The 72089-nt window shown below is 37.9% G+C and overlaps 1 protein-coding gene across 1 annotated transcript; it reads right to left on the bottom strand.

Annotated features, from left to right (window-relative positions):
* Nucleotides 1-20528: 20528 nt before the first annotated feature.
* Nucleotides 20529-65353, bottom strand: GALNT3 (polypeptide N-acetylgalactosaminyltransferase 3). The gene is made up of 11 exons (XM_040644327.1): nt 65223-65353; nt 43083-43703; nt 39014-39186; nt 34592-34741; nt 32490-32724; nt 31888-32005; nt 30192-30392; nt 27399-27530; nt 27089-27190; nt 22492-22644; nt 20529-21609 (listed from the first exon to the last, which is right to left on the bottom strand). The coding sequence occupies exons 2-11, from the start codon at nt 43592-43594 to the stop codon at nt 21487-21489; spliced, it is 1899 nt and encodes a 632-aa protein (XP_040500261.1). The 5' UTR covers nt 43595-43703; nt 65223-65353; the 3' UTR covers nt 20529-21486.
* Nucleotides 65354-72089: the final 6736 nt, after the last annotated feature.

Here is a 72089-nt window from a genome sequence, read left to right as displayed (position 1 = left end):
TGCCAACACTTGTTATTTTCCTTTTTTATTTTAATTATAGCCTTTCTAGTGGGTATGCAGTGGTATCTCATTATGGTTTAGATTTACATTTCCCTAATAGGTAATGATGCTGAGCCTCTTGTGGTTTATTGACCATTTGTATATCTTTAAAGAAATGTCTATTCAAATTTTTGCCTATTTTTAGTTGGGTTGTCTTTTTTATCATAGAGAACACAGTCTCTTAGATTAATGTAAGAATTCAGAATTTGGAGTACACCTCCAAGGTATTAGACAGCACCTTTCTCCTTTTCACAGACTCATTTGTGCATTTCAGGTCACCAGTCCCATTACAGCAGCCCCTCTGTCACAGCAATCGAACTTAGGACCAAGAAATAAGTGGAGAAACCACCTTCCCACCTCCAAAGAAGTTTGGAGGGTTGAATGGCTGCTTCCTTCTTGCCACTCAGATCTCTGAGAGTCTCTGACCACCCAATCCATGGCACTCACTTTCTAGTTACATTACTTTGTTTCATATATTTTGTAAAATATGAAAAGAACTACTAGAGGGATTCTTAGGTTGTTCAGTATCGGAGCCCCTGGATAGCCTCTTTATTCTTTTTTCTGTTTTTAAGAAAATCTGGCAAGCCATAGGGTACTCAAATTCAATAGTAATTATCAGAAGTAATTCCACACTCTAGAAACTAATTTAACTCAATGAATGTGGTAAACTAGTTTAAGGTTAATCAGAAAAAAAAAAAAAAAGTTTGATGTCTTCGTTCTTCCTGCCCTGGTAAATAAAGCATAGTGAATATTTTATGCTCAGTTCTTGCATAATTTCAAGCTTGTCATATGTGTTTATTTTGTTGCTACCACAGAAAGAAAAGATGGTCTGAATGTACATTGCTCCCCAGAAAATGGCATTTTAGCAACACTTATCAGTAGTCACATGCATCTAAATTCAAATCCTAGCTCTGCCACTCACCATCAGTAGAACTTTAGCAAAATGATGAACTTACTTGAGTCCCTCTCCCATTTCTGGGAAAATGCGGATAATCATACAATCTGATAGAAGAGTTTTGAGGATTGAAAACAATAGTGTATCTAGTATTGCTTTTGTTACAATAGGTGATCGGTAAATATTAGCTGCTTTCCTCTCTTCAAACGTTTGCTTCATTTACAACTTTGTCATGGCGGGTGGGAGGGAGAGAACTTAGGTAAAAGATTACCAAAAGAAAAGACATTAGGGACAACAGAATAAGGCTCATCACGTGTTTGGATACCAGCTAATGAAAGTCCACTCCAGACCTTCAGGTAGGAAGCTGCTGAGCTGTGTCTTAACAAGCTTCTTAAGGATCCTCATGATTGGCTAAGATAGAAAATTGGGGGGGGGGGGCACCTGAGTGGCATAGTTGGTTAAGCATCCAACTCTTGGTTTCAGCCCAGGTCATGATCTGAGGGTCCCCAGCCCCGACTTGGGCTCCACGCTCGGTGAGGAGTCTGCTTGAGATTCTGTCCTTCTCCCTCTGCCCCCACCCCATGCGTGTGCCCTCTCTCTCTCTCTCAAATAATAACTAAATCTTTAAAAAATTAGAAAATCGATGCTATACCTTTTATTTCTTTCCCAGAAAAACTAATAAAGCTCAAAGTTGAACATTAAGGATAGCAGGAATGAAGTTGGTTTAACTACTGGGATAGAAATAATGCTAAATAATTGAATAGGAACCTTTGTCAGGACTGGAAGAACAGGCTGCTTAGACCTATCGTATCAAGCACGGGGAAGGCAAAGACTTGCTGGGAACACACTCAGTCAAATGCTGTTGCCAAGGATACATGAGACTCAAAACTCCCAATTCCCAGCCAAGATCAGTTTTCCTCTTCTGTAGCTGTACTTAATTGAGTATGTGCAAAAATCAAAGTTGTTTTAATTCAAAAGTAAAAATGCATAACACATTTCTTAGTTTACAGTCTTTGTTCCCAAAGTTAGCTCTAAATCAGTTGCTTAGAACCACATAAATATCTTTTAAGAGCTATAGTAATTGGTGCAAATGGTTAATATACTTTTAGATTTTTACGGCATATTAAACATCTATTTGAAATAACATAGCAGAAGAACAGTTCAAATAGACCTATCTTAAGGTCTGGAAATAGATGGCCGTGGAGAGAATGCAGCAAACACAAAGTGGTGAGAAAAGGGGAAACAAAGGGAAAGTGTGTTTCCTCTTCTTGTCTGAATGTGGGGTTTACCATAACGACAATGTTTTTTCCTCTTTCGTTGACGTTTTTGCACCCCCCTCCACTGGTCTGCAGTGCCCTCAGAGTTATACCACAGGAAGGCCAACCCTAACCCCGTCAAGGTTCTCCTCTACTTAAACACACGCCCAGTTCCTCCAGTATGTGCAAAAGTCCCTGCTCAGTTCAGCAGGAATCCACTCTTGATCTCATACATAATCCTTCTACCATTTCCACAGAGCCTACAGTGTTTGCTGGAGGCTGTCATCCAAGATATATATAATACATATAACTTATGGAATATTAGGCAACACAAAACAGTAAGGAACAATAACAATAACAACAATGAAGTTAGGCTATCGGCAGGAACGCAAGGGCCTCTAGTTTTAACCCAGTTTTCAAAAAAACTTGAGGGATACCACTGCCTTGTGGTATTTACGCTGTTGGAAGTCTGAAATTGTCTATGGAGTCTTAAAAGACTCAAATTTCTTTCCTTCACGGATAGTCCCAATTCTCTTAAATAGACAACACTTAAAATAATTAAAGTTACCAAAATCTCAGTAACACTCAGCTTTTCTTTATATATATAAATATATATATATATTATTTATTTATTTGAGAGAGAACATGAGTGAGAAGGGGAAAGGCAGAGGGAGAGAATCTCAAGCAGACTCCCCTTGAGCACGGAGCCCATGCGGGGCTCCATCCCAAGACCCCAAGATCACAGCCCAGAGATCACAGACCTGAGCAGAAACCAAGAGTCAGATGCTTATCCCCTAACCAGCTGCGCCACCCAGGCACCCCAGCCAGCTTTCCATACACCGGGTAGAGAGACATGGAGATAATCTTTTGCTTAAATTCTTTGTGTCACAATGTTTTCATCACGCTAAGAAGAAAAGTAGAGTCAAAACAGAGATTTACTGTTATTTTTTCATTGTGTTCTCTTTTTAGGACGTTGTAATAGTTTTCTTTGAACTTTAAATTGTTGCATAATTTCATACGTATAGAAAAGTTTCAAGAGTGTTACAAAAAATTTCCATATTCCTTTTATTCAGATCCCCCAAATGTTAAATTTTACTGTCTTTGCTATATCTCTCAGACATTCCATACCCCGCGCCCCCCAAAAGTTTGACTGTAAGTTGCAGAAATGATGTCCCTTCACCACTAAATCCTTCAATGTTTTACAGTGATTTGGACCCGCTCTGCTTGCTGGGCCAGTCTCCCAACCCTCGGAGGCACACGGCTGGGGGGTTAGAATGCCTCTCTTCTAAGCCTTTCAGATCAACGTTCTCTCCCAAGACTTTCAGACACCATTAGACCCAAGGTTCTACTGACTGGAACATCTCCTCAGGAAATTTCGAGCAGCTTCTGGAGTCTCTTGAGAAAAAGAGGGCAGTAACTATTGTCTTTCCTGCCAGGACCCTGCTTTCTAAAGCTTTTCGACATCCCAAGCTGCACCAGTATTTTAAAAAAACACTGTTCCCCTCCCACCTTAGCTGCTGACCTAATTCCGCTGAACACACCCTATTAAATATTTACCGAACATCGGTTCGTGGAAGCACTATATCAAATGGGTACACAAGGGCAATGCCCACTGGGCAGCTTTCCAGTAAATCAAACAGCACAGTTCTGAATTAGGAGAGCGGCTGATGCTCTGAGAAGAGTACGTGTAACACGCACTTGACTATTGGAAAAAATGGCTCCACACAATGGCAGGAAATAGAAAAAGATACTTCGTAAAGCAGAACCGGAAACATCCGAAGCTGCGTGTCTTCCTGTGTTGACACGGACATCGTCTTCCTTCACTTGTTGGTCGTCCTTCGCACTCGCCATCGCTCGTCCTCCCGAGCACCAAGCGCAGATCTACGGGTTGTGGATGCTGACGCTTTATGATTTAGGGGTTGCTTGTTACGAAAATAAATTTAAAATTTTGAGCCTAGAGTCCCAAGGTAAATATATCTATAAAGAGAATTTAAACTCAACAAATAAGTAAATTCTGAGGGGCTGACAAATAGCATAAACATCGCAAAGTCAATAAAAACAACATACTAGATTTGTTCATTGACAAGCCTTTGTAATTCTCTTCCTGCATTTTTTGGCTGCATGCTCTCCTCCTATGACTTTGCAATGCCATTTTCTACATGGAGAATATAAAAATAATTCCCTCTTGGTGTGCCTGGGTGGCTGACTCTTGGTTTGGGCTCAGGTCACGATCTCAGGGTTGGGAGGTGGAGCCCTGCATTGGGCTCCGCACTCGGTGGGGAGACTGCTTAAGATTCTTTACCCTTCCCTCTGGCCCTCCCCCGCTTTGCTCCTTCCCCCCCACCCATAATGTCTCTCTCTCTTTCTCTCAAATAAATAAATAAATAAATAAACAAAATGTTTAAAAAAATAATAATTCCCTCTTACCTTTACCATGATTGGATAAAACACCTATAAAAAATAAATGAGTTGAGGGGCGCCTGAGTGGCTCAGTTGGTTACGCGTCTGCCTTCGGCTCAGGTCGTGATCCCAGGGTCCTGGAATCCAGTCCTGCATCAGGCTGGAGTCTGCTTCTGCCTCTGCCTGCTGCTCCCCCTGCTTGTGCGCGCTCTCTGACAAATTAAATAAACTAAAGCTTTAATAAATAAATAAATAAATAAATAAATAAATAAATAAATAAACAAACTCCTTTCTTGCGGCCGATTTTAAACAATGGTTTAAACTTCTCTTTATAATTGCGTCCTTCATCGTGTGGATGGCGCAGGCAAAATGGTTCTGTAATAAGTAACAGGGTGGGAGTGAGGAACTTATCAGAGGCTTTCCAGATGTGGAACCTTTTGCTAGAGCGAGGGAGGAAGAACACGAGGAGCCTGGGCCCTGGGGGGGGAAGGACAATGAAAGGAGACAAGGGCATAGACGAGGAAGCAGAAAACAGAGTGGGGGAGACGGTGCTGACGTCATTTTCCCCACCTTGACTCATGAGGCCTTCCCTACCTTCTTCTCTCCTCCGGCCCAGGTGAATTGGAATGCCAGGGCCAGGCAGGTGTCCATTGTTGAGAGACACAGATCTAAAAATAAGCGACAGGCAGACACGAATGGGTGACAAACATGGTGAGCGCTGTGGTGTCCCCTTTTCAGCGAACTATGAAAAGATGTCAGCAGAGATGGAGGGCAGTTTGGCTTCGCTGCCAGGCTTGAAAAATACAGACCAGAAATATAAATGCCATCGAAATGTTGACTCTTCTCAAACCAGAAATTTTGGTTTCATAGTTAAAGCCATGCCCGTTTAGAAGAAACACACATTCATTTGGGTTTTGTGGTTTGGGGAAAGGACAGCGGGCGAGGAGGTGGCGGCCACGCGGGGCATTGCGGGACCGGGCACCGCAGGCCGGGGGCGACAGCACGCCGGCGGCTCCGGCTCCGTAAGAGTCCAAATAGCACCAGGACCACAAATAATTCAAAGCCCGAAACATTTTCCTCCCTCCAGTTCAAGCTCTCCTGCTTCTATCAGATGGCTCCAGCCATCCTGCCCCCTCCGCCAAACCCTGTCCTCACTGACACGGCGACAACTCCCTTTGAACTCTATAAACACACAATTCCCGTGGCTCGCTTGTAACCTCAGTAAATGCGTTTGCTCTCTGCTTGCACCACGATGCAAATCCTTTTATGTCGCATTTGTTCAGTGCTCGTTGCTTTGGCTTTTCAGCCGTCGTGTTTCTAAAATATTCTAAGTGCCGCACCTAATTCATAAAGCATTTTACTTAGGAAAACCTCTTCTACAGACACACGAGTATTTATAATTCATGCTCGGTGAGACGAGGCCCTTTTAGAGAAAATCAGAGACAAGGCCCTTTTAGAGAAAATAAGGATAAAATAATGGTCAGCAAAGCAAACCATCCCTGTGAGTGCCGTGTATGCCTCCTTCCACACCCCCCTTACCTCCTCACCATCTTCAAGCCCCTGCTTTTTTCACCATTTTTTTCTTTTAATTATGAAATGCTTCGTATACACCTAAGACCATATAAAATACCAATCTTCATTTTCAAGAATAATAATAAGATGAACACCTGTGCACCCTCCTTGAGAAACGGGATGTGCCTTAGCCGCTCCTCATGCGTCCCTTCCCAACCACGCCCCTGTCCTTCCACATTCCAAGGTAACCACCCTCCGAACTTTTGTGTTAATCACTGACTTGTACATTAATCCGGACTTTTGCTATTTTTTCTCTCTAACAATACATCATTTAGTTTTAAAACACTCAGCAGCAATCACAAGCCCATCTGCGTAAGAAAAAAAAAATCAATATTGTCGCTGATAGAAGACCTCTCCTGGAAGTAAATAAGCTGACAAAGGGCCCTCGATCCTAGCGTGGCTTCGGCTTCCCTGGGAGTTTACAAAAGTCATTAATAGGGAAGCAGACAGAAATAGACCAGGAAAGTGGGACTGCCAAAGTTAGGGCATCTGGGGGGTGAGTCTGGAATTGGAGGTCTGTGGGTGATAGGCCCCGACAGAGGGCAGCTCTGTTTTCTCTGCTGCTGCGTTCACTGTGACCCACTCCCTGCTCTTGAGAGGAGGTGAAAAATCCCCCTCTTTTACCTCATCCAAGGAATGAACTCCAGATTACCGGTGGGAAGCTGAAGGGCAGTCGACCCGGCCATGTCTGAGTTGTCCTTCCAAGTGCAACTCACAGTCATGTCTCCCACTACAGCTTCCCTGACGTCCCCACTGTGGATTCTCCTTGCCTTCTCCTGGCTTTGGCGTGTCCCCTCTCAGGCAGATACTTCAGTGACTGTGTCATTTGCACAGGTAACGAGACCTTTCCACAGTGATGCATGTGAAACAAAGATGGTAAAAAATATTTTTCACCTTCAGTTATCCTTAAAACCAAACACATGTGTAATTGAGTACTAAATAAATTAAAATATGATTTTCTCATCTCCTTCTACGTTTTATAGCACAGCTGGAAGTTGTTTTACTTCATAATTAAGAGGTGAACAGTAGATGAACAAAATATTAAGAATGCTACTACCTTTTAAATAATCTTTTCTAACTATAGTTTTCTATGATGATAAGCACTTTTAGTGTATTAACTAAGCTATAAAAATTAGGAAAAAGAGGGGCGCCTGGGTGGCACAGCGGTTAAGTGTCTGCCTTCGGCTCAGGGCGTGATCCCGGCGTTATGGGATCGAGCCCCACATCAGGCTCCTCTGCTATGAGCCTGCTTCTTCCTCTCCCACTCCCCCTGCTTGTGCTCCCTCTCTAGCTGGCTGTCTCTATTCTGTCGAATAAATAAATAAAATCTTTAAAAAAAAATTAGGAAAAAGAATTTATCCAGATTATCAGGTATTGCCTATCACCCAGAATTAACCATGTCACATTGCTATCTATCCTTCCAGGTTTAATATATCTTTTTTTCACAAAAAACTTATATCATCCTGAATATCCTATTTCTTCAACCTGATTTTTTAAATTCAGTATACCATGGGTTTCTTTCCATCTCAATAAATACACTTCTAAAGCAGTAATGTTTAATGTCTGTATATGAATCTATACATGTGTAATAAAATCGTAATAAAAGACAAGGGAAAATAAATACAAAATTCAGAAAAGGGGGTGTTTTATTGAAAGGGGATTGGATTTGAGAAGATTCTAGCCATGATTTTAAAGATATGAATATTTTTCATTATTTTTATACCATATATATTATTTATAAACCTTATACACAAGTAGACTATTTTATAATATAGATACACCAAAATTAATTGAAGCAAACTCCTTCCAGCAAGTATTTATATTTTTCCAATCTTTTACTAAACAAAACTGATGAATATTCTTGCACTAAAACATATTACAAATACCTTTATAGTTATCCTAGGACAAATTTCTAGAAATAAAATTGCTGAGTCAAATGGTTTGCATAATTTTAAGGTCATTAATACATATTGCTGAACTGCCATCCAGAAAGGTTTTGCTAATTTGAATCCTCACCAGCAATGCGGGAGCGTCTTTCTCCCTGTCCTCACCGACGCTGACCATAATTACGAAAAAAACAAAATCTCTACCAGTTTGGTTAGTGAAAACTTGTCTTCTATATTTTCTCTGATTTGAATTTCTTTAATTACTGGTATAATCAAACATTTGATAAGTTTTGAGTCATTTCTACTTTTTCCTTTCTTAATTTCCTGTGAATATTTTTTGCTAATTTTTCCGGTGTAACATTATTATTCTTACTGATTCCTAAGAGTTATTTATATAAAGATGTCAACCTTTTGTGCATCTTATATTGTGGTAGGAAGAATAATAGCCTCCCCAAAATGTTCAGCTCCTACTAGCCTAGCACCTCTGAATATGTTATGCTACATGCCAAACAAGGAATTAAGGCTGTGGGTGGAACGAAGTCTGCTAATCGACTGCCCTTAAAACGGGGAGATCACCCTGGATTATCCGGTGGCCTCATAGTGTAATCACAAGAGGCTGTAAATGGGAAAAAGGAGACAAAGGCGGGGCCAGAGCAAGAGAGAGATTTGAAGATGCTGCATTGCTGCTTTTGATGATGACGGAATGGAGCCAGAACCAAAGAATGTGGGTGGCCTCTAGAGGCTGGAAAAGGCAAGGAAATAGATTCTTTCCCAGAGCCTCCAGAAGGAACAGAGCCCTGCCAACAGCTTGACTTTGGCCCAGTGGACCCATTTCAGATTTCTGATCTCCTGAAGGTAATGAATCTGTGTTGTTTAAACCACCAGGGGTGGTAATTTGTTACAGCAGCGATAGGAAACGGGTACCCACGTTGCAAATGTTTTCCCAATTTTTTATACACAGAATCTTTACAAAGCTATCAAACTGTGCTTTTAAAAATGTATTCACTATATTTCTTCTATTCTCAACTACAGTGAAACAGAAAATTTGATCAAAAACACAAGTGGTCTAATTTGGCTTCAAATATGTATTTTTTTCTGTTTTGAGAAGTGTTTATAAAAAACAAAATTGTTTCCTCTTGTTTTCCTCCTCTCTTTTCCTTTCCCTTCTCATGGAGGTGGCCGGGGCTGAGGAGGTTAGAAGGGCAAGGAGGAAAGGGCATTGCTAGGGGCTGAGGAGATGATGGTGGGAACGGCGGCCGAGAAGCGTGATGGCGTCGTCAGGAGGCTGCTCACCAGCAGGGAGATTGAGCTAATAAGTACGTACATGGAAGGTAACGGGAGCCAGGTTTCTCATGGTTGTAGAAGGGATTTATAAAAATGGAAATGGGGAAGGCTAAGGTATTGGACAGCAACTGAGAGACAGAGAGATATACGGTAATAAAGATGTGTGTACAGATATATAATTAAATAACATAGATATATAAACATACCTCTGTCTGCCAAAAGGGTAAGAAGTAATAATACCCTACCAGTAATGAGCACACTGAGCACCCAGATACTGATTTCTACGTGCCTCCACAAAAAGGAACCAAGTTCCATAGAGAAATGGTCAACTCCAAGGCTGGGACAGAGAAAGCACAAAATGAGTCAGAAAGCACAGAAGTGCTCAAAGAATGATGGGAACATGTTAAAAAAACATCACAGCTTGAAGGGGCTTCAGTGGCCAAATTTGGGACAATCAGAGCATCAGAATAATGATAGTAATCAGATTATAACTTATTGAATGAAGCAAAAATGCATCAGACCAGAATGAAGGAATAAGCAAGGGAAGCTTTGACCTTTAGTGTAATGGCAACAAACGCATGGAGAAGGAATGATGACACATGTCACAGTGGAGTCATCAGTGGGTGCTAAAGCCAGTGGGTAGTAGCTTCATGAAGAATTATATGTTTGCATAGTCTTGGAGTATCTCTCAACAAAGCCCACCCAGAAAGGGGAAAATGATGACCTTATGGTTTAGGCATCTGGCAGTTACTAACATCAATGGGTTATCAAGGTTAACATCTCCAGTGGTAGGACGGATCAACACTGAAGAACTCTTGATGAATACTGTAAGAATAACATCATCTCTGTGCTTTTCCTGATAAGAATGAATGGCCTGAGTCCGGCCGTTTGGGAATATCACAAGGCCTTAGGTTGATTGACATTCTTTATACTCTAAAACTGGGAACTACATGAAAGTCAGGGAAAGACTGTGGAGCTGCTTCAATCTAAAGGAAACTAAAGAAATATGAGAACTAAATACAATGGATGATCCTGGATTGGGTCCTTAATATGTCTTTCAGAAAATAAAGGAGGAGAAAACAACTTCCCAGTTTCATGAGACTAGCATGAAACAACTTCCAGATAATGAAACCTGACAAAGCCATTATAAGAAAATTCCAAACCAATATCTTTCCTGAACACAGATACAAAATCCCTAACAAAATATTGGCTAATTAAGTCTTTCAAAATAGAACTAATAAACAAGTCCAGCAAGTGTGCAGGATATAAGGGAAATGCAAATGCAAATACAGGATACAAGATCAAATGCAAAGAATCTAGAATAGTCAAACAATCTTGAAAAAGAATAATAAAGTTGAACAACTTATTCCACAGGATTTCAAAACCTGCTGTAGAACTACGATAATCAAGACTGTGTTGTATTGCCAAAAAAGACATGTAGACAAATACAATAGAGTCTAGAAAGAGACACATACACAGCGTCCATTCATTTTCGACAAGGACACCAGTGCAATTCTTTTAGGAAAGAAAGATCACAAATGGCATTGGAACAACTAGATGTCTTTATGGAAAATTAAATAAACCTTGACCTCCATGTCACTCCAAAAATAATATCAAGATAAGAATTATTTCGAGATTCACCCAAAACAAAATCTAGAAGAGTGAAGTGTTTAGGAGAAATATAGAAATATAGCTTCACATCCTTTGAACAGGCAAAGATTTCTCAGTACGTAAAAAGCATTTAAACATAAAATAAAATGTGATAAATTACACTTCATCAAAAATAAGGAGTTCTATACCTTAAAACGCATCATTAAGAAAATAAACAAACTTCAGACTGTAAGAAAATAGTTGTACATGTCTAACAAAGGGCTTGTATTCATAATATGTAAAGATCTTTTACAAATCAGTAATAATTTACCCAATAAAATGCACAGAAAGTTAAAACCCTTTACAAAAAAGATGTATGACTGTCCAATATGGACATGAAAAGATGGTCATTACTCATCAGGAAATAGGAATAAAAACCACCGTAAGATACCATTCAACACACACACTAGAATGCCTAAAATCTGAGACTGAAAACCCCAAATGTTGGTGAGGATGCAGGGCCATTGGGAACTCTCACGTGCTGCTGGGGGAAATATAAAATACTACAACGATTAAAAAAAAAACACACATCGGGCAGTATCTTTCAAACACTCATCAATTCTATAAATCCATTCCTAGGTGTCTATTTAAGAGAAGTAAAACCATACCTTTCCAGAAAGCCTTATACTTGAGTGTTTATAGCACTCCCATTCAAAGGAGCCCAAAATTTGGAACTCAAATCTCCATCAGTAAACGATGACTAAACAAATTGTGGTGTATCCATACATGGAATATTACTCAGCAATGAACAGACACACAAAACTTCATGGATGGATCTCAAAAATACTATGATGAACAAGAAACAGATACAAAAGGATATACAAGGTGTGATCCTATTTATATAAAGTGGAAAAAAATCAATGAATTCATGCAGATAGAAATCAGAAAGTGGTCGTTTCCTGGGTTGAAAGTTTGAGTGGAAGGAGACACAAGGGCACTTTCTGGTGTGATGGAAAGATTCCATATCTAGTTTTGAGTGGTGATTACAAGGATATCTGTAAGTCAAAACTCATCAAACCAAACCCTTAAGATTTGTGCAATTTATTGTATATAAATTACATCTTGATAAACAATTTTCTAGCGTAAACTAAAACTTGTTGCTGTAAGAAAACATGAATGTGGTATCTAACTCTGTGTAGTACAGAAATTAAAAACATTTTGACCTGAGAGGCAAAAACCAGTGAGAACGTTCACAAGATGATGGTTTAAGTGGAAGCACGTTCATATATACTATATGCAGAGCCATTTAAAGGCGTTTGCTTTACACTTTAAAGGAAAAGATAGTAAGGAAAGAATGCAAATCATGTTATAGTTTACAAATCCTAGGATTTGTACTAAAGTCATTTGCGTTTTTTTGTTTTTTTTTTAGCTTCCTGGCATCTGAGCTCCTTTCCTACATCTGTGAAATGTCTGCCCTCTCTGCAGAAGCCCCAAAGCCAGACACAGGCTCGGTCCATCTGTATCCAGCTGGAGTTGATGTGGGAGCTGCTGAGAAAAAGCCGGCTGCGGGGATTCATTCTGGCAGCAGCAGCGGCAGCAGCTTCGAGGACACAGTCACAGCTCCGGCAGCAGGGGGGCATCCATTAGCCGGTGTCAGTGGTGGGCAATGCCACCGCCAGGGGAAATAAGGTGCGAACCATTCATCTGGTGTTCGGTGACAGCGGGAGCAGTGTCCTCACCAGATGAGTTCTACCGCTTAATGTTCACTTTAAAGCTATGTGCTCTGCTTCCTCCTGCCCTTTTTTCTAGCCTTTTCTCCAGTGTTCCAAATGATTCTATAAGCCACTCAATACCCTTTCAAAAAATTCCTTTTTCACCAAAATCATCCAGTTAATTTTTATTGCCGGCAATAGGACCCTCTTGGAAAAATAAAATAATAGAAACACTCTAATATAGAATAACAGCAGGAATGGTGCTCCTTCCAGTTCCCAGAGATTTTACAAATAAGTAGAAGTTACTTGGTCTTTTAAAACAATTTTTTAAATTACTTCCAATAATTCAACATCTTGAGTTCAATTCATACTTCCAAAGTATTTTTCACAATTAATGTTATGTTTTAAAAGAGGAGACGCTTTCAAAATATCCCCTGGCAAAAAATTAGACTTCTCCCATAATAATTTACACAGTGGATGACTGAGATTCTAAAGGAAAACCTTAAAGCTAAAAAAAAATTTGTGAAGTAGAAACAAATGCTCACATAGCTGACATTCAAGGGAGTTTTCTGTCTGTCTGTAGCACTCAAGAGATGTGTTTAGGAAGACGCTGTTTTCTTCTGTGTCTCACTAAGAGCTTCAAGACATGCTCAGCATCCTACCTTTCCTTATCAATTCTGAATTTATCAGCCATGAATATACTAAGTCTACTTTATATCTACTCAAAATTTCCAGCTACATAAACTCTTTAGATAAAGAGTTTTGTGGATTTACTTTTTGCTATATGAATTAGTATTTTTTTTAAGATTTTATTTATTTATTCGACAGAGATAGAGACAGCCAGCGAGAGAGGGAACACAAGCAGGGGGAGTGGGAGAGGAAGAAGCAGGCTCATAGCGGAGGAGCCTGATGTGGGGCTCGATCCCATAACGCCGGGACCACGCCCTGAGCCGAAGGCAGACGCTTAACCGCTGTGCCACCCAAGCGCCCCTGAATTAGTATTTTTATGTTCTGGTTCCATTATTCTTATACTACAAGATTTTATAAATAAATCTATGACTCTGTAAAACACCTTTGGAAGAAATAATACATAAACTCAGAGAATTTTTTCCATTAATTTTTTTTTAAGTTGGATCTATCTTCATCAGTCCAAGCAAAATCCTTTTTTTATGTTGTTCTCTTTTTTCCCCATTTTTGCTGTTCATCTTTCATTCCTATGCTCATAGCCTTTCCCATTGCTACACATTCTGCATTTAATATGAGTATTCTTGAAAAATACAGAGTTGTTTCATGTATAAGTATACCGAATTACCTAAATTTTAATATGACACGAATCTCATTGCTCCTTACCTTGCCCTCATGAAGATTCCATTTTAGTGGAGACAAAAGACAAGTTCACACATAAAATAAGACAAACTTCAGGTATTGGTAAATTTAATCAAGGAAAAACACAGGGTACTGCAGTAGTGACTGAGTTACTTATAAAGGGTGGGCTCTTCTAAGAATGTCATTGAGCTGAAACCTGAAACATAAACATACTGTGATGAAGAGCATCCAAACAAAGAAGACATAGGCTCTGAAGCAGGAACAACCTTGACATATAAGACGAATAGAAGAGACAACTGCTGTGTCTGGAGCACAATGAGCCAGAGAAAAGCGGTCATAGACGAGGCAGGAGAAATAGGCAAGAAGTGCATCATCTAGGGTGTTGTAGGCTGAAGCCAGGAGCACGATTTTTAGTCTAAGAAAACTAGAAACCCTTGGAAGATTACAATGGCAAGAGGGCAATGTGTTTTTTATTTAATGAGCAAACTTTAGTTGCTGTGGGAAAAAAAAATCAGCTAATGGAATGAGAAAAAAGCAGGGAAATTAGTTAAGAGACCATGTTGGTCCATGTGAGATATGATGGTTTGAAGCAATAGGACTGGAGATGGAAGCTTGTGGTGCCATAGAAGCCCAGAGAGGAGACAGTTTCCAAAATTCCAGAAATGAGGCTGTAGTCAATCACTTCAGATGCTGCAGAGCTTAGCTATTTGGGGACGGAAAAAGAAATATTGGATTTGGCAACTTGGAAGTTGTTAGTGACAGAAGATAAATTGGAGGTCACTGAAGAATGAATGGAGGGTTTTGTTTTTGTTTTTATTCCGAATGCCAGATTAGACCCTCATTTTCTTCTGTTCCCTTCCAAAATTCCATGAAAATGACAATTAAGATGAAACAAAAATTCACAAATCCATAGGAAGAAAGAGCAGGGGAGGTTCAAAGACAAAATTTTGGAGTTTGAAAAACAAATCAGTTAGTAGTGAATGCCAACAGAATGAAGAAAGGTTCATCCCAAGCTAGTAGTGGAGCAAGCAAGGCAGTAATCCATCCATTTTGTACTGCAAGACCACTTAAAGGGTCAAGACCTGGTGGTACCAGGTGCCTGTGGAAGTGAGGGAGAAAATGGAGTTGGGAGAGGAGAACTAGCTACAGCTTCACCAGTCTGATCCCTAGATGCTCTCTGATACCCAAGAAGAAACCTAGAGAGTCACTCACTGGAGAGTGAACAACAAGAGGGCCTCTAGACAGGGAACATCAAGCGCAGTTGAGGACAGGAGTCTCATATCGAAAGCCTTCTTCTCCCAGTGGCAGTTAGGTTTCCATCCTCCAGAAAAGTGATTGGAAGATTCTTCTCTGTGAATCTGACTAGTCATTTTGTTTCCCAGTAAAATGGGCCCATCAAGTCACCCTACAAGACAGACCACAGTCAACAAGTCCTCCCCACACTACAGACATTTCCAATAAGCATTCAAAACTCCTCTGTTGAAGATAAACAGGCAAGAATCACCAGACATTTGAGGAAAATATGCATTATGAAATGCAGAGAGTAAAACAAATAGGAAAAATACTGCAGGTCAAAGGAAACAGTCCATGCAAATAGATGAAAACTTTAAAATTAAAAAAAAATCTATCATTAATATTCCTACAAAGATAAAGGAAAAAATTGCATTCATATAGTATAACGAAATCTTATGCAAGAAGCATTCAGAGAATAAGAATGTGCTCATGGGAATTACAAATTATAGAAATTTAAAAACTTAATAGAAGGCTTAGAATAATAGATCAAGAATACCTCCTAGAGTGGGGCGCCTGGGTGGCTCAATCATTAAGTGTCTGCCTTCGGCTCAGGGCGTGATCCCAGAGTCCTGGGATCAAGCCCCACATCGGGCTCCATGCTCCGCGCTGGGAGCCTGCTTCTTCCTCTCCCACTCCCCCTGCTTGTGTTCCCTCTCTCGCCGGCTATCTCCCTCTATGTCAAATAAATAAATAAATAAATAAATAAAATCTTAAAAAAAAAAAGACTACCTCCTAGAAAATAGAATAGGCAAAGACATGGGGTAAAGTGAGCAAAATTCCCTTCCAAATATATTAGAAGATCAATATATTAGAGGTCTGATATAATAAGATTTCCAGAAAGAAACTAATAATATAAAAGATAAAATTAAGAAATATTTAGAAAATTTCTCAGAATTGAAAGGCATGAGTATTTAAGGAGCACAGAAAAATGTAAAGCAATGTTAACTCTCAATATGAAGTTTCAGAACATTAGAGCAAATAGAAGACTTGTAAGTTTTCGGAGAGAAAAAATAAGATCACTAACAAAGGATCAAAAATCAAAAATTCATTGATTTTTCAATGTGGGAATTTAGAAGAAAATGGATCAATATCTTCAAAATATCAATTAAAGAAATGATTCCCAGCCAAGAAATCTATACTCAGGCAACCTATTAAATGTGAGGGTAGAATAAGGGTATTTTCAGATATAAAGTTCTCAAAAAAAAAGTATGCATCCTGAACCCTTCCCCCAGAAAGTTACCACATGGTATACTCCAAAATGAGGAAGCAAACTGCAGAGGAGGAAGGCATAGAATTCAGAGACTGGAGACTAACATGACAGAGAGAGAGAGAGAGAGATGTATTTCCAGAATGATGATGGTGAAGGTGTCATCCCAGGATGAAAACTGTTAGGATACAGGGGTAGAGGATGCAAATATTTTGTAAATACTTGGATTTATCCAGGATCGGGAATTTTTCAAGTAATGATGATGGAGAACAGAACATGTGAATTGAGAGTGGTAGAGAATTATTATTATGATGATGAAAAACTGAAACCATTCTGCCTCAGCAGCTAGGTGTGGACTAGAGTGGTTGATAGTGAATAACAAGATCAATAGTTTGGAGGTCTCAAAGAGGTAGGGAAAAGTTTTTTAAAAGGAAGAACTCGTATGAATGAGCTAGGACAGGAGGTGGTTGTCAGAGAGTTTATGAATGATCAATCTGTCAGTGAAGAAATGGTTACTAGTGATGCCAAGAGAGGGTGTGGCTGAGGGAAGGAAATATGGTAATCAAGTGATTGGAGCACAGATGCTGGAGTCATTTGCATGGACATTGAAGTCACCCATGAGCATGATAGAAGTAGGGGGAAGGAAAGTTAAACAAGAACTGAAGTATTTAATGAGTGGAGGGAATGAATCAAGAGAAATGACCTATAGATGTGTAGCTGACAACAGCTAGAAAAGGTGGAGGATAATATATCCACATGGCATGGTCTTCATGGGGCATTTTTGTAGAAAGGACACACCTACTTCAAATCCTCAGTTTGAAGCCCAAGAAGAATGTTAGAAAACGAAAAACAACAATGCTTAGATAGGAATAAGAAGTATCCATAGATGTCCAGCTTAAGTTAAGGCAAGACAGACAAAAGAACTTTCAGAGATCAGGCTGTTGACACAAGGGAGTTTTTTGATCAAAGAACAGGAGTAGAAGCTGGCAGAGTAGAAGGCGATGGACAAGGTGGGAGAATTGATGGAGCTAGGGAATGGCCAAGATGTGGGAATTGCCAGAGAACAATGGCAACAGAGGATAACAGAGGGCACTGTTTTATGGTGATGCCTGAAGTAATCACGGATGTAAAGCATAATGGAAGTCACTGTGATGATCTCAAGGAATCCTAGGCATTGGTTCCATGAGTAGCCTTTCTACTCAAAGTATAGTTTCAGGACCAGCAGCCTTGGCCTCATCTAAGAGCTTACCAGAAATACAGAATTAAAAAAAAAAAAAAAGTACAAAACCTTAGGCTCTACCCAGACGTAATGAATCCGGATCTGCATTTTAATAAGATCAGTGTTCACAATAAAGTTTAAGAAGTATTACTCCAGCTATTTACCTCTAAAATACAAGGCACTGTTTTTTCTCTTCTCGTTCCTGGCTATGGACTCACTGTAGGCTGGACGTGTTGACTCATCATGCATTATTTCTTTCCAAAGTATCATTGTCAATCATTACTAGACCGTAAACTCCTTGAAGGACAACTTTGTGTATCATTAGTCCCTGATGCCTACTACAATCACAAAAACACAAACGACATTTCCTAAATATTGTTGAATATTGAAGAGCAATAGTGACTACACGTGTGTGCAGAAAAAGCTCTTCTCCAATGCAGCTGGACTGATAAGCGGCTGATAATTTGAAAAATGTAGTTAAAATAGAAAGCCATAAAAGGAAGATATGTTTCCAATACTTTTAACTTAAAACACACACATTCATTCCTACATTGTATGTATATTAATTTCTTCACAAACATTCCATTGAAAGGCCAAGGCCTTTTGAGTATGAATTGGTTTATGAGAATTACGCAACATCTTTCCTGCACAAACCACACTAAAAATGCATTGTCTGAAGATCCTTTGTTTTGTTTTAAAAGTAAATTGGAAGCAATTCGAGTGCAGAATCTTCTGAGATATGTTTTTTCTTGTATAGTTCTCATCCACACATAACTTAGGATTTTTAGAAAAATGACTTTTTTTTGTTGTTATCCCAAGGCATTCAACTTTGTTTTCTCAAAAACAACAGCTCCCTCTACATTATATTTTGATGGCTTACATAGTATTTAATTAAGTTGTCTAATGGTAAGGCCAATTATCTGGCAATATAGGGACTTAAAAGTTTGTCATTACTGGTTGTAATTTTAGTATATTATGTATTTTCTCTCGTGGCTAGTCACATCTGGTTCTAAGTGAACCACCCATCAGGTTAACCCTAGCAGGTTTGGCAGTGTAGCTTACCAATCTAGAGTTCTCAGGGCTTAGTCCTCTGGAATGAAGGCAACATGCCAGGTCTTGTGAAGCAATTAGACCATTTGCCATGGTCACTTGAAATTGAGCAAGAGATCCACAATTTCACACTTATGTATATTCAAATCTCTCAGGTAGATGGCAACCAGACTCCATAAATAGATTCCTGTTAGCATTGTTTCAAAACTCAGACGTAAAAGATACTACCTCTATCTGGAAGGGTAAATCCCTAATGAAATGAGTTATAGGACACGTGAACAACAGCCTGAGGCTCCCAAATCAGGTAAGAAGGACTCTACCTTTGCATTTAATACATTTAATACATTTAATACAGCCATAAGAAAACCAACTAATCTATATAGATTTTGGTTGAGTCTTGACATGAGAACACATGCCTAATACACAGAGGGCACTTGAATTTTTTTAAAAATATGCTTTATACATTTTCATTTACAAAACATCTTTGAGGATTTGTTGTGAGATATAATGAACTCTAAGAGCAGTATTTGCTCCTGGATGTTTTCTCTACAGTAACAGCTGGAGAAACAGAAATGGTGCATGTGAGTGGGCATCAGTGTATATTTCACAGTACATATTAATATTTAGCTATAGTAATAAAAATATCTTTACTTATTAAAGAAATACCAAATATGAATAATAAGCTGTCATATCATGAAATAGAAATCATAATGTTACTATGCTATTTCAAAAATAATGTTTTTTAGAGATTTATTTGCGAGAAAGCGAGAGAGAGCACAAGTGTGGGGGAGGGACAGAGGGAGAGGAAGAAGTAGACTCCCCACTTAGCAGGGAGCCCGACCTGGGGCTGGATCCCAGGCCCTTGGGATCATGACCTGAGCCAAAGGCAGATGCTTAGCTGACTGAGCCACTCAGGTGCCCCTATTATTACAAAATTATTTGTCTTTCTGCTCCATAAGATCTAAGCTCAAAGGCAATATAAGACTCATTCTGCCTGCCATAACTTTGGGCACGAGTTAGACATACAATAAATGTTAGTTGAATTGAAATAAATGTTGGCATTGTAATAAATTAAAGAATGCAGGTCTTTTTTTTTTTTTTAAAGATTTCATTTATTCATTTGAGAGAAAGAGGGCATGCGAGTTGGGGAGGAGCAGAGGGGAAGAGAGAAGGAAGGGAAAGAATCTGCAGCAGACTCTGCACTGAGTGCAGAGCCTGACACTGGAGCTCAATGCTGGGCTCAACCTCACAACCGGAGATCACAACCCCAAGATCAGGACCCGAGCAGAAACCGAGAGTCAGTCACCTAACGGACCAGCCAGGCACCCCAAGTCCCCAAGAATGCGAGTCTTTTAATGCAAATTCAAAGTTACAACAATGAGGTGATGGGACCAATAATTTAAAAATATTTTTCTTTGTACAACTGAGGCTCAGCAACATGTAAAATATGAAGCCAATCATACTTCACTTCTTATAAGAACACAAGAGCTCTCTATATAAAATGGACCAAAAAGAAAAGTGTTAAATCTATGTAGGCACCACATTTTTTAAAAATTACTCTATCAGATGCTCAAAGAATATCAGAAATTAGTACAAAATTTTCAAAATATCTAACATAGAATCTTCTCCACTCCCCATTTTTTATGCCATTACCACGAAATACTTGAGTATTCCTTAAGTATCTGATGGCTCTACAATAGGTACCTAAACCAAGTATAAATTCATGCTCCCCACATCTAATATGAATTATATCTTTTATCCAAAAGAGGAAAGAAATTTAAATCAAATAATTACAACAGTGATAAGGATTCATTTTATTGTGTTTTCCACATAGGTTTTTTTGATGAAAAAAATTCTTTACAAAGACAATCTAAATTGAATCAGTAACAAATAAAATCTAGCTTTTAAATGACTCAAGTATTCTGCATTTGAAATTCAATTTCTCAAACATTCAAGATTAGTGAATTTTGGTAAGAAGAAAGGACTAGCAGAAAGGAAAAAAACACCTTTTCAACAGATAGTACTTTATAGTTTTTTTTTTTTTTAGTTGCTTTGGGAAAACACACAGTATAGTTATTTAAGAACTATCTTTTAAGCAAGATTTAAGTGCTTTAAGTCAAGTGGGTTTCAGACTAAAAAATACTTTAAAATTTGCCAAGATATTGAAGTGTTAAAAATATTCTCCTTATTCATTTAATTTCATGTTTAAGGAAACGTATGACAGATAGTAAATAAAAGGCAAAAAAGTTTACTTGTATTTTTATATAATAAATTCTAGATCTATAAAAATTTCCTGGTTTGTACACAAAGGCCAATGCTTGACCTTCATTGATCCATTTCTATGTAGTTAAAAAAATATGGTATCAAATCTTTCTCCCTCCCCCCAGAAAACTAGAAGAAATATTTTAAATTGTGAGTGTGTGAATGTAGCTATGCATATCTTTAAGTGTACAAAACACACAAATATCACTTTACTTAGAAAATTATTTTCATCATACTGTAAACATCTCTTCCCCTACATCTGGACATTTCAAAATAGTCTTTGGTATTATTAGTTATTGTGCTTTGAAACGGAAACTTAAAAGATTTCTGTAGCAGTGCTACATAGACATTTTAAGATATAAATAAGAAAAATGCACTTGGAATAAGTTACAATTAGCTGCTTTTGCATAATTTTCAAAAACTACAGTGTATGCCTAGTCACAGTTTTGTGAGAAAGAATATCTCCTTTTTCAACTCCTTAATTTTAAGGAACACTTAATCATTTTGGCTAAAAATCCATTTTTGGAGTGGATCTGATGGATTGCATGACACCAAGCTTGGATGCTCTCCATTTGCTGAAAGGCACATTTTTAAGAATGGATTATATAGAAGTTGATCCTAGAATAAAAGGAAACACAACAGAAATTAAACTTCAAGGCTCATGGTTAACTGATGAATATCGGGAAAACTACATTATGGTCTCATCGAAGCTAAAGGAGACTCACCCACCAAATGTACACAGTTCTTATCTTTCAGTCTTTCTCAGATCAGACTTGTCTGATAAAATCTTGTTGGTTTCCGGTGTAAACAATACCATTTATGCCACTACTGTTTAATTCACGGAGGTATTATATAAATAAAGAGATGTATAGAGAGTAAGGTCTGAATCAAGTTTTCAAATAAGAACCATTCCATTGGTATATTCATAAGTGACAAACTCTTTAAAAAAAGTATAAGTAATAAAAATCAGTCCTTTACTGTTCCAGTAGGGCACAAAACATTTTTTAGGTGAGAATTGCTATGTTCCAGCTAAGCCTTAACACGTATATTTAAAAACAGAAAAGATCTTTTATGTATTCTCTCAATTCTAAATTCATTTAAAAAAAAAGTACTAAAACAGGAGAAATGAATCACTGTAGGTGAGAAAAAGATAATGATTTTTTTTCTCCCTACCATGAAAAAAAAAAAAAATGTGACTGTTGCCAGAAGCACTGTAAGAAACTCTAAAAAGACAAATATGAGCAACTATTATTAATAATTCACAAAAGTGTTGATCTATATAAATCAGGCTTTCATTAAGCAACTAGTTTCTAAGAGCATATAATTCATAGATACATTATCTCATCAAATCGGTAGATGTACACGAGAACAAAGTTAGCAAAGACAGAGAAATTCTGATGGATAACAATAAGATGCTATGGTTCATGCATTTTCCCAGATAAGCAATTAGAGCTAATCAAAATAATTACAGAAAGGGGTGAATTAATTGCACTGAGGTACCTTCTGGATCTCCCATATCTGTTCTCCACTGGCCACTGTCCTGTGACCTTTGTAGGCACACGCTCTCAGCTGAACAAGACCTTGAGCAGCATGAAGACATAATTCCCTCTGGATGTTATGCCGAATTTCATGTTGAGCCGAGTATTCAAAATACTGTGAAAAGAAGAATGCTATTACTGACCTGTATCCTCACCCTGTATCCTCAGCTGCAAAATAATGGTCCAATAATTATAATTTTTAAAAAATCAGCAATTCACTGAATAATGAAGTCACTCAACAAAATAATACGATAAAAACAGGTATTAGAAATATAAGCTGAGCTTTTACGACAGAAGATGCTGTAACTCTTTTCCAGCCTGTCAGCAGCAGGTAGTTATGTAAGAAGGTACTGTCTTCCTCCCATTCAGAAATGGGAAGTTATCAGGTGGAATGGAAGTTAGCTAGGATACGTACGCCGCAGAAAAGGACCTGGAAACTTCTAGCAAGAGGCACAGTAACTGCCTCTTCCTCTCCACAAGTGTTCCTTCTCTCTTATTCATCTCAATTCGTGGCATTTTTGTTCACACTAGGAACAGGAAATGAGGTAATCTCCATGTCTCAGTTTCCCTGCCTGTAAAATGGGTAATTTAATAGTTTTCCTACCCCAGAGGGTTATGAGGATAAAAGGGCTAATAGATATAAGAGACTCAGAACAATAACTGGTACATGATAAGCTTTTAATTCATCTTAGGTGTTATTACTAGGATTAATGTTTCTCTCTCTCCATATGTCCAGTTAATTAGCCCCTTAGTTCTACTGAATTTCCCTCCCACATGTCACCATTGCACTTTGCTCTGTACCTCACTTCTCTTACTCCAGCACTCAGAATCTCTACTGTAATACATTCCAGCTACCTGCAATCTCACTCTGCTGCCAGTTAGTCTTTCATAACACTGATTCGATGTCCTCCCTCCCTTACTTGAGTGAGTCGCTACTGTTGCCAAGAGGACATTCACACTCCTTAACTAGTACATGAACTCTTCCTTTTTCAATCTTACATCACCCACTGCCCGAACTGTACACCATGCTCTTTTCACACAATTTAACCAATGTAGAATACATTCCTCCATAAGTCTAAGACTCCTTTACTGTGCTCTGCCTGAAATATCCTTCTGGATCCTTCCCCACCTAGCTAATTCCTTTTTATCCTTGAAAAGCCAATTCAAATGTTACTTTGCTTCTTTAGTTTCCCTGAGCTTCTCCCACTGAACAAAATTACACCTTTTCAGGGTTCCTATAGTACATCAGAAATAACTTTTACAGCACTCTATTGGAATTGTGTGTGTAGCTAGCTGGCTTCACCATAGACCAAAGTCAGGCAGCGTATCTAGTAATAACATCCATTACAAATCAAATATTCCATAATGTTGACATTCCAAAGATAAAATAAGTGAACATAATGGATTTTCAATAATGAAATAATTAGTCTTAGCACTAATATTTATTGAGCCCTTATTATGTGCTAAGCAGGGGCTGTTCTAAACCCTTTGTGTGTATTAGAGTAGGCACTCCACAAACATTAGCTGAATTAATCTTGAGTTCCCCTGGTCTTGGCCTCATGCTTAATTTAGCTCCTTCCACAAATATATCCATCATTTATATAACTCATAGTTCTTCAGATGGAGACATTGAATGAAAATGAGTGTAGATCATGAAAACAGCATTTTGTAGGAAAGTCTGTCCAGTATTTTACTTCACCCACATTATTTTTTTTTAAAAAAATCATTAAAAGGCAAGTTATAAGGAATATGAAATAGTTGAAGATACTTAGGCAACCAAAAAGAATATATAATTAGCTAGCTGGGAACAATAGAGAGACATAATCTAGAACCAGGACAAATACTCTGGAATAGGAAGGCAGAGAAGCAAAGCATTCAGTGTTGCAAAGCCATAATGACTCGCACTGCACTGCACCAGTATATCGGTCAATATAATCACATTATCAAAATATTACTGTTACGTGGCATATACAAATACTGTTACAATGGAGTTTTATGTTACACAAATATTATCTGGTCAAAACAGTAAAAGGGAGCAATAAAGAAATGGTCAAGTTGTATGATATCTCAAAAACGTTTAGTACTCAAGGAACTAAAATTTGCAAAGCAGTTTAAATGCAGTGCTTGACTGAAAAAAAATTTAAAGGAAATAAACCAAAACAAAATCGATGGCTGTATTACAGTGCTAGAAATCAGAGTCATTTTCTTAAAATATAAACTGGGAAATACTATTCTCCTGCTCAAATCCCTCAGATGGTTTCTATCACACTGAGAATTAAATCCAAGTTCCTAGGGGAGGCCTGCAAAGCCTTCTATGACCTGGCCTCTTACTGATGTCTCTGATCTTGTCTCCCGCCTTGTCTTCCTAGAGCACTCTGCTGCAGCCACACTGGCTTTCTGACTGCTCCACTGACCTGCCACTGGCCTCTATCCTTGCACCCCTCTGCCAGGATGCTCCTCTCCTGGAACACCGTTCCTCTCCAACTCCTTTAGGCCTCTGCTCCAAGGTCGCCTTCTCAAAGAGGTCTTCCTGAACCTCCGAACACAAACCTCTCTCCCACTCTCCATGTTCATATTATCCACCTACCCTGCTTCATTTTTCTTTATGCCCAAAATTACATATTTTTTTCGTTCTCCTTCAAGAACACAAGCTCCACAAGGTAGAGATTTTGCCTTTTTCACTACTGTAACAGTGCAAGTGACATTATAGGCGCCAAACAAATATTTATTGAAAGAATATGGGAACTACTTCTTCATTCCCAAGGGAATTTTTAAAAGACAGCTATATTGTATTTATAATTTACAAATTATTTTAGAGACAAGACTATAAAAACATCTTTATGGCAATGACTAGAGAAAAACATATAAAATGACATATAAGATATTTTCAACTGTTATGATAAAATAAATGTCATGCTAGAGGAAGCCTGAGAAAAATCTGTAAATATTTATATTTAGGGATAAGATTTTTACAAATGACAAAAAATTTCTCATTGTCCAAAAACTTAATTTTAACTAGCATAGTCCAGTGTTATTTCCAAAAGAATGTGATTATTTATATAATTATTTTTTTCTAACATATAGAAGGAAATTTTAAAATATATATGTATGTGTATACACACACACATGCATATATGTAGAGATGTATGTATCTAGGTATATAGCTATATATGCATGTGTATATACCTGTGTGTGTGTATCTCCATCCCATTTCAGAATTGTACCTTAGTCCCCCAGTGAGGGGTCCTGTTCACTAGCTATGGCTTCTGGGCATCTGCGTCACCTATCCTCAGTAGACTGGTTCATTTGGATGAGCAGGGATTGGAACTAGATTAAGCTGAGGCTAATGACTAGGAAGAAACATGGAAGAGGACAGACCAGGAGATAGAAAGAGGAGACTCTTTCTTCTTAAAACTGACATCACCAAAGTTCCATCCTGTTAAAATAGGAACATCACATTTAATATTGCAAAAATCCTCCACATACACCTTGGATTCTCTATTAAAATACCTGCAATTCACAGAAAAAAGACATATCGGCTCCTCTCCTTTGTACCCCCCTCTTCATAATCTTCTCATCCTGTTCTCATTCCCAACAGCCACCTCACTTAACTCCTGTGCACCTTTCCCGAAAATGTTTTCAAATGACCTCTTTCCGAGGAAAATGTATGGGCACCCAGTCTAATTCATGTAGACGCCCTCCTTCATACTCTTGAAGCACTCTGAATGCTTTAGCCCAGACCCTATCTTGAGGCACTCTGAATGCTTTAGCCCAGACCCTGTCATGCTGACTGTAACCACTGGCTTTGAAATGTAGATTTCCTGAAGGAGTTAGGATCTAAAGTGCTTGAACTCAGCAGAATATCCATCTGGCATGCAGGGGTCACTCAGTAAATTTGTTGAATGAACAAATGAGAGAGTCCAATCTTCCCAGGAGTTCTTAACTTGTAAAAGGCAAGGCAAGGAAGCTAAATATTAGAAATGATATTTTCATAAGTTCTGTACCCATAGTAGGCCAAATAGTGACATTGACATTTGAGTCTTGATTGTTGAAACAGTCAAAGAGTGGTAACAAGCAGATACATCATCAGTGAAGGATAATCAAGAACATGCCCTTATTTAACAGCATATTGAAAAGATACCGTGACCCGCAAAGATAACTCCTAATACTGCTCTTTTGGTATTAACACTTAATATAATTTGCTATTGAATGCAGTTAAGTAAATACAGCCTTTATGTATAATTTTGCAAAATCACCTTGCCAGTAGTCCTCCAACATCAAAGATCCACATAGAAGGTCCCGTTTTTTAATTTCAAATGGCTTTATTCTATTATTTTCTCATTTGCCTTTCTATTGAGTGGGTGAGCCACTTCAAAGGGTCTTCAGAGCCAGAATGAAAGTCAATATCAAGTACTCAGCAACTTTAATATTAATTGCCAAACTTAACCTAAAACATTTTAAACAGCCATTTACTTGAATACAAAGCTGGTCTGGGACTTCTGACAACCTACTTGTGTTTGTGTCAGTCCAGAAGAGAGGACTTTTAATGCAGGGCTCACCTGGTTTCCCCCGAGTCCATGACACGTGTACAAAATTAACGGTTTGCCTCCTTGATTATTTTCTCCAACATCCAGACACAGAGGCTGACCAATGCTTTTAATCTAAAGGAAAATTGTCAAGTTATAAAAAAAATTTAATCTATGTGGTTGATATTTTTTTTTCAATTAACTTCAGGAAGCAGTATTAATAAGTAGTAATGTAAAATCTCAAAAGCCATAAACCAGAAAGTATTCCAGCAATTTTCCCCGAACCACGTAAATGTTTGTGGCGAGACATATACCAAGTAAAAAGGAGCAGGAAAATACTCACATATCCAGATATAACAGGATTAAGGTCTGGCACATATGCTTCTGGATAAATAGTGTTCAGATACCATGTAAAATTTTTACATTGAAGGCGATGCTTTATTTCGAATCTTTTTGAAAGATCACCAAATGATTTCTGGAGAAAGATGAGAAGTAGAAAGAACGCTTAATCAAAACAGCACTGATAAAGGCGTTCAAATGCTTTGATTTGTATTTATATTTGGGTCTTAAAAAGAACTCTGGGCCAAAATGCAAGATGCAATTTAACTGCATTCACCTTTTATTCAGGCAACAAGTACGCCCCCCTGCTTGTTTCTGCCTTGAAAGAGAATCAAGTTACCACTGTGGATGCGGACATATTGCTATTTTATTCTTTCTTTGGGCTACCAAACCTCCCTTACTGGGGCAAAGATCTCTAGAGAAATGGTAGTGGGAGAATCCAAAATTGATCCTAATTTTACAGCCAAAAATGATCTGTGAAGTGAGGTGTGAGGAAGCAGGTATAAACAGTTGCTGGAGCACCTGGGTGGCTCAGACAGTTAAGCATGACTCTTGATTTTAGCTCACGTCATGATCTCAGGGCCGTGGGATCAAGCTCCACCTTGGGCTCTGCACTGATTGAAGCTGGCAGAGAAAATATTTACCGTAACTGAAATGATAAGCATAAGTATTTAAACTTTCTATATATTTTATATATATTCTCCCTCTCCCCCTCGCTCCCCCCCCGCACTCTCTCTCTTTTTCAAAAAAATTAAAGAAAGAAAGAAAGAAAGAAAGAAAGAAAGAAAGAAAGAAAAGAAAGAGTTGCTAATACAATGTAATTTATATCTTCTCTAGTCAAGACTACAAAAGACAACACAATCAGGCATATTTTTTTTTCTAGTTTTAAGGGTGTTACTTACTCCTTAACAAAAACAATGTATCAGTAGAAAAAGGCAAGTTTTTAATCAATTGCATTTTATTTCCCTTTATTTTAAAAAGACTAAGAAAAACTTTTTTGAAGAACACTATTAAACTGAAAAGGTATTTGGTCTATAGGCAAAATTTTAAAGAAAAATTATATTTGGTACCTAGATAAATAAAAAGTTTAAACACTCAAGCTTACCATTTCAATTAAGGTAAATATTTTCTCTGCCAACATCACTGTCTTGAATCCAGGGGTTTTAGCAAGAAGTGTAAAGCTCTAAAGGACTTCTGGCTAACTTACGCATTTTATCACAAGATCTGTTTGCCCTGTGGTAAAAAGAAGGGTTTACTGGCTCGCTTGCCCCTTTGTTGGTGACAAGGGAGTAGAAGCTGCAGTTAGCAGCCCTCTCCCTGCTTAGCCAAGTCCCCGTGTGCAGGACACAGTCTGCCCAATTTGTCCTGGTGACCTTAGATAGAAAGATAGTGATCAAATCCAGTACTGCTCTGACTTTGCATCTTACTAACATGTTACAGGGAGACACTGGAGACCAAAGAAATGCTGGAAAGAGGTAACCAGACCTTTTGTTTTAACAGTCAGAATGTTGATGCCCTTTAATCTCAATATATACCCCCTGAAAATCAGCACTGTTTCTTACAAAGAGTTAGGCGCCATTCACTGAAGCCCTACTCCTAGAATATCTAGTTCATTCAGCACAAACAATATTGAACCTGTTGGACCTCATGGCCAATGTATTAAGCGTCACAATTCGAAAGAGCTTTTATCTGTGACAGGTCCGTAACAACAGTGCCATACATTCGTGAACACGTACTTTTTTTTTTTTTTTTAAGATTTTTATTTATTTATTTGACAGAGAGAAAGACAGCGAGCAAGGGAGGGAACACAAGCAGGGGCAGAGGGAGCGGGAGAAGCACGGTTCCTGCCTAGCAGGAAGCCTGATGCGGGGCTCGATCCCAGGACCCTGGGATCATGACCTGAGCCAAATGCAGACGCTTAACGACTAAGCCATCCAGGAGCCCCCGTACTTCTTTATTTCATAAATACTCCGGTAGATAGGCAAGTATTTCACCTCTCAAGCCCAGGAAGCAGGGAGAAGGTTGGCTGAACACACACCCCATGTTGGGCCAACCTCTCAACCACCCTATGAAGTGTCATCCCATTCTACAGTCTCAAAGGGGCTTTGCCAAGGTAACCCCTCCAGCAAGCAGTGGAACCAGAACTTGAAATAAAAAAAAGCCTTGGGGTGCCTGGGTGGCTCAGATGGTTAAGTGTCTGCCTTTGGCTCAGGTCATGCTCTCAGGGATCCGGGGATCAAGCCCTGCATCAAGCTCCCTGCTCAGCAGGGAGTCTGCTTCTCCCTCTGCCTCTCCCCTTTGCTCATGCTCTTTCTCTGTCTCTGTCTCTCAAATAAATAAATAAAATATTTTTTAAAAATTAAAAAAAAAAAAGACTTGATATTCCTGGTTTATTTTCCTGCCACATTCTGACACTGTCTCCATCCCCAGTTCAAAATGCCACTTAGCACCTCTCTTTAGGTGTTAATCGTATCACCTAAAACCAGTTAAAAGTGGTTCCACTTAATCTTACTTTGAGGAAAATCCTGAACCAAGGCAGTTACAAAAACTAAACATCTTCCATATTTAAAGAGTAACATCAAGTGGAATGCCTAATTTTTTAAAAAACTAGTTTACTTGATTTTTCCTTAAAAAGAGGAAAAACTGGCATCAATAAATTATATATTTGAGTTAAAAAAACCAACTTCAAAAATTATTTTTTACAATTTTTTGTCCTTGAACTGACTCAAATAAGTAAAAGAATATGAGAATTTGGTGTGGATTCTTATTGTAATTTAACTGTTTAGCTCTAACTTACTTGTTTAACTATTTTTGCTGCATCTGTGTTTCTCCTATAAAATATTTCCTTGTATTCATCCATCCAGACTTCTGCAAGGCGAACTTGGTTGCGAGCAATCACCTGAGTGCCTTTTGGAAAGGTATGAGGGCTTTTGCTGCGAAAAACATGTCCAACAACAGAGCAAGGCATAATCTCCAACTGCCCACCACATTGCCATACCTGATAATTAATGATATTTGTTTAATTTACAGTATATTTAAAAAACCAAAGTGTTGCTTTTAAGTTCATCTTTAAGATACTAATAAAAACAAAATATAGAAAAGAAATTTATTATAACCACAAATAGTCTCTGTCCCCTGTCAGTTCAACTTAAATTCTTAAATATAAAAAACAATTTTATGAAATAGTACAAAAACTAAAGAACAAAGGCATGTTTTCAGAAAGTAATTTAACAAAATAGTGATCTTTCATTTCCAGATCTTTTCATAAAAACAAAGCCCCACATTTCTTTTTTTGCAAACAATTATGCAAGCTCTCTAATATATACCAAAGACCAAAGGCTCTTTCGTATTTGACTTCTATCTTCTTATACAAGTTACATGGCCACTTCACCTGAACCAAAGATTCTCTCTTCTATGGCAGGAACTAGCAGTCTTGGAGTAAGTCAGACTCTATTTACCCCCCATATATTCAATTTTGTAATTAAGAAAACAATTCCACATAATACCCAAGTACAATCTCGTGAAGTAGTTGGTCACTATAAAAAAAAACCTCATACCTATTTAGAGATAGAGGGTCAAAAAACTTATTTGCATTAACTCTAAATAAAATGGAAAATTATTAAATCAATACCTACTCACTTAAACATCTTGGCAATCAGTTCTGCCATAAATAGTCACTAAGCAAAAAATCTAAAATGAAGACATGTTTAATAGTCTGTGCTAGTATTAGGGCAAGAGGTCATAGTCTCTCTCTTTTTTTAAACAAATGAGAAAACTCAGTGGTATTTTTAATTCAACAAATTGTGCCTGAAATCTAACATGTGTTCGGGGTTGGGAATACTTAAATGAATAAAAAAAGACCCCTCGCTTGAGCAGGTCAAATTTGGCTAAGATCATCACTGCCATTATGTGATGGAGCCAGGGCTAAAACTTAAATCTTCTAACTCCTCGTTCAGTTCTTTTCCCACTACATTCCAGTCTAAAAGATGAAAAGTGAATGACAGAGTCATTGCAGAAAATGAACTCATGAAATCAAATAAGTATATGTGGAGATCATCCAAAGTTTTTGCTTTGTTTCTCATATTAACTTTTAATACGCATAGGAAAACAAGAGCTCATTTAATGCAAAGAGTTAATGTCTTTTTAAAATTATACATAAATGTTTTTCCATTCTGACTCCCTTGATAATCAACTCATTTCCTGAAGCACTAGATTGAATTATATTTATCTTGGCTGGAATTCAGTAGCTACAAGTGCATTAATTGGTGCTATTGGGGGGACACAGGCGTTTAACCAGTTCCTCTTGTTACATTGGCAGCAAAAGTAAATATATTAAGTTACATTTTAAAAGAAATACCTTTATTCTAAAATTTCTAGCAATTAAATTTTAGGAAGCACAAAAAGTAAAGACTGCATACATCTATGATAACCTGTATCAATTAGAATAAAATGTGTATTTTATTGTTTAATATGTACTATATTTATAAACTTACTCTGAAAGACATTTCTATATTTTCACCTCCCCAGATTTCCATTTCTTCATCATAAGTTCCAATATATTCAAAATATTCTTTTGATATGGAAAAAAGGCCTCCTGCAAAAGTGGGTGTTCTGAAAAATAATCCATTGTCAAACTTTGTTATAAAAATTAAATAAGAAAAAAGAACTTATTTAAAAAGTAACTGAATCAAATCCCCAAACAAATTAAAGAGAGATCACAATTTCAAAGGTTTTACATAGATTAATAAAAACTAAGAATGTTATCTTCAGAGTCAAGTTTTGCAGGGGCAAAGGGAAGTAGTTTAAATACCCTTTCCCAGCAGAACAAAATTATGAAGTGTCTTCTAACCAAGCCTGAAGATTCTGAAGCAATGATTACGAGGAAGACAAAAAACCTCACTTCTACTTCCGACTCGGTAGTATCATGCATAAGTAAGTATATACATAAATGGCTTTCTATTCCCTACATAGAATGTGTGTGTTCTTTATTTCATGAGTGTGAATTACCTTGGAGGCAAAAACTGTAAAAAGCAAAGAGTGCGTTCGTATTTAAATAACTGAACTGTATGTAAGACTTTGAGAGCAATCATCTTACTTAATTGGGTAGGTTTCATCTTTCCTTCTTTGCCTCTCATGATCAGGAAGTGATTCCCAGCCGAATGAAAGACTCCAGTCAAAGTTTCCACGGTTGTGATTACTTCCATAAGGAGAAGGTTTGTTGAATTCAAACGTGTTTAGATCTATGGATGCAATATCCGGACTCACCACGGCCGTGTGGTTCTCAGCTATTCTGGCCAACAAAGGTTCTAACCAGCCATAGAAACACTCACCTAGAAGGAACATAATTCTAATCAATCCAATGAAAACACTGAGGGTTTTCTCTTTTGTTTTTTGGAGACAGTTTAGAGAAATGAGTAAGAGTCAATTGTGTTTTGATTATTTAACATTGAGGAGATTTCTTCAAGGTTTCTTATGGTGAGATGAGGGTAGAGTGAAAAGGGTGAAGCAAGATTCAGCATAGTTAGGAAAGTTTGACAGAAGATGATTTTTTTTTTTAACCTTAGGAAGTAAAATGACGCTGGAGTATTTAACTTTCAGATGATATGTTTCCCTCTGAAACAGGCTATGAGTCAAAGGTAACTTTTTTTAAATTTATTTATTTGAGAGAAAGGCAGAGAGAGTGAGAGAGAGAGAGAGCATGACCGGGGTGAGGGGCAAAGGGAGAAGCAGACTCCCTGCTGAGCAGGAAGCCTGATGTGGGACTCAATCCCAGGACTCTGGGATCTTGACCCGAGCCGAAGGCAGACGCTCAACAGACTGAGCCATCCAGGCACCCCCCAAAGGTAACTTTTTGCTGATCCGTGCCATCTAACCCCAGAAGTGTTCTGATTTCCATAAACTTGTCTCCCTGAATAAGATGTAGTAATCAAAATCCTCATTTCTCTGACTGCATCTTAGAAGAAAGTAAGTCAAGGAATCAGAATATTTTGATTTCAGCAGTTGCAGAAAAACCATTCAAACTGCCCCAGCCCTACTGGAAAGTGGGGGCAAAGGAATGTGATAAAAAAGTCTGGGCCTGGCCAGGCTCACTTAACACACAGAATTCGGGAGATTCAGTCCTACCCAGGTCTCCCCATCAGGCAGAGTTTGGCAGTTATTAGGAGGACCACTTGGCATCAAGGAGATCCATCAGATACATTCACCTGAGAGGAAGAATGCCCAGTCTGACATAATTGTAATTTTGGACCAGGAGAGCAAATATAGGAGAATGAACCATTTCCTGTTTAAAACACCTCTCTTGGATTACCTTCAGACTTCTCTTCCTTTAAGAGCCAGGTATAAAGAGAGTACTAGATATGACAGCTCTAAAGAGACTCAAGCAGATCCCAAAGCCCTCTGTAACAACACGTGCATAACCAAAACCATTTGCCAGGTCAAGCATAATCTAAGGGCTAGCCAATTCAATTCAAAACTAAATACTCATACAAAGAGTATAACCCACTAAATTTACAGCTGAGGGACTAAGTGACATTTTAGTAATCCCTAACATGCCCTTTAAACACGGACTCTAAAAATGCTAAATGTTCTATGCTACACACTTTATTTAAAATCATTGACACTGGAGAACAAAACCATTACAAATGAAAGGGGGAAAAAAACAGTAGCAATAAAACAAACAAAAATTGACAATATTCATAGAAAAAAAAATGCCAGAAAAAATTGGAAGGGGGTACCACAAGAACAGTGTGCAAATCTTTGAAAAAAGAACTCAAATACAAAAATTCAAAGTATCAGGACCAGGAAAAAGTTTAAAGATAGAATTGATTGCACTTAAAACTTTGACTTATTTTAAACTGTAAGAATCAACAATAATAAGGAAAAACACTTTTTTTTTTTTTTGACAGAAAGAGCATCTGAAAAAAAGCCCAGGCAAGGATAACTTGCTGGGGAAGTTGGTCAGTGAAGGATACTGGAGTTGAGGAGCCTAAAACACAGAGGAGGTAAGAACTCCATGTAAGTTAAAGGAGGTTCCTACTCAAGCTGTAATCTGCTTCGGCTGTCATTGCTATAATCACCAGTTGAAAATGATGTTAAAGAAAATACAATTAGTCATTTAAAGAAAAGGCTTCTTCACTTTTTAAATTAGAGGGAAGCAGAGGGAAAATGTTACAACTATGTCTATACATATATACTTACAGTGAGCATCTAAAAATGTGAGCGTTTCGGCTGTTGCAACTGTTGCTCCTAGCAACCTTGCAGTGATCAGACCTTTTCTCTCTCTTTGTCTGACTATTTTTACTATAGAAAATTGTTTTATATATTCTTCTAGTTTATCATGTAAGTACTCTGTAAGAAAAAAATATCAGGATTAATTCCTCCTAAGTTTATATTCTCATATAACACACTAAAGCTAATAAAGAAACCACAGAGCAATGATATCTCCACATTCGTCATCTTAACAGCTGCACACATTCTTCCATTAAGATGAAAATTGTATCTTTAGCTCTTTAATGAAAAAAATAGCTATATATGCAAATCTTAACTTCTAAACTACTGTAACACAAAACGTTATAACACAGACTAATCCTGTACATGCAATATCAATAAATATATTTGGGGGAAAGCAGCGACTTCAAACGGAGTAGACCACAGGATTAAAAAGACACTTTTAGGGGTCTAAGAATATCAGCTAAGGGAATGAGGGAAACTGAACTTGGCCAAAAACATATTTGACACTTTTTAAAATTGGGATTTAAATCTGGAAATTTAAAGTAAAATGACAAGTATCAAAAGGATTCTCTGATACTTAGGGAGTGATGAAAATAATTTAAAACCAAAACATTGAGGAAAATGGCAAATAGGAAAGTCCAAGGCTACAGCAGTTTGGAAATATTTTTACAAAGAGTCAGCATAAAATTTTTGAAAGCTCTAGAGTCCCCTGACACACAACTTTTTTCTGGTAAAAATATGACAGAAGAAAGGAGCATGTAAGTGAGGAATGAAGCTAAAAACGGGCTAACTCTGATTAATGGGTATATAATTTAAGATATTCAACATTCCAATTTGGATGAGAGACATGATAAGAGTTAAAACAGTAGGTAAAAGAAAACACATTAATCATATCAGTTAGGTGTTGTTTATATCTTGAAACAACTTCTTAAGTCTGCTTTTTCACTATTAAATTCATGAGTCTTTGTCGAGTATATAATATAGCTCCTCAGGTGGCCTTCTTAGGCCCATAGTACAGCCTTAAAAAGATCTGGGAATGCTGAGAACATCAATATATGTGCTAGGGTAGATGTTTGCTTCTGCCAGATATGAGAAGCAAGTACAGATGACTTTATCTGTGATTAGATATGGTCCTGTTTTGTTTTTTTTTTTTTCTATTCTCCAGTGGTACAGATAAATGAGTTGCTTGTTCAAAGCTTAAACATTCATAAAGGAGGTGAGAGTCCAGGAACAACTTCTGTGGAAAATAAATCTAAACATTGTTTCCACAGAGTAATAGACTAACTTTTTAATACCTTCTAAGTACCTCAGAATTAATTCTCTGAAAGACAAGCAGGATTGTAATTTGTCTTTAAATATAAATCATGGATATTCCTGTTTTCACCATAGACTTGACTTGTAAAATAGAATATTATATAAAAACTTTTCGAACGCCTTATGGGGATTGATTTTTTTCTTTTTCTTTTTTTTAATGGAGTCACTACATATTCCTTCAGTAAACTGTCCCACTGTTTGATCCGTTAAGGAATTTTTTATTTACCCACAACTTTTGAACTTCCTGTAAATTTTTATTTGGCCCCTAAATTCAGTCCCCATCTGTACCCATCTTTTTGTGAGGTTAAGAGCACATAACTGTGAAATCAGATTGCCTGGGTTTATCTATTTATAGCACCAATTACTTTTAGCTGCGTGACTTTAGTTATTTTATTTTACCTGTATCTCAATTTATATCTAAGATGGGGATAATAACATGCTCACAGCATTGCTGGGAGGATAAAACAAAAGATTGCTAAACAAATAAAGCATTTAAGACAGGGCTTCCCACATGGCCACACTCTGAAAATGTTGATTATCTTTAGTTTTACTATCATTGGGACTTACCTATCTCTTCACTTGATTATCCTCATATTTTTGCTGCTTTTCCCTAAACCAATTGAAATCAGGGACTATAGTTTCTACTTCACATACTCCTTTACAGTGACTAGAGACACATTTTCCACAGTGGGTACTCATTAGATAGACCATTTATTCAATAAGACAAATTAATTACATTAGTATACAAAGATATCCCTCACCAAGAAAACTGTTGCAAGTTTATTATTAATTGTTATAAGGAATTATAAAAATATCCAGACCCTTTGAACAAGCAGTTTAACTTACCCAAAGATACAATTCAAATGGAGGACAATATCAAACACAAGGATATTCATTACAGTGGGATATATACTAACACTGTGGAGTGAATGAAGGTGAACGGTTAAATAAAATGCATCTAGTCCACCACGATCATCAAAAATAAAGTTCTGAAGGTAAAAGAAATGAGCTAATAATATTATATGAAAATGTCGGATTTCAAAATCAATTTCTGACATGGATATAATTAGATAAACATGTTTATTTAGACTGATGAAGAGAGAAGTAGAAAAATTAAAATGAAATAGGAAGATTATAATTGGATATCAATTTAGTTTTTAAAATAGATTTTATTTATTTGAGAGAGAGAGAGAGAGAGCACGAGCAGGGGGAGGGGCAGTGGGAGAAGCAGACTCCACATTGAACTGGGAGCCGGATGCAGGACTCTTCCCAGGACCCTGGGATCATGACCAGACCTGAAGGCAGAGGCTTAGCCAACTGAGCCACCCAGGGCCACCACTTTTCTTTCCGATTTTCTTAAGTCTATTAATTTTATTTGCACAATAATAGAAGTCACCTTTAACTGAAGTCTTACTACAAGTAGCCTTACTGTGGCCCTAATTTCTCACTGCTTGAAAAAAATAAAAAATCATCTGAGAAGAAAGCTCACAAAACCAAAGCAGGAATTTTTTTTTTTTTTTTTTTTTTTACACAACAAAACCTATGAGAGACATGCAGAACTTAAGCAAATGTCACTTAAAACTCTATGGACTTCAGACAAAGTAGAAAGAATCAGAAAAAATTCAGATCATTTTAAGCAGTAAATAAATTAGTTGATTATAATTAAGTGGTGATATAACCTGGGTAAGAGGACTAGAAATTCAAGTCAGAGATCTGTATGCAGATCCCCTAGGTCCCCTAAGGAGGTGACTCGAATTATAAAACTTGCCCATTTGGTGAATAGGTTTCACATCCACGTCAAAAATCTCTGGTGATAAGCAACCTTATTGCACCTAGATGTTAATGTAACTTCAAAAAATAATCTCAGTTCACTCATGATATTTTGAAATTATAGAAATATTTAGGATTGTATGTAGAAATAATTAAATAAGCCAGGTTAATAATTTTGTGCTTTAGTCACATATTATCATTTCTTAAGTCTGGATAAATCTTGTTATTGATGACATGTCACTTAATAAGCAGTATCTTTTTTTTCTTTTTTCATAGTACATAAAGTAATGGTTTATCTTAAAATAGGTGTTGCTTTGGATTTTGATGAAAGAGTGTTACTATCCACATTTTATAGATGAGGAAACAGCTAGTTAGTATTGGAGTTGGAATCTGACCTTGAAGAATTTGGATCCAAACTCAACTCATTCAGGAATAAATTTTGTGATCATTGAAATAATCTGTATCTGATTGGTATTTAAAATACTTGTAATGTTTGAAAATTTAACAACTTAGGGTATTTGTCTGATTGGCCTTGTGATTCCAATTTAAAATGTATAATTTAGTAACTGACAATTGACTTATAATTTTAAGTATAAATGCATTAAAGACTTTAGCTAACTTTGTAAACAATATTGGAATATTTAGTAGCCAAAATAAAACAGAATGTAGTGATTCTGCAATGATTTTTAACTATTCATTTATATTATTAATTAATGTATTATTTATATTAACTCATCTAATCTTCAAAAGAACCCTAGCAGTTATGCGCTACTTATGTATTTCCTCAATTTTAAGCTGCCCAATTGGATACTTATAATCAATGGCATCTTTGTTTAATTGGCTGTGGGGGGTTTTATTCAAGTGGAAATAAACTAACGATGCATTATACAATAAATTTGATGAAATATGGCATTTTCCCCATTTTACAGAGAAAGAAACTGAGGCATAGAGGGATTAAGGAATTTGCCCTAGTTACACAGCTGGTTAGGACCAGAGTGGGATTCAAACCAAGGCAGCCTGAGTCAAGGCTCAAGTTTGTATTCTTAACCATTATGCCTTACAATAAAAGTCTTACATTGAGTACTTCAAAGTTATGAATCATGGCACTTCATACATTTCTGAACTCTAAAATATTTAGACATTGGACACCCTTAGGGTCTACTTTCATCCATCATACCTACCATTCAAGGTATTATATTCAAGTTCTGAGGTGGCACACAGAGAGTACAATAAAATAAAACAGACTTTGGACAACATCACATGGATTTACGTGGGAAACAATCTAATTTGCATGTGCTTTCTTACCATCCACACTAGCATCATCCACCAAGATGATTTCCTTCAGCAGTATGGCGGGGGAAGAATAAAGCACACTGTGGACAGTTCTAAGCAGCGTGGACCAGGCTTCATTATGAAAAACTATTATGACACTGGTGGTAGGCAGGGGAGGACAGCGCTTAAATTTTTGTTCAATACATCTAGAAGAAGTCAAAGAAGTAGAAGAACAATTATGAATTTTATTACTTTATTTCACAGCTATGTCATTACTAAAATTATCATTATTTAACCTTTATCACCATTGGAACAATAGTGGACAAATTTTTTCTATGTAAGTAGATCTTAATGCTATGTAAATATAAATAAATCACAACAACTTTTTTTTACACAGAGATCATGTCCACTGATACAGATAACACACCAAGCATTAAAATATGCTATTGCAAGTTTTCTCAACAATATAGTTCTAAAACACAAATAACATTTTAAAAAGTGAAAAAAAACCTACAAGTGAGACAACCTGTAAAAATGGCAAATACTTGTAATTGTTCAAATAATAACCAAGTTTTTCTCCTTCCTTCTAGAAATCATCCATTTTTCTTATTACTTGGCAATTTTTTAAACAGTGCAACTTTATTAAATGAATATTCATCTTTGCAGAGATTCTTATTTTCCTAAGTATGTAATTCTTTTCAAGTTTTTAAAATCAATTTAATCTATACTTGAACCAAAAGGGAAAAAATGGCTTACCATAAAATCTGTTTTTTATGATGCTCATGATTCAGCAAGACTTATGAAGTTGCTACCATATGCCACGCTGTGTTAAAGATTTTGCTCCAATAATCTGATCCATAGTTTATTTAAATAAGACCTAGCATTTTAAAATACTAAATACTTAAGAATTTTAACTAAAAATCCTAAATCCGTGTTAAAAGTCCTGTGATCCCGTTGCCTTATGAAGCATTAATGGGCACGAGGAGAGACACCCTAAGTAGTTTTTGACTGATTAATGGTACTACTCATTAGTTGAACACATTAGTCACAAATTGATCTTGAATTCACTTTTATAATAACGTCTTCCTCAAAGAAAATAATCTTCATATGAAGCTGTTGGGTGTGGGTGGATCTGTATGGTCTCCAGCCTTTGAGACTGAAGCTGACCACAGTCCCTTGCCTACTGACTTGAGGCGAAGATCAAAAGATAACAACGTATAGTAGAAGTCTTCGGACCACTGCAAAACCAAACAGAGTGACCCTGGGACACAAAATATGTGTGGTCTATGGTAAAGATAAATAAATATCTTTAAGTTCACTTAAAAATCATAAATGGTTGTACAATTTTAGACGACAGAGTATAAAATCCTCCCACACAGTCAAAAGGCACTACAAATACAGTGTGTGAACAATCAAACAGTGCTGTTCAAACCCAAAGATAAGGAAGTAAATCATTCACATACGGAGATAAGAGCCTAGCACACTTCAAATGCTCTGTGAGGGTCAATGGGGAAACCAGAGCCCCCAGTATGATACCAGAGGCCTAGGAAAGCCACCCTAAGAGAGAGATCCTACAAACTCTCATTAATCACTCTCATGGCCATACCTCAGTATGAACGTGCTTCAGATCCTTTCCTGAGAAGAGGTCTTTAGGGTGGAATATTTGTAGTGATAAAAAAGGAATTAGATTGAGGGTAAAGTATTAACAGAGTGTGCCAACACTGCTGAGTAAGAAAAGGAGAGGAAGGTTATGAGGGAAAGTGATTTTGCTCTCTCCTGCCTTCATGATTTCAAATATATATGCATAGTCAGAAGCAAATAATCGCATTCATCCTCAGTGACAGATGAAAGCATATGATTTATTTTAGATTGAATTTTGGATAAACTCCCAATTAGAAATAAAGTCCAAACAGAAACTACCTATTCATAATTACCCTTGACTCAAAATTAACACAGAAATAAATGACTAACTATAAGCTTGTATTTTTAAGAATAAAGGTTTACAAGCCAACACAAATTAAAAGTAAAAATTATTAAAAACTCCATGCTATTTTCCTTTTTTTAAAAAAGCAAAACCTTGTGACTTAATTGTCTTATAAGCATTTTGGGGAGGGAGTTTGGGGATTAAAAAAAATTTCCCCTACATTTATTTGTCCTGTGGCTAATTAATATATTAATTGAGAATTACAAAAAGGTTTTGAAATTTTAAATATAAAACCTTACAAAAATTCACATAAATAAAATATGATCACTTTAATCTTATAAGGCTTTCCCTCGGTTTAAGCTAGGATTTATCTGCTTAACTGCTACTAATACCAAGTAAAGGCGTTATATCATTAATGCAAGTGATAATAAAATTTCACAGTATGATTTCATAAACCCCAATTATTCTAAAACAATAAAAAAGCATGTTAAACTTCTGCTTTAGAAATTTTTTCACATATCATTTAAAGTAGTGAAATCAAATAATTTGCCAAACTGACTGCATATTCCCAAACTTTTGTAAAATTTGGCAAATAGATATGAGCTTAAATTATCGATTACATGAACATCTGCCTTTGGGAGACCCTGGATCTATATTTTTAATGAGCATGGAAAAGATCAGCAATTCTTCAGAAAATGTGTTCATTGCTGATACAGGTTAAATTTAAAGTAAGAAAGTGTTTAATCTTCACCAATTCTTCAAAGTTCTAGGTATCCAATTCCTATCCAAAAAAGGTTTTTTGAGTGCTTAGTTGTTTTTCACTTACAATAATTTCATTAGTGAATATTATCATAGCTCCTTAATGCTATATTGGGGGGGGGAAACATCTTGAGCTGACATTGACTGTCATGTCAAAGAATAAAAATTATGCTTCTTGATTTGTGATGTGGATAGCTTTTCAGTCAAGAGCTCTCCCCAGATCAGTCAAATACAATACTGCATTTTAACTATTAACATAAGAAAGGAACTATTCTGTGCCCTGTTAAAAAGGTAGAATATTTTATAGACATTCATTTGTTTCTTCACACATTCATTTAAAAATGATGAGCACCTTAACCTTGAATCACACAGATTAGAACAGAGACAGAAGTCTAATCTACCCAACTTCAATACTGAGGGATTCATAGCTAGAACAGGTATTCATGATCATAAATGTAGAGGAATATGAGTGAAGCCACAGACTTAAGTCTATAAAAGTTATTTTCTTCAGGTTCACTTCCTAATATAATTCTATCATAACCAGAAAGCAAATATGTAGGCATCGCTTGCTGTATTTTGTCTATCTTACACTTTCAACAAATCAACAGGTGGTTTTAGAGTGGTAGAATTTATTTTAGCTATTTGAAGTCAAATAGAGCATTTGAACACTACCTCAAAGACAACAAAATGGTTAACTAAGGAGAGCATAGTAAGATCTGGAGGGAAACCAGAGTAAAAATGCTGTGTACTTCAGATAATATGTAAACAGAGTGACATAAGAAACAATGTTGGCCTCTCAGAAGCTAAAGGGAGACAATTATATGCATATGATACTCAACAAAACTATAGTGAGAAAAAAAATAATTGAATTAGCAATTTAACAATATTGTTCCTTTAAAGGAAGGTTACAAAAGGTTACAGGGCATTGTGAAATACAATCACAGTACTGAAAGAAGCCACAAAGTTCTGTGACTTAATTCATATAATATTCTTATCTAATAGCTCCAAAGTCTTGGCACTTTTTAAAACATTTCTATTTATTCTATAGCAATACACAGAGGAACTGAAACAGCTCTTCTGCCTCCCACATTTCCCATAAAAACGACCCCATATTCCCTACTTAATAGATTAGAAATCTAAAGCATTTAAGAATAAAGGATTTCTTTGTGGTTCTACACAAGTCAGATCTAAAATTTAGTTTTCCAATTTGTAAGGTAACAACTTTTCACATCTGCAATGCCTCATCAAGCACAGATATGGATAGCCTCAATAATAAGCAAAAACATAATTAAACAAATTAAACAGCAATTGCTGGTATTTTACCTCAGCGTGGCTGAAGCACAAGCACATTCTTTAGTTAATGCCCCTCCCCAGAAATCCTAATGTTAAACAGTAAACAACGAATATTCTTCAACATACTCAGGAGGTCGAGTGTCTGGTCCAAGATCTCGGTGTAAAGAAATCCTGTCACTTGCAAAAGCATTAAAACAGTGTTTTGCTTCTCCACGTTCTTTTTCCTTCTGCTCTTCAACACTTAAATTGTTTGTCTTGAATGCTTTACCAGAAGCACCAGGTGCATTGGAATCCTGAGGTGGGCGGTCAAGAACCGGTTTCAGTTCTGCTGCTGTATAATATCCTTGCAAACAGGGTCTCTCACCAGCATCAATGTTTTGCCTAACAGGTGCTCCTATTTGCATTTTTGGCATTGCATCTTTAATATTGTTTACAGCTTCTAACATTAAATCAAACATCTTGTTTTTGTTTATATTTCTTTCCATCCTTGATTCCTCTTTGGAATATTGAACGCTTACTTCTCTTTGCATTAAAATCAAAAATATTATAAAGAAAAAAATTACTGCACCAAGCTTCCAGAACTTTTTATGATAATGTCTTTTAAGATGTAATTTTACTAGTCGCTTTACGTGAGTCATTCTGACATTAAAAGCTTGCCACTTGAAAAATAACAGTTATAGTTTCCTCTGTTACTTATATTTTTTATCATAGATTTGCTGGCAAGAAGATTTCATTAAATGGTAATACCTATAAACAGAAATGATAAATGGCATTAGTACCTATTCATTCCTATAGGCATGGCTCCATTCATTCATTCAACCAACAACAAAACGTAAGCTATCAACAATGTACTTTGATGGTTAACAAAAAACACAAAGATATCTTGCCCTCAAGAAAATTACACTTTTGGAAGAACGCATTGCTATAATTAGCTATAATCTATTGAGGTGATAAAATGTTAGGGATTTCTCTACTGTAAAAAAAAAAAAATACCTTGTAAACTGTAGCTAATATCTACTATATGATAGGCATACAATTATTTTTATAAACAAATTTATTTTTAAAAAGGTATCTTAACTCAATGACCAAGGGGCCAAAGGACTTCATTGAATTGATTATAAAGAAAGGGGGAAATCCACAAGAAAACAAAAGTATATTTGTATACTGTCAGGTACTGTCAGGCATACATCTAAAATAGTGGCTTTTATTTTATGGAATTTGCCCTCAACTTAGGAACCGCTACTCCAACTGAATCAGTTAAGATTATAAAACAGCTTCAAAAACACCTAAACTGGCATGCTCTCAAATTTGTTCACCTGATAATACTTGTGAATCCTGACAGAACCTATGAAATAGACTAGAAAAATAAGAGCATCTATTGCGTTGTTATACCAAAGCTATTTTCAGTAGCTCACACAAATACAAAATCTAACAGCAAAAAGAAGATGGCACTAAGCTTTACTTGAAGTGACTCTAAAGAGGCAAGAGAGATCATTGAGTTACAAAAGCAGTATTTGGTTTAATAAAACACTGCTTGCAGTTGACCCCAAGAACAGAGCAACATGTTTATTAAACTCTAATATGGGCCACCAGAAGTGAAAGAAAGGAAAGAAAAAAGAACATTGATGACAGCCTGAGTCACAGTGAGGGTTTTCTTTATGATGATGTCTTACAAAAGGTAATATGAGGGGTTTCAGTATATAATTATATACCATGTACCATTACACTCAATCAAATTTGCAGGGGCAAAGGGGAAGGAAAATGACTTTCTTCCTAAATCCTAAACATATTTTAAGTCAAATTTAATTTATAGAAGTGAAAACTATGTTTGACACTTTATTCAGTTTCTCTTCCAAAGATATTGCTAAATTTAAAATTAAAAAGCCAAGTTCTAAGATGGATTCTCTGGCCTTTAGTAAGACATTTTAAGTTAAATAAATAGGCAGAACTTGAATAGTTAGTTCTATATACTACCTCTATTTGGAAAGATATATGTATGTATATATACATGCATGTATGGAATAGACGCTTTGTCTTCAAAAGATAACTCAGTTATAATGTATATTGCTCATAAAAATGATATTTCAATATTTCTGAATTTTGGTTGCTTTAAGAGCCTCATGTAAGAATTAAAATGACCTGGTAAGCTTTTTACATTATTTGAAGACATAAGATAAATTGTTTCAGAACCACACAATTGTTGCTGTGTAATTTCTTATGTATCAGATTTTGTTCTAGGTTCTGGCTACCAAATTAAAGATAGCTCTCACTTTCAAGGAGCAGAGACTAGTATGAAACATGGCATGTCAACATGCAACCACAAAACAGTGTGACATGTGCTAAGATGGAAGACTATGAAAGCAATATGGGAGGTAAGGAGAAACGTTAGGGATATTTTCCCAAAGATAACACTGGTGAGCAGAATCTTGAAAGATAAGCAATTTTTAGGCAGATGGACAAGAGAGAAGAGAGAGAGAGAATGGCAGACGCAAAGACATAAGAGCAAGACAAGACGTGCGCAGAGCTTGAGTACCACAGAAGTGGAAGACACAGATAGGAAATAGCAGGAGGGAGACGCTGGGAGGTCACTTACAGACCAGCACACAAAGTGAGTCTGGAATCCACCAATTTTGTTCTGAGTGGAAGGAAATGGATAATTTTAAGGAAGAATCATAATCATATTTATGTTTTAGACAAATCACAGGTTCCTCAGCACCAGTAATGTTGATGAATAAGAAATGAGGAAGGTAGGAAGGATGGAGAGGACTAATTCAGGAGTCCAGGAAGTAGAATCAGATAGGACTTGGTGAGAGAAAGGGAAGAACGGAGGGTGGATGACTGAAGTGATTAACAACGGCAGAGAATATAGGAAGGAAGGGTAGACTTGGAGTGGGAATTAGATAATTCGTCCAGTTTGGGAGACAAATTTGAGATGCTGATAGGACTTCCAAGGTGAGTTCTCATGAGCAAAAAGATATATAGGACTGAAAATCAGGGAAAAGCTCTGTGCTAGAGATAAAAATGTGGGAGTCAGTTTGGGGGTACAGAAGGGTTCACCTACAGTATATACAGTGAAGAGGGCAGAGAAATAGCTACATTTAAGGGGTGGGAGGAAAAAGGATAAACCGGAAAGAAAGATCAGGGGGAATATGAAAACAAAATAGAGGATGGTCAAGGGAAAACAGGTTAACAGATAAAGTATCCATGTCAAGCGGATATAGATTTTACAACTTGCCATTTACACTTGAGAGATGTTAATTCTTTGGCAGTTGGGTCATCTTTAAAAGTAAACTGCACTAGACCTAGTCCAATGGGCTTTGGTGCAGGACCAGGAATGACCCTTGGCAGAGAATCCACTACACTAATTATATACAGTCTTGTCTCCAAGATCTAGAGCTTAGGATCTAGGGTGCATTCAGACTAATAGGGCAACAACCTGATCTAAGAGGTTCTAGGAAGATAAGAACAGGCAAAACCTGAGGCTTCATAGGATAATAGTCACCTATGAAATACTACCTGATCACCTTTAAGTTCGATAATTAGATGTAAATCAACCTATGTTCACCCTCCTTCCTGCCCGAGTCAACCACCAAAAACTCCCTTCCCCAGTGCTGCTAGTGATACTAGATCTCCTGAGCAGCCAGGTGTAAACTAGATTAGGAATTTGAGGAGGAATGAACTGGTCTCGTTAGGATGTTTTAACCACACATAAACCAAGAAAGGGTCTGGGGAAAGTATAGAGTAAAGGAGATGACAGAAGTAGGTACTTATGTAACAGTGATGGTTTTCCCAAGACATTATATGCCAGAAATCATATTTGTGGGTAGGGCAGGGAATGAGAAAAAAGGATGGGATTAATGAGGTAGTTGGAAGAAAGTTCTTTTTTAAGAATAAATTAGAAACCAGAGAAGTTCTTCATCAATAGGGCAAATAATCCTATCATTGTGTGTGTGTGTGTGTGTGTGTGTGTGTGTGTGTGTGTGTCTCTATCTAAGGAAGTCCCTCAATTAATAGGTTTTAGTTTAGGATGTCTCCAATGAGGGGGTCAAGGAAAACTCATGAAGGACAAAAATAGTGTCTCCCTTATTCATGGTTGTTTTTCTGGCACTTACCAGAATATGTGTGACACAGTGAACACCCAATAAAGATTTGCCAACTAGAAAAGGAAAGAAGAAGGACCAAGATTTCATTTATTATTAGAAATAATAAAACAATAATTCATTTTTGTTAAATGTTGATTAGGTCCCTGATACTTGAACATTACACAGGTTCTCCTTTAGTCCTCCAACGATCTTGTGAAGTCATTCCCATTTTAATGGCAAACACTGAGACTCAAACAGATTAAGGGGCTTGGCCGATGCCATTCATTTAAGTGGAAGGGTAGCATTCTCCTAACTGTGTTCAAATTTGATCTAAATTACTAAGCTTTTAACTGAAGTTATCTGAAATAAGATCTTTAAGGGTCAAAAATTGATACTCTAGGGGCGCCTGGGTGGCTCAATCAGTGAGGCGGCTGACTTGATTTCGGCTCAGGTTGTGATCTTGGGGTCCTGGGATTGAGGCCAGTCAGGCTTCGCACTCAGCACGGAGTCTGCGGGAGGACTCTCTCTCTCCCTCTCCCCCTGCCCCTAACACTGCTCGTGTGTGCGCTCTCTCTAAAATAAATAAATAAATCTTTAAAAAAAGAATTGATATTCTACATGTAAGGAGATAAGGGGAAAACCTACGGAAAGAACTACACATAGCTTCATATCAGGTAAGGTTTTCTGAACAAATGAGTTAAAAAGGGAAGGAAAAAAGAACACACAACTGTTTTCAGAGCATATTTTTAGAAATAAAGATTGAGGATGAGATCGTGGATTTAACAATGGAGGATTAACAGATTGAGACCTTTCATAGCAGTCTACTAACGTAGAAATAGGAGGCTTTTCTCTTTTCAGATTATTTCAGATTCTTCTTTATCAATTGCTGATCACTTGAAGATTCCAACATAAATCTCCCAGGGATTTTTATATGACTTTTCTGTCCTTTGCTGCTAATATGCAATATCGGGCTTCCATTAATGAAAATTACACTCAGCATTAAGCATCTCTATCAGTGGTCTTCAACTCTGGATACACATTAGCAGAAAGCTCTTTAAAAAGAGTGCTTTAGGCTTCCCCTCTAGAGAGTTTGATTTAATTGTCCGAGGGGCAGGGCATACATCGGCCCATTTTTGTTGTTATTTTAGGCTCTCCAGATAATTCTAAAGGGCAGCAGGTGCTAAGAATCACTGGTCTAGGTCACAAGACTTTAGGCAAATCAAAACTAGCACCTGATAAGAAAAGGACTGACTTTATCCAAAGGCAACCACACAACTAATTTCTAATACTCCAAAGACAGGTTTTTCAAAATAGATTCTTGATATGAAATGAGCTAAGGTTATTGGTTTTTTTTTTTAGATTTTATTTATTTGACACAGAGAGAGGCAGTGAGAGAGGGAACACAAGCAGGGGGAGTGGGAGAGGGAGATACAGGCTTCCCGCTGAGCAGGGAGCCCGATGCAATGCGGGGCTCAACCCCAGAAAGCTAGGATCATGACCTGAGCCAAAGGCAGATGCTTAACGACTGAGCCACCCAGGTGCCTGTGAGCTAAAGTTACTTTGACTTGGAGAGATTAGATGAAATCCAAAGCACTAATGACCCAAAGTTTCCTGAAAAGGCTTAGAGATTAATGCTGATATAAATGAGGCACTGGGGTTTTATTGCAAATTACAGTGTTGAAAATCATTTTTAAAATATTTTATTCCCATTATAAAGATGGAAAACCCAGACTCTGAACAATAAAACACATAATCCGACATAATAAATGAATGAGTTAAAGAAAATCAGGATTCTTAATTCCCATTCCTAGGAATAACATCATGTTCCTAGACCTCACTATTTACCAAATTTGAAGATCTATGTAAAAACAGTGAAACAAAACAAATTTCTCCTAGAATCAACTTCCAATTATTAATACTTAGAAGTTTCAGAGATGAAAAAACAAAAAATCAGCACAACAGCAAATTCAGGATATAGAAACGACTAGCAGATGAAGGTCTTGTTCTTATTGTACTTCTTCTAAACCTTTAAATACCCCTATCTAAAATGGTCATTTGCTAATTATAAAACATCAGATTCACAGGAGATAGGAATACCAGGAAATTGTTTTTTAAAACAAGAAAAAATTAATTTAAATTCAAAGACCTTCTAAATTCTAAGGTATAAGTGTCTAAAATTAGAAAAAAATTAAAATTCAGAGGCCTCTGGTCTTAAAGAATATCAATCTATATGCTAGTTTATATGTAGAAATTACAAGAGAGCATTAATAAATAAAAATATCCGCAAAATGATATTTTAAAAGGCTAAAACAATATGCATAATTCTAACAGTCTGTGAGACTGGGTCAAAATCAATGGATTATTCTCAGGGGGGAAAATATGTTTCTCTCTGAACAGAAAGAATTGAAATACCACAAATTAAAATTATCCACAAAGCCGTGGCTACCAGTTATGTAGACTACGGTTTCTCAAACTCTAGTGTGACAGTGCATCACCCGAGGATGTTTTCTAAATGGATTCAAATGGGAAAAGATCAAGATAAGATCCATCTTTAGTCTCTGTTGTCCCTTCCAGGTGGAAAAGGACACATTGCAAAAACATTAGTTGTTAATTTAAAAATTCCAATTGAAGTAATTTTGTAAAGCAGAACATTTCATAACTGCACATCAAAGTAACGTTTAATAAAATAAGAGGAAAGTGGTCCTTTCCATTTCTTGTTCCTATATTCGTGACAATAAATCTTTACAACCCCAGGGATTTAAGGTCTGGTTCCAGGTAACTTTAACTGGCACAAAGCCTAATTGGTATATGAAACCTGCTTGCTACTGCATGAATTAAAGCATGCTATAAAGAGTTAAGGGTAATCACAAAAAGCAAAACATTACAAAACTATATACCTAAAATGTAGCGTAGATTGTAGATTAAGAAAAGTATACCATTGCAAAATTGATACATATTGGATTGTTGCCACACATTATCATCTAGATTTCCTAATCAAATTCAACAACAACAACAACAACAAACTTGCCCTAATAATAAACCTTATGTGCTCAGGCAGAAATTTTATTAAGTGCTCTCATCTGCTGGTTAGGAAAGGGAGGAGTGGCAGGAAGTCATTTCTGCTTGTATTCATTGGTAAAATCAAATTTCACGGTGACTTGCTATTGTGGTTTGTTAGTTTTGATTATGTTGAAGTCTATGTCCACATCCTTGCCTGCATTCTTCTGAGCAGGAAGTGACTTGTAGATGTATGACAGGTGACAAACACTGAATGCAAAGCAAAGTGCACTGAGATGACTACACGCTGTGTCACAGGAGGAGCAGGCAGAAATACCCCAAGGACCCCCGCTAAAGACAAAGTAGAGTTGCTCTGGCTGGCTGGAAACTGCCATCAGCAGACAACTAACTGCATGTAATTGTCATAGAGTAGGATGACTTTCAGAACAGTAGTATCTGCGGGTTACGTGACAAATAGCCTAGTGACAGAGTTGACCTCCAACAACTTAGACGCACAGGTTTTAATACTGAAAGGCGTGTGGTCAAACATCCAACGTCGCAGCGAAACCTGGTCAGGTAAGCATCTCCATCAGCATTATTATCATTGAAGGTGAAAGGTTATAAACAGGATCTTGATTTGTGGACCAGCTGATTCTATCTTTACAGTTTGGAGCAAACAAGTTATTATGGAACTATAATACCCTTTGGGGAGAGGGTAGGGTGATGGTAAAGGGGAGCTCACATACTCTTCAGCTACTGTGAATGACTGGAGCTGTAGAAGATACAGACTGATAGTTTATGGCACACTAGACAGTAGAGAAATTTTGAGGAGTGATTTGAGTGGTCCCACAGACTACCTACTTAACTAGTACTTCCTCTGGGCAGAAGTACTATATTTTAAAAGATTTGTCTGTATATTTATCTTGTAAACACAACTGAAGGCTCTTGGATTAGTAAGGAGACAGAAACTACACAGTGATTTGAAAAAGGAAAGTTTAATCTATTATTAAGAAAGGACTGCAGTAACAGGGAATTGGTTAGTGAGGAAAAGAAAATTCTAAATAATACAGTAGTAGATTTAAGGGGCAACCACTACCCACAAGGCTGAGAGGAAGGCCCAAGGAAGAGCCCTCCCCACACCAGCGCTGAGATCCAGAGATCTCTACAGAGAGAGCACAGTGTTGGCTCCCTGGTGGTGGAAAAGTGACAGAGGTGTCTCACTAGTGAGACCTGCCAAAAAAATCTGCCCTCTGGAGTCCCAGAAGAAGCCATTCATAGGGCAGTGTCACACCCTGGAACTTGCTAGTGCTGAGGATAACTGCTGGCTTCTGGGTGCTGATGGTGCCTGGAGTTAAGAAGCTGTCCTTTACAGGAGTCTGGTGTACTTTCATGGATAGCCTGGGCCAATATGGCGCCAGCCTGGTGCCTGGGATGAAATTTGGGCAGCAGGCTCCCTAGCAACCCAGTTTTGTGAGGCCCCCAGTGTGCACATGTGTGGGGCTAAACAGAGAGTGTGGGGAGTGGTGACCTAGGCTAGGGAACAGGTCCATGATGTCTTTGACTCCAGGGTACAACACTGCTGCCCACGTCAAGCTCTGGAGAAAGTGCAGGGGGCAAGGATGTGCCAGCTCTAGAGAAAGATGCACCATGAAATTACTTAACACTGGAGAAAACAATGTGGAGGCTGAGAAGTAGAGAAAAAGTATGCCCAGAAAGAGCCTAACCAGGAAGCTACCCCGAAACCAGGAAGGGAAGCACCTTCTACTGTCAGTGTCCCTCCAGTGCCCTCTAATGACAAGGCTTAACATCAATGCCAGTCAGCAAAGGAGAAATATTTACAGGGCCCTGCTCCATTATTACAAAGCAGAAGAGAATAAATTTGGAACCGAGAGACAATAAATTGGTAACAGCATAGTCTACCCTTTTGACTACTCAGTTTCCGTATGCACACACTTTCTCACACATTTGAACTCCTGTGCAATAACAAAATAACTCTATATTCCACCTAACTAGATGCAAGCATCCTGCTTACAAGTGAAGAGGAAACCTCAAAATGAGGTGCAGAGTGCCAACAGCCATTGTATCCATTACTGTGACAATGTAAATTACTCTTCAAATTCTGTCACGATCCCACCTAATATTTTATTACCTAAAGACTAAATTATAAACTTAATATCTAACAACTTCAATGTAATTTGTTTAAAAAAATAAAATGGGAAGGAGAGAAGAAAATGTTGTCTCCAAAAATAAGGGTTTATTAAGTATAGTGAAAACTGAATGCCCAGAAATGTTACTGAAGTGCTCCCAAATTTTTGTGGGTCCACTTACCCTCCGATTCTCGTATACTTCACAAAGACATCTAAAGTACTTGCTACTTTCTGCTCATCAGATACAATCAACATAATATTATCAATATAGTAAATCAATGTGATTTTTTTTTAAGATTTTTATTTTTATTATTTATTTGAGAGAGACAGAGAGACAGCCAGCAAGAGAGGGAACACAAGCAGAGGGAGTGGGAGAGGAAGAAGCAGGCTTCCTGCAGAGGAGCCCGATGCGGGCCTGATCCCAGAACACCGAGATCACGCCGTGAGCCAAAGGCAGATGCTTAAGGACTGAGCCATCCAGGCGCCCCTCAATGTGATATTTTTGTGGGTTGTTGGGATAATTAAGATTTCTAGGACAGGAGAGTTGACCTGGCCCTGGCTATGCTAGATAAAAGCAAATTGCCTACGGTGGTCCTTGTAAATTGATATGGAGAAAAAGCAATTAACCAAGTCAATAGCTACATACCAAACGCCAGAGACTGTGTTGATTGTTTCAAGTAAAGATACCACATTTGGGACGGCAAGCACATTTGGAATCATCCAAGGATTAAGTTGACAATAGTCCATTCATTCTCTAAGATTCATCCAACTTCTGCACAGGCCAAATAAGTGAGTTAAATGAAATGTGATAGATATCTCAAGTCTTATTTCAAATCTTTGATGGTGGCACTGATCTCAACAATTCCCTTGGGGATACAGTATTATTTCTGATCTATTATCTTTGAAGGAGGAGAAATTCTAAGGTCTTCCAGTTAGCTCTCCTATACAATGGTCCTCAATCTATGACTCTCCAATTATACATTAAGAAATGGGGAAATTAGCACAGGACATATCTGCTGACACCTGGGCCCTCTGTGAGTCAGACTTGAGCAAAGACGCCATCTATTACTTAACTACTACAATTCCCCATTATGACTAGAGGACCACAAATGGTATTTTGGCTCCCTGGGAATTAGTATGAAAGGTCTGAGTATTTTCTTTTCCCCAGAGCATGGCTACATGTCCCTCTGGAGAAGGCTGTTGAGGAAGATCCATGGTGTATGCTTGAAGCAATTGTGCAGCCTTCCTCAAGACTAAGCCTCAACTTCAATCAAAGGGCTCTGGGCCTGTGAATTGACTTAACATTTGGAAACTGGGTGAGAGGTAATGCGGCTCAACCTTGGCAGCTAAAGTCAGTGTTTTTGCCACAGGCCTGGAGTTTTTTCTGGTATTTACACAAAGTGATACTGTGGTATTGCCCATCTATTTCATTCATTCTATTTGCAAAACAATGCCTTCTGATTACATCTCTGTCCCCGATTTCCATTATTATTTATATCCCTTCTTTGTCTTTGGTGATTAAATGCTACCACTTGTCTTCTGCTACTATGGAATCCCATCATCTCCACTGAAACCAAGGAGCCAATCTTAATGGACTACAGAGGAGAGCAATCACAGACTTTTTTTTTTTTTTCCCCACTCATGCAGGGGCTTCCCTCACTACTGTTTTTCTCAATATCTTAGTAAAGGGAGAGTGTACTGGGCCTTGTCATGGAATATAGTTGGAGGAGGGGCATGCAGGTTACATACAACAAGTTTAGTGAACATTCCTTTTATGAAGGAGTCCCAAAAGTCACAAGTAGTAGACAATTTCTATCCACTCATTCTCCCTTTTGAGGCCTCAGAATATTCAGGGATAGAGGAATGGGGGAGCAAGTGAGTAGGACTGCTTGCTGCTCAACTGCTATCACTTCGCACTCACCTTTCTACAGGCTTATCTACAACTCAATGGTACTCATCCTCCACCTCTCAGCTTCCATTCCTCTCCAGAAAAAGGGTCAGCAAACTTTCTATTAAGGGCTGAATAGTAAATATGTTTTACTTTGTGGACTTATGGTCTCTATTACAACTACTCAACTCCATTCTTGTTGTGCAAAATCAGTCATACACAATACACACACAAATGGGCACAGCTAGTTCCAATAAAATTTTGTTTACAAAAAACAGGTGGTAGACAGAATTTGGTCCAAAGGCTGTAGTTTGCCAACTCCTGGTCTAGAAATCCAAAAAGGCTTCAACGTGAACATTTATATATTTCCCTGTACTTACCCAGTCTCCATTAGCTTCCACATTCTCAGATGTAAAAGAACCAAATAGTCCTTCACAAATCCATAATATCATTTTAAAAACAGGCATAAAAGCAACATCTGCCTTTAAGATTAGGCTATATTTGCACCTATTTTGAAACACTCAATATCCCCCCACTTACCTAGTCATCATCTGAAATTCCTGCATCACCCACCCCTCATGGGGAAAGAATGAAAATGTCTTTGTTTCATTTAGAAATAAACCAGTGTCAGACTAAACTTTAATTCTCTCAAAACCAACCTCAAACAGGATAATTTTCCTCGGGACCATACACAGACAATTACCACACAGTGAGGCCTAGGGGAATGCTGAATGCCAAGCTCCATATAGAGAAGGGATGGGTACCTAATTCCATGGGATTTGTACTTAATTCTCTAGGCAAAGGGGAGAGGGCCTGAAGGATTTTAAGTAAGGTGATGACCTAATCCCACAACTGAAATTCAAAATGGTTACTCTTGAAGCTGGGATGAATATGGATTTCTTTTTCTTTTTCTTCCCTGGTTTTTTTTTTTTTTTTTTTTTTTTTTTTTTTTTTTTTTTGGTGGGGGGCAAGCCAGAAAGGAGATTGAAGGTGATTTGGAGACTATTAAAAGTAATCCAGGTGAGAGATTGAATAGAAGGGGTGTGAAGGCTTGGGAAGAGATCTGGAGGTTAGGGTTAGCTGAATTCAGTAAATGAATCGATGTGGAGGTTGGGAAGGTGGTTAAATGGTTAAGTGTGTAAAGATGGGTTCTTGACTTGCTGAAAAAGACCAGCTAATGAGCGCTCTCTGTTCTAGATTATCTGCAGAGGAAGACCTGGAGCTCACATAATAGGGCAAGAGGCCATGAATGCAACAGAGGTCATGATAGAGGGTAAGCGTATGAGAGAGACCGAGGTAATGACAGCAACAAGTATCAATCAGTTCAAAAAGATGGGTCACATCTGAAAAAACAAGTCATGGTCAAAAAGCTCAAATAAAACAAAGAAAATAATAATTTGCATCAGAAGTCCTCTCCGTACTATTAACTGTCCCCCAGAAGGACCCACTCTGCCATCAGGTATTTAGTACCAGGTGTCCTTTTACCCTTTACCCTATTCATCGGACTCTAAATTATCAAACCTGCAAGGTGTCATACTATTCGCCTCATCAATGTATCAATCAGGTGTAAGGATAACTTCTAGAAATTTATCCCACAGATATGCTAATAGAATGATAACCTGTAACTGTGCACATTAAAGCATCATTTTAACATCAAAATGCTAGAAGGACCAACAACTCTACCAGTAGGAAAATAAATTATAACAGATAAATAAATTATGATTGGGTCATATGATGGAATATTATGCCAGGTTAAAAACAAACAAGGTACTTTATATGCTGATATGAGGTTATCTCCACAATAAGTTAAAAAAAGAAACAAAATTCATTTGCATTTTTATGTATGCAACTTACATATATTATTTTATATATATATGTATATATATGTATATACACACACACACACACACATATATATATATATATAAAGAGAACATTGTTTGCTCATAGGGAGGAAAACCAGGTGTAAGGGGCAACAGTGAAAGGAAAACTTATCATATACACCTCTTTACTTTTTAAAAATTTTGGGCCCTGTGAACTACTTAAAAAATGAGGTAGAAAAAAAACTGAAGGTAGAATAAAGATCTTCTGACAGGTAATATCTCAAATTTCTTAATTCCATTCATCATTTCTCAAGAAGCTACTGGGGAATGTATTCCATCTACACAAGAAAGTAAATAAATAACAAAATCATCTGTATCTAAGAAATAGGGACTCCATCAGAAATGTCAGTAAAGAAAAATCCCGAACAACTGCTGTGGAACAGGTCTAGAAAGCAACAATCCAAATTGGAACAAGAGGACAGAGAGCTTCAGAAGAAACCAATAAATCAGTGTGATTATGTGGAAAAATCACACTGAGAAGATGTGGGAGTATGTAAAAATAGAAATTGATAGGTGGAAAAACTAAGCTATCTTTTTCTTAAATGAATTAATTATTAACTCCATGGTTAAAAAAATTTTTTACTTCGACTCACAGTACGCTTTCGTGGCTCAGCAGTAAACAATATGTACATAATAATCGTAAGTAAATACTAAAATGTGAGAATTATAGCAGGAGGCGGAAGAAGGGAGAGCAAGGGTTATGTGTGTAAAAGAGCTAAATATTTATCTACTTTAATGGGAAATCAGTAGATAATATCAAATATTGATAAATTAAGAAATAGCAGTATACAAATATGATTGCAAAAGGCAAATACTGGAAGAAACACCTAAAAGAGGTTAAAGTTGTTGCCTGGAGGCAGCAGGACCAGGGGAGATGAGAGTTGACTGGATTTTATTTTTTATTCTTAATGTTTTTAAAAGATTTATTTATTTGAGAGAATGAGTGAGAGAGCAGGAGGGGGGAGGCAGAGGGAAAGAGAGAAGCAGACTCCCCGCTGAGCAGGGAGCCCAACACTGGGATCCTGGGGATCCCACAGATATGCTAGTATGCTAGTAGAATGATAGCCTGTAACTCTGCACATTAAAGCATCAGTTTTATCTCCACAATAAGTTAAATTAAAAAAAAAAGAGTTGACTGGATTTTTGTTGCTCTTGCTGTTGTGAGCCTTTTAATAATTCTAATTTTATTTACATATAAGTACAGGATTTGGAATCAGACAGCTTGGATTTGAATACTGGCTCTGACATTTTACTGGCCTCGTAGACAGAGGCAAATTACTTAATCTCTCAATTTTCCTGTCTCTAAAATAGAAAAATAGCATGCACCTCATTGAGTGGCTTTGAAGATTAAATGTTTAATTCATGTAAGTTGCTTAAAATATGCCTGGCACATAAGTGCTCAGTAGTAAAATAGTAAACAAGAGCTAATACTTATTAAGACAACAAATATTAACTTCTGTTACTTAATAAAAATATAAAGACATTAATAACTAAAATCTAATTTTAAAAACATGAGCCACATATTAAAGTCTGTTCCCTTTGTGAGAAAACTCACAAAGTTAACACTCCCAGGTATTAAATCAGACTTTATTTCTTGAGACTACAGTCTTCACTTTAATCCATAGTTGTGGTGGAGGTGGGGGAGGGGAAGACTGGTGAAAAATTCTACTTAGTGCTGGAAAGGGGGAGCTCAAACTGGAATCTGAAGGATGAGTTTTAGCTAGATAGGCCAAAAGAGGAGGAAAGAGAATTCCAGGCAGGGACGATGACACTTGAAAAGACAGAGGCAGGAGGAACACGGTAATAAAAAAAGGCTAGCAGAGCTGGAACAGAGAGTAACATGACAGAGGTGTGCACACCACACAGGAGCTAAATCGTGCCAGGCCTTAAGGCTGAGTCAAGGAGTTTGCCTTATCCTAAAGTAATGAAGGGCTTTAAGCAATTTTTCAATGTTTTGAAAATATCCCTCTTGGTATAGCACGGGGAACCAGCCAGGAAGAATTCAGATAATCAATAGGGAGGCATTTGCAAAAATCCAGGCAAGAGATGATGGTAGTGACAGGAATGGAGAAAAGTAGATAGATTTGAAGAGGTGAAACTGACAGAATGCCTTTTTTTTTTTGGTTTAGTCTGATTATATGATTTAAGTAACCATATAATCCCCCTTAACTCCTCACCAATAGCAATATACTCAGCTGTAAAACATTCATAAACAAAAACTATAAGACATTTCAATCACAAAGTTAACTCTTTGCCTCTAAACTGTAAAACCCAGGTCTTGGAACAAAACTAAAAGGCACAAAAATAATATAGAATTCAAAGAAATAAGATGGAAATAGCAAAAATCTAAATTCAATAGACTAATTAAGTACATGAAACAGGTTTCCTAACACTTCAATTTCTGTGGCTGCTGCCCAGAAAAAAAGCAAATATACTGCCTGCCCGATGCCTCTCCCCTCCCTGTGCCACTTTTACCCTAATATTTTTACTTCACAGTAGGCTTAGAGGAAAGAGAAATATTCCACGTTTTGCAAACATCTAAAGGGGTGTGTGGGGGTGTGTGTGTATACACACGGGCACAAAAGCAGACTATATTAAATCATACACGTAAAGTGCATGATAGAAGTATGCATGGGACATCTCCCCCCAGCTCATGTGTATGTGGAGGTGTGTGTGTGAAGGGATATAGTTTCCTAAGTGAGGTGAGAACTCAAGTGAGTCTTAAGAACCAGAAAGAGTTATAGAGGTAAAGATAAAAGGAAGGTACCTCAGCAGGGGGGAGTAACAAGAGAAAAGCAGACAGGAAAAAACTGTGAAATCTGTTGTAGGAAAATAAAATTTTGGTTTATGGAGTACAATTGCATAGTTAAGCAAGGGTCAGATTCTGTGGGACCATTTTAAGGACCACGGGTTCTATCCTGAGCTATCCTGAGCTATCTTATTAAAAGATTTAAGCAGAGGAGAGAGAAATTTGCGTTTACATTTTTAGAGATCATCAGCTGAGGGGTTCCGCTGAGGATGAATTTAAGCTTAACACCATCTGCTAAGATATCAGGTAGCAGGTGGATATGGTACCCCAGTTAAGAGTTGATGAGACCCTGAACTAGAGCAGAAGTAGAAGAATTTGTGGGGAAAAGAAGGGCAGATTCAGTGATCTGATAGTCATGGAAGTTAAGAAAAGAGAGTAAAAAAATGACCTCTGGATTTCTGCCATGACAGCTGGATAGTGGTACAGATCCATAAGCCATCCTCCAAAATCCCTGGAGCCAAATATGTCTCAAAATTCAGAATATTTTTTTTAAAAATTCAGAATATTTTGGATGTTAGAAAGGAGATATGGTTTACATACCCGATATAACACTGTATCCCCAGCAGTGCCTGGAACAGTATCAGGTAATCAAATGTAGCAGTGTATCTGCAGCAAGACACATCCCATCAAGTGCAATAGATGATAAATAGCTTCCTGACAGTGCATTTAGGTTTTGTTGCAAATTGAGTTCAAGTTTTGTTGACAAATGAGTTACCAAAAACATTTTGGTTTTCAGGGATTTCTTTTTTTTTGGTTTTGTTATTGTGGATAACAAATGTTAAATGTAGTAACACTCATAAATAAAATATAGGAAGTAAAACAGGTTGTTTTTGTTTTTGTCTTTGATGGGATGAATCTTCTGGTTTACTCAGGTATAATCTCAGATAATTATGACATCTTAAAGATGTCCAGCGGGCAATGGGATAGCTGAACAAACTAGTTGGGGCAGTTTGAAACTAAAACAATTATAGGGAAAATGTATACTCGGGGAAATATTCTCTACTTGGTGCCAAAAATATAAGCCCAACTCAGAGAATGACTCAAGGAAACTTCATCTGTCAATAGTCACTAATGACCTAGAATTCAGAGTCCTACTTGTCTCTGCTTTACCACATAAATTTATGCATTTTGGTCTCTTGCCATTGCTGGCATTGATTTGAATTCAATGTTGCTATTAGCAGTACATTAATTGTGTTAAAATTACCCAAATTATAGAAAATGAATTATTCTGATATTAACTAGATGCATAATTAGGTGATTGAAAATATGTCCTTCTCAATCAGATTTTCTAACCATAAAAGATGTCATAACAAATGCATTTCTACACTTTATGAACCCGAGAACTGAATATGTTCTCAAGACGATTTGGGTATTGATCATTTGCAAAATATTAAATATACTAATTTTCTTTTGGAGAAAAATTCCTTCTATTAGGAGTTAAAATTAAAAGCTTCTATGAAAGGTTTAATTAATCAATCGATCAGAGTTTCCAAGCCTTTATCCCTACAGGTCACTTAGGGACCTCATCCAATCTCTCAATCTCGTCTTTTTAGGGGCTAGGAGTCTGATTCCTAGAATTTGTCTCTTACATCTGTTTCATAGCAAAAGAAAAAAATATATAAAATGTTAACAGACTACAAACCAACAATAAACTGGCTTATGTTTACTCTAATTATTTTTTTAACATCCCATCTAGCACTATTAACAAACCATAAAATTTAGAACTTAGAACAGAGCTGGACAGAATTATTTTTCTCTCTCAAACTTTCACTTGATAATTGTTACCATCAAAATCCCCTCAGAAAAACCTTTCTGGTTTTTCCTGTCCCCAGACATACTACACTATGTTGAAGGATCCATTTAAAATACAATAATGTACAGTGAAGTTTCATGCAGTTCCTATGTTTGAGAGAGTTAGTCTAGCATCAGGTCCTAGAGTCTCAAGCCCTAAATGTTTAATGCGGATTAGAGTTAATTGTATATTTTTAAAAATGTACAGTTTGGTTTTCTTTCTTTTAAATATGTGTGTGCATATGACACAGTACTCTAATAGAAAAATCAGACTTAAAAATGCAAATTCAGGGGGCGCCTGGGTAGCGCAGTCGTTAAGCGTCTGCCTTCGGCTCAGGGCGTGATCCCGGCGATCTGGGATCGAGCCCCACATCAGGCTCCTCTGCTGGGAGCCTGCTTCTTCCTCTCCCACTCCCCCTGCTGTGTTCCCTCTCTCGCTGGCTGTCTCTATCTCTGTCAAATAAATAAATAAAATCTTTAAAAAAAAAATGCAAATTCAATTGGATGCCATTATTTGCATTGTAGGTTCTAGCCCATTTGTGGTCATAAAAATCAATCCAGTGTGTTGAGACCAGTATTTTTAAAATAACAGAGAAAATCCACCTGGGTAAGGTTAAATATTGTTTTGTTTTGTGAGACTTGTTACACACACACACACACACACACACACACACACACACACACAGAGTGTACTGCACTGAAGCATAGAATACATTTCTTATTGAGGATTGCAGTCCAAAAAGAAGTTTTAAAAATACTAATGTTGAAGAAGTGTGCTTGCCAGCCAAAAATCTTGAGTGTTGCCAATGGAGGGATGACCCTGGGTTGCTGCCTCATAAAATATATTTTAAGCCAATACAATAAAAGATCAGAAGACTAAATTATGTTGTCCGTGTTGACTCAAAAAATTAACTGTGGCTCTGAAATACCAAGGAAGGATTAAACATCTCAATCCACATGGCATCTTTAACACACATGTGATCCACAGTAAAAGAATGATATACTCACTCATTCTCATGGAGTCAGGCATCATCTGGACAAATTAGGGTAAATCAGAGCTGGACAAAGAACAACTGACTATTCTGTACTCATAAAGGCCTTCCAGACCATATGAAAGACAAAGAGATAAACATCGTATGATAAACGGGATTAAGGGTGGTGAAAAGATAACATGAACCTTGAGTCAAGTCTCTGGTAATAATAATGCCATGTCTACCACTAACTTGCTGGGTGAACTGAAGTTAAAATATCTCTCTCAGCTTTGGTTTATTACAAACTGTATGGATTGACTGAATATCCAAAGTGAGAAGGGGATTCTGATAATGAGAGGACAAGAGGAGTTTCCTGATTTAAGGCCTCATTACCTTAATCTAGGGAAGTATTATTTTTTTTCTATTTTACAGATAGTTTAACTGAGGCACACTGTTACTCTAGCTAATGCAAACATGTTACATTTCTTCCTTAAGAGTAAAGATAATCTAATAACATCTGGCTCAATCATCAATGAAGTTTTAATTAATACTCTAAACTTGAGGAACAACACCTACTTCTAATTTTTAAATGGTATTTAGCATATGTATTTCTCTGTATGGAGATAAGATTAGGAGGGCCGGCCACGCTCTTTTGACAAAAGCAGAAAGCATTGGTTGAAAACATCATTAATAATTATGTCCTGTGTGTGTGGTTGACTTATTACCTTTAAATGAATGTTAAAAAAATAATAATAAATTAAAAAAATAAAACAAAAATGAGAGAGGGAGGCTCCTGACTATGGGAAACAAACTGAGGGTTCTTGGAGGGGAGAGGTGGGGAGATGGGGTAACTGGGTGATGGACATTAAGGAGGGCACTTGATGGAATGAGCACTGGGTGTTCTGTACAACTGATGAATCACTGAACTCTACCTCTGAAACTAATAATACAGTATATGTTAATTAAATTGAATTTAAACAAAAAACTTAATAAAAATAACAACATGAGGGCTTCAGAGGGGAGGGAGGTGAGGGAATGGGATAGGCTGGTGATGGGTAGTAAGGAGGGCACGTATTGCATGGTGCATTGGGTGTTATACGCAATTAATGAATCACCAAACTTTATATCAAAATCCAGGGATGTACTGTATGGTGACTAACATAATATAATAAAAAAAATTAAAAAAAAAAAACACCTTGAGGTACCACCTTACACCAGTTAGAATGGCAAAAATGGACAAGATAGGAAACAACAAATGTTGGAGAGGATGTGGAGAAAGGGGATCTCTCTTACACTGTTGGTGGAAATGTAAGTTGGTGCAGCTGCTTTGGAAAACAGTGTGGAGGTCCCTTAAAAAGTTAAAAATAGAGCTACCCTATGATCCAGCCATTGCACTACTGGGTATTTACCCCAAAGATACAGACGTAGTGAAGAGAAGGGCCATATGCACTCCAATGTTCATAGCAGCAATGTCTACAATAGCTAAATCGTGGAAGGAGCCGAGATGCCCTTCAACAGATGACTGAATTAAGAAGCTGTGGTCCATATCTACAATGGAATATTACTCAGCCGTCAGAAAGAATGAGTTCTCAACATTTGCAGTAACATGGACAGGACTGGAGGAGATTATGCTAAGTGAAATAAGTCAAGCAGAGAAAGACAATTATCATATGGTTTCACTCATTTATGGAACATAAGAAATAGCAGGGAGATCAGTAGGAGAAGGAAGGAAGAATGAAGCGGGGGTAAACAGAAGGGGGAATGAACCATGAGACTGTGGGAAACAAACTGAGGGCTTCAGAGGGGAGGGGGTGGGGGATTGGGATAGGCCAGTGATGTGTATTAAGGAGGGCACATATAGCATGGTGCACTGGGTGTTATATGCAAGTAATGAATCATGGAACATTGCAACAAGAACTGGGGATGTACTGTATGGTGACTAATATAACAAAATAAATATCATTTTAAAAAAACAACAACAGCAAACTATAGGATTTGCCTAAGGCATTTTGTTAAGTGTGAAATTAAAAATATATTTTTAAAAATCAGCAAATATAGAAGTAAACAAATGTGGGCACTGGAATTGCCATTTATTATTAGAAATCTCTATGTAAAAATGCTATAGTTAAAGCGATATTAAAAAGAAAGATGCTTGGTACAAATAAACTGTTCAGAATGTTTAAACTAATATGTATGCTAGACTTCAGATATTAAAAGTAAAAGTTAAATTTAAAGAATTCTAATTGTAGGGGCGCCTGGGTGGCACAGCGGTTAAGCGTCTGCCTTCGGCTCAGGGCGTGATCCCAGCGTTATGGGATCGAGCCCCACATCAGGCTCCTCTGCTGGGAGCCTGCTCTTCCTCTCCGACTCCCCCTGCTTGTGTTCCCTCTGTCACTGGCTGTCTCTATCTCTGTCAAATAAATAAATAAAATCTTAAAAAAAAAAAAAAGAATTCTAATTGTAGTGTATGACTTTAACTTCATGTCTTTTAGCCACAGACTGAAAGAAAATGTATACAGTAAAAGAAGCAACAGATTTTCTCACAACCAGAAATTCTCAAATGAAAATGCAGCAACTTTCTTATTTTTTAGCCATGGAATTTGAATGTAAATGTCTTCATTATGTAGTATAACTTTTATAGCAAGTTACACTGGCTTAATAACATTTTCTGTTAACTCTATGGGGTTCTAAAAACAGAAATAGTTATTTGATGAGTTTGAAGTGAAGTGTTTTTGATGAGTTTCGAGAAGGAAATAAAAGGCTAAGGTAAGCACCAGTTTCACCCTCAATTCTTAAGCTTCAGAAAAGCCTAATTAGGCAGGGAAAGGAATTTGGGCCTGGCACACCCAGGTTCAGTCGTGGCAGGATCCTGAAACAAAGTTTTTCTGAACCTTTGAGTCATATGCCACAGGCAAACCAGAGCCACGATATACAGGTCTTTAAGTCAACAGGTCCTTTAACGAGATGGTGTGCGGTTAGTGAGTGGCAGTTGGATTTCTTCCTGCCACGAAGAAAATAACTCTTCTCGAAAAAACCGGAAAGTGGGCGCAGCTCTGGCTTAGGGAGTGCACCCGGAAAAGTGTAGAGACCAGAGAGAGGGAGAGAGAGAGGGATGTCCGCGTCCCGACCACAGAGCGCTTTCCAAACCACTCGGAAACCATTTAAATGGCTCGGGCGGCCGCGGTTTCCAGCCTAGGACTGTCTGGGGTCCGGCTGGGAAAGTTGCCGGGCAAAGCCATGCCCTTTCCCGTCGCGGACTTGTTCCCCCCCCCACCCCACCCCTCCGTCCCCGTACAGGGACAAGAGGAGCCCAGCAACCTGTTAGCACGCGTGGAAACGCGGCCGTCTCGCGGCTAGCCCAGTCCCTCAGACCCCCACTCTGAGACTCTTCCAGGGTCAAGCTGCGGACCACCAGGACTTCTGCCTGGGTCCGGCTCCTCGGGAGCCTTCCTACAGAGGCTGCCAGGGGCGACTGGGCTACCCCCGGAGCGCCACCTGCCCCGGCCTCGGGCGCCCCTTTCGGCGTCTCGGGAGGGGCAACTGAAACACTGCTCTCGAGACCACCTCCAACCGGCTACTGGGACCGTACCCCTCTCCCTACCACGTGAACCTCCGAGTCCGTCCCACCGCCCCCTCCGACGCTGCCCAGGGTCTACTGGTCCCCCGCCCCCGGCCCGAGCGCCGGCCCGCCCGCTTACCTGGCGGGTGGGCACGGCAGGGCGGCGGGAAGCAGCGGCCGGGCGGGCGCTGGACTTGGGCCGGGCGCCAGGTGCAGGTGGTGGCGGCGGCGGCGCCTCTGGTTGCTGTCGCTACAGTTGCCGCTCAGTCCAGCTCCTCCTCCGCCGCCGCCGCCTCCTGCCTTCCCGCTGGGCCTCCTGCGTTGCCAGGAGAGGCCGAACCGAGGCTCCGCTTCCTCTTGGAGTCTCCCAGGTGAGCTCCAGCCTGCGACGTCGGCAGGGGCGAGGCCCCCGTCCCGCGCCTGCGCGCCAGCCTCCTGCCCCGCCCAAGCCCTACCTGAGCGCTCCAGGTGAGGACCGAGCACCGCGCGCGCTGGGTGGGGGCGCCGTCCGGGCGGAGCGCAGCCGCCGCGCCCCTTCTCTCGCCGCGGACGTGAGGCTAGTTCTCCAAGCGAGGCACGCCTCCGCCCGTCTACATTCGAGGAGTCCTGCCCTGACCTGGTGGCAGTGGTCACCTTGTAACCAGAACTCAGTGTGGGTCCTTGGGGAACCAGAAGGTCTATATTTCCCTCACACACTTCTTCCCTTCTCTACGGTTCGCCAAAATGAAGGGCTGCACTGCCCGGAGCCTGGGGGACCCAGTGCCCCCGAGAACCACCTCATGACGGCTGCAACTGTTGGCTCGTATGGTTTCCTCGAGCAAGGTTCAGCAGCTTCTGTCACCAGTTAGGTTCGTGAGCTATTGGGTGAGCTTCCTTCCCATGTGCTAGTCTTGATTTCATCACTTGACTCACTTAGGCACAGCTAGTGGTTTCCGTTTCTGTAAGCGCGCGCTCTGGTAGGGGCGCCTCACGTCCAAAGGAGGAGCCTCCCTCCTCCAAAGAAGAGCCTCTGGTATTTGGCAGAGACATGCTAACTTGGGGCGCACCACCCCTTCCTGGGTTGCTGTCGAAAGGCAAACCAATTCCCAGGCGAGAGAGAAAGCAGCGACAATAGAGAGAAACCTGCTGTCCTTGTTTAGAAAGATACTGGCTTCCTGGAGAGGTTTGCTTGAAAGCTCACCATCTATTGGGAGGGTGACAATGCAGACTCTAGGGAGACAGGGGGGTTTGCCACTGTTTTTAAAGACAGAATTTTTTCAACAGTATTTTTTTCCTTTTATGATATTTACAACTTTGTTTCAACCTTCCTTCTGCTGTTATGACAAAACATTGACACACCCAAAAGCAGGACTTAAAAATGACCTTTATACCGTCCCATAAACTCATTCACTATTTGGCTCTATCTTCAATGTACATAGGAATATAAATAGAAAAATAGCCTAAAATGTTTTTGTTGCATGCTTAATTACGTGGTGGTAGGTTTTTCTATAAAGTTTAGCTGTGGTCTTCCTCCTGCATTTTGACACATACACGTATGGTTTCTATTTATTGGTATATTAGTGCTATGTGTGACCTAAAATTAAAATTTAGAAATACTGGTTAGTATAGTATCAATAGGTGTAACTTTAGAACTTGGCTAGTCTGACATTGGTTTTAGCATCCACAGTACTATTCCTTTTTTTAAAAGATTTTATTTATTTATTTGAGAGAGAGAGACAGAGAGAGAGAGAGAGAGAGCACAAGTGGAGGGGAGAGGCAGAGGGAGAGGGATAAGCAGACTTGTGCTGAGCAGGGACCTGATGCAGGGCTCCATCCCAGTACTCTGAGATCATGACCTGAGCCGAAGTCAGACACTTAACTGACTGAGCCACCCAGGTGACCCCATCCACAGTACTATTTCATACCCCGTCTATGAATCAGATATAAAACTTTGGTTAGTTGTTTGTATTGTAGTTATTTTGCAAGCATCATGGAACCTTTTTGTGTTTGTGACATTTTAATATCACTACCTACAAACAATTTTTAAGCTTTCTCTCTCTCCCCTGCAAAAAGTTCAGGAGCTACTTATATGTATGACCATACTAACTTGATAATATTTGTCCTTAGGTCCAGAGCTGAAAATACTACCTACACAAATCCACCTCCCCCACCCCTTTTTTTGAGGTTCTGCAACTTTCTTTGTTGTTTGCCTGTAGATGGAGATTAGAGTCTCAGTCTTTGGGAAATTTGGGAGAGATCCTGAATGTATAACCACAGAGTCTGTATCCCTTGTCTTGCATCACCCATCTCTGAATGAGGCAAGAGCCAAAGATTATCAGAGGTTTGAGGTCCCACTAGGCAAAGAACAACAATTTTCGCTGACAAGAGCAAAACAGAGCAAATGGATATAGAATAGCAATTTGGAATCCAAGGACTGAGATTCATTGACAGTAAGACCCGTAAAGTCAAATAATAGCTGGAAAAAGAAGCTAGGGCAGACCTAAAAAAGAGAGCAAGAAAATAGGATCAAAATGCTGCATGAGGGGTGAAAAAAGAACAGAAAAAATATAAAAATCAGAAGTTACTAAAAATTGACTGCCAGTTTTACAATAGAGACAGATAATTTAAACAAGGAAAATAGTATTTTCGGGTCTGGCATACCTACCAGCATTATATGCAATATTTTGTTTCATTCTGAAAGCAAAGTCTTAAAATTAATAAAACTTTTTTACTTAACAATAAAATCAAAATGCTGCAGGCCCAGAAGAAAAGTATTATGCTGCAATCTTTAATGCCCTAAATCCAATGAGATAAAGAATTTTTGAAAGTATCATCCTATTCAAGATTATGAAATAAAGAATTTGTGTTATAATTGGGAAATTAGTATTTCTTTATAAAATAAAACCCAGGAGACTTAGTGTAGACAGTGTAAGCTTCTCAGAAACAAGCTTATTTCAATACTGTATGTTTGGCATGTAATGGCAGTTAAAATAAAAAATTAAGAGGATTTCACACAGGAAAGAAGAAACATATTTATCTACACACGGGGGAGGGGAAGGACAGAGAGAGAGAACTAGCCATAAAAATGCTTATTTGTATAGATTTAAAATAATACTCACTGTTTAATAATTTTCATTAACATTTAAATTAATGCCAAGACCAGTATCTAATACTTAGTAGGTACTCAATAAATATTTGTTAAATTAATAAATTGATCCATTAAATACCATGACAAAAACATTATGCATAATGTCTTATGCAGAATACAAGTCCAAAGAATGGTTTAACCAAATAGTATGGAGAAATAATCTAAGGCAAGTAAGAGTAATGGACTAAGAATTGGAGGGACAAGCATCTAATAACAATAGCTATCAGTTATCATGTACTGATGTTTCAAAAAGCACTATGCAAGGCAACTTATACTCCTACAAGCTGCTTTACTTCTGGGCTGAAATTTCCTCTTCCTCAAAATAAAATACTGGTACATGGTGATCACCAAGTTCCTTTACACACTGATTCATGTAAATTCCATGGTAAGATAATGGTCATGCAAAAAAAATCTTCTGGATATAGGAATAGCAATTAATGGAAAACAAAGATGAAGGAATAAGAATTACTTAACTGAGATAGAAATTTTAATTATAAAATTAATTATAATATATAATGTAACTAGTAAAATATTCAGATTCAGTAAGTGCACATTTAAATGTTTTTAGTTTGTTAATTGTTTAATTGTTGATTACCCAGGGCTTAGCAACTTTAGCTTGGACATACTGCCTGCCTGGCTTAGCCTTTAAAAACAACTTTGCCTTATATGGAAACTGGAGTCTCCAGTCAGATCTCAAAGTCAAATTGAGAGTTTGGCTCAAAGACTAAACAGATTGAAATAATTTCTACTAAAAGAATTGAAAGGCTATTGATTTAAAAGGAGAATAGTGTTGGTATCATAGTGAAGAGCCACAAATATGTGGGTATTTTTTTTTAAACTATTCGGCATAAAGCTACATTGTGTTTAAAATATTGTAAGAGTTAAAACAGTAAAAACATGAATAGATTATTTTTAGTATGAACTTTTTTGGACAGTGTCTTGTATGAAGATTGCTTATGAGGGTTTTTTCCCCTCCTTAAGAATATCAACAGAACAACCATCTGGGACTTTAAAAGAGGTACAGATTTTCTATGAGTACACTTATTGACTTAAAATGCAACAGAACTATGTCTTGTTAATCTTGTATCCTTAATGCTTGGCGCATAGTAGGTGCTCAATAAATATTTGATGAAATGGATGGAGTGCAGAGTTTCAAGCTTTTAAGCATTAGCATAAGAGCAAAAAGAAATACCATGCTGAGTCAGGCTAATATTCAATCTAGCTAGCTTTAAATTCTGACGGTGGCATCAAAGGATTTCTTCTGGGAAAAGATAGTGATAGTCCTGCATGATGTTGACCTCAGATACGTACTCTAGGTGTCCCTGACTCACCCTTTCCTAGATTGATCTCTTTTTTTCTGTAAAATGGCTTTTTAAATTATAAGTCAATTCATATTTATTTTAGAAAAATCAGAAAATACAGATAAACTAGAAGGAACCCGTTGGAAACACCCTAATTCCTCCCATGTAGATGAATCAGTGCTAACTGCCAGACCTGTTTCTACTGTTTATCTCTCCAGATACTTTTGAAAAACTAGGGAGAGTGGAATGGAAGATATAGAAGGAGACAGAGACATGTTTTTAAAATAAAAACTAGGTCATATTGGGATCTTGTTTTGCAGCTAGAGTTTTCTACTTAACATATCTTTCCATGTCAATGAATTCACTTTTTTACAGCATTGTTTTTAATTATTGCATGGTTTCTTTTTGTATGAATGTATTTAATCGGTCACTTATTGGACAATGAAGGTTGTTTTCAAATATTGCTATTGCAAACAGTGCCGTGTGCTCACATTCTTTAGTGCTCACTATCTTCTCACATTTACACTGCTTTTCTTCTGACTTTGTTAAGCCACTTTGTATCAGCCACCCAAGATCCTAAAGCAATGATGATTTAGAATAATCACATCACAAAAACAAATCATAGAAAATACGTTAGTGATTTAGCACTTCCTATTTGTAAAAACATTAATCCTAGTTACCAAAACTTTATGTAAAGCATGCTTATTAAAATTAAAACCTTATCAGAAGGATGTCTAGCTGGCTTAGTTGGAAGAACGTGAGACTCTTGATCTTGGGGTCATGAGTTCCAGCCCCACATTGGGTATAGAGATTACTTAAGTAAATAAATATTTTTAAAAAATCATTTTAGAAATAGGAAAGTAGAGTGTGTCCTTAATATGGAAAAGTAAGATCTCTTACCTTCTCCTGATCATAGCACACTCAGCTTCCCACGTCTGAAAATCTGCATGTCTCTCTTCACTTCTCCAAATCCCCTTCAGGCCCACTGAAGGCCCGAGTCTCCTATGGAACCTTGTGGACCAGCCCAAATCACCTTGGTATTTCTTAATTTCAGTGCAGTGGCATGAAGTAAACTTCCCTCCTTCCTTGGTCCTTGCCCCCCTCTCCTTACTCCAGTAGCAAAAAGGGAGAATTGTAGAGAGACTCTACCTGGACATGATATCATTTGTTGCCAAACAAGTTATGATAATTTGTTAAATTACTCAAGTCATAGAAGATAGGGATGTTCTTTTAGCATAATAGCTCTAAGGTATTAGACCAAAAGAAATAGCATCATTGTGACTAAAGAGAGAAATATTGATTTTTCATGCATATTAGAAAAGGGAATTTTAAAAGAAATTATATTTTTTCAGTGTCTTTGATTTTTTAAAAATATTTATTTATTTATTTGAGAGAGAGAGAGAGAGAGAGAGCAGGTGGAGAGGCAGAGGGAGGGGAAGAGAATCTCAAGCAGACTCCTGGCTGAGTGTGGAGCCTGATGCCGGGCTTGATCTCATGACCCTGAGATCATGACCTGAGCTGAAATCAAGAGTCAGGAGCTTAACTGACTAAGCCACCCAGGTGCCCCTTAGTTAAATCTTTGATTTTTGATTTATTAACAGAAAAGTAATTTGCTGCCCAAGATTGTATCTCATCATCATACCTCCTTCTCTACTCCTTTTTTTTTAAATTTGAGAGAGAGAGAGAGCATGCATGTGCACTGCACATGAGTAAGGGGAAAGGGAGAGAATCTCCAGAAGACTCCCAGCTGACTGTGGAGCCCGACTCGGGGCTTGATCCCACTACCCTAGATCATGACCTGAGCCGAAAACAATGCACCACAGTGCATTCCTCACTTCTGCAAAGCTTCAGGTACAGGGATTCCTGACATGCAACTGACATTTGGGGCTGCACACAAAAAAAATCACTGCTAGGGGAAAAAGATCACTGTTAGGGAAGGAAGTTTGTTTATTTCAATTGGAGCAGTTGGTGAATAATAGAGAAAAGGGGAGTGGGAATGGAGATATTATAGAAAGAGGTTAAATGGTTTAGAAATGACAGAGGAGGAGAAGAGTAGAGGTCAGAGGAATCACCCATGTGGGACATCCTCTCAAGGCTTAAGGAGAACCTCTGAGGACACAACCTCCCAAGGCCAGGTCATGTGGCTTCCCTCCTGGGAGTCAATAGGGAGAGGAGGTAAACAAGGAATAACATCTGGTTTCTTTCCTTCTCCCCTCCCCACCCCCCAGCAAACTCTGTATAGCTTTGGAATGATTAGCTAAACTCTGTGTAAAGATCTTAGCATTCATCGAAATAGTGTATTTGATTCACGGTAGGATGATATCTAGCAGGACCTCTACTAGCCTAAATAGGGTTCTGTGTGAATTAGAAAATGCCATCCATGAGCAGAGAGAGTCCATGAGTACATGGCTCGCAAGTGGATGACCCCTTCCTCGAAGTAGATGCAAACTACTCCAGGGCATCCAGTGGGCTGAATGGAACCCAGGATGCACGTCAACCCTACTTGCCCTTTGGCAGGATACTTTTATGCAGGGCACAGCATAACAACCTGGTGTCCAATCAGGTGAAATCTGTTTCC

The sequence above is a fragment of the Ursus maritimus genome, unplaced genomic scaffold (assembly GCF_017311325.1).
Source record: "Ursus maritimus isolate PB19 unplaced genomic scaffold, ASM1731132v1 scaffold_1, whole genome shotgun sequence".
In the NCBI taxonomy this organism is placed as follows: Eukaryota; Metazoa; Chordata; class Mammalia; order Carnivora; family Ursidae; genus Ursus; species Ursus maritimus.
This window is presented reverse-complemented; position numbering and strand designations above follow the sequence as displayed.

Excerpts from the sequence above, each read along its gene's own strand:
- GALNT3 (XM_040644327.1), bottom strand. The coding sequence starts at position 43,594 with ATGACTCACGTAAAGCGACTAGTAAAATTACATCTTAAAAGACATTAT. Across the intron at positions 32,006-32,489 it reads GATGAAACCTACCCAATTAA|AACACCCACTTTTGCAGGAG; the intron begins GTAAGATGATTG and ends ATTATTTTTCAG. Across the intron at positions 21,610-22,491 it reads AGATATGGGAGATCCAGAAG|GATCAACTTCTATATAATCC; the intron begins GTACCTCAGTGC and ends CTTTTATTCTAG.